A 72,089-nucleotide genomic window follows, 5' to 3' on the forward strand; every position below is an offset into this window, starting at 1 on the left:
TGTGACACCCGGTCCCAGAGGGGGAAAGGACAGTGTATCTTACACACAGTGGCACCTGGTCCCAGAGGGGGAAAGGACAGTGTATCTAACATTCTGTGACATCCGGTCCCAGAGGGGGAAAGGACAGTGTATCTAACATTCTGTGACACCCGGTTCCAGAGGGGGAAGGACAGTGTATCTAACGCACTGTGACACCCGGTCCCAGAAGGGGAAATGACAGTGTATCTAACACACTGTGACACTCGGTCCCAGAGGGGAAAGGACAGTGTATCTAATGCACTGTGACACCCGGTCCCAGAGGGGAAAGGACAGTGTATCTAACGCACTGTGACAACCGGTCCCAAAGGGGAAAGGACAGTGTATCTAATGCACTGTGACACCCCGTCACATAGGGGGAAAGGACAGTGTATCTAACGCACTGTGACACCCGGTCCCAGAGGGGGAAAGGACAGTGTATCTGACACACTGTGTCACCCGGTCCCAGAGGGGGAAAGGACTGTGTATCTAACGCACTGTGACACCCGGTCACAGAGCAGGAAAGGACAGTGTATCTAGTGCACGGTGACACCCGGTCCCAGAAGGGAAAGGATTGTGTATCTAACGCACTGTGGCACTCGGACCCAGAGTGGGAAGGACAGTGTATCTAACACACTGTGACACCCGATCCCAGAGGGGAAAGGACAGTGTATCTAACGCACTGTGACACCCGGTCCCTGAGTGGAAAGGACAGTGTATCTAACACCCTGTGACACCCGGTCCCAGAGGGGGAAAGGACAGTGCATCTAACGCACTGTGACACCCGGGCCCAGAGGGGAAAGGATAGTGTATCTAACGCACTGTGACACCCGGTCCCAGAGTGGGAACGGACTGTGTATCTAACGCACTGTGACACCCGGTCCCAGATGAGGAAAGGACAGTGTATCTAACGCACTGTGATACCCGGTCCCAGAGGGGGAAAGGACAGTGTATCTCACGCACTGTGATACCCGGTCCCAGAGGGGGAAAGGACAGTGTATCTAACGCACTGTGATACCCGGTCCCAGAGTGGGAAAGGACAGTGTATCTAACAAACTGTGACACCCGGTCCCAGAGGGGGAAAGGACAGTGTATCTAATGCACTGTGACACCGGTCGCAGAGGGGGAAAGGACAGTGTATCTAACGCACTGTGACACCCGGTCCCAGAGGGGGAAAGGACAGTGTATCTAACGCACTGTGACACCCGGTCCCAGAGGGGGAAAGGACAGTGTATCTTACACATTGTGACACCCGGTCCCAGAGGGGGAAAGGACAGTGTATCTAACACACTGTGACACCCGGTCCCAGAGGGGGAAAGGACAGTGTATCTAACGCACTGTGATACCCGGTCCCAGAGGGGGAAAGGACAGTGTATCTAACACACTGTGACACCCGGTCCCAGAGGGGGAAAGGACAGTGTATCTAACGCACTGTGATACCCGGTCCCAGAGGGGGAAAGGACAGTGTATCTAACGCACTGTGACACCCGGCCCCAGAGGGGGAAAGGACAGTGTATCTAATGCACTGTGACACCCGATCCCAGAGGGGGAAAGGACAGTGTATCTTACACACAGTGGCACCCGGTCCCAGAGGGGGAAAGGACAGTGTATCTAACATTCTGTGACACCCGGCCCCAGAGGGGGAAAGGACAGTGTATCTAATGCACTGTGACACCTGGTCCCATAGGGGAAAGGACAGTGTATCTAACGTACTGTGACAACCGGTCCCAAAGGGGAAACAACAGTGTATCTAATGCACTGTGACACCCGGTCACAGAGGGGGAAAGGACAGTGTATCTAACGCACTGTGACACCCGGTGCCAGAGGGGGAAAGGACAGTGTATCTAACACACTGTGTCACCCGGTCCCAGAGGGGGAAAGGACTGTGTATCTAACGCACTGTGACACCCGGTCCCAAAGCAGGAAAGGACAGTGTATCTAACGCACGGTGACACCCGGTCCCAGAGCAGGAAAGGACAGTGTATCTAACACACGGTGACACCCGGTCCCAGAGGGGGAAAGGACAGTGTATCTAACGCACTGTGACACCTGTTCCCACAGGGGGAAAGGACAGTGTATCTGACGCACTGTGACAACCGGTCCCAGAGGGGGAAAGGACAGTGTATCTTACACACTGTGACACCCGGTCCCAGAGGGGGAAAGGACAGTGAATCTAACGCACTGTGACACCCGGGCCCAGAGGGGAAAGGATACTGTCTCTAACGCACTGTGACACCCGGTCCCAGAGTGGGAAAGGACTGTGTATCTAACGCACTGTGACACCCGGTCCCAGACGGGGAAAGGACAGTGTATCTAACGCACTGTGATACCCGGTCCCAGAGGGGGAAAGGACAGTGTATCTAAAACACTGTGACACCCGGTCCCAGAGGGGGAAAGGACAGTGTATCTAACGCACTGTGACACCCGGTCCCAGAGGGGGAAAGGACAGTGTATCTTACACACAGTGGCACCTGGTCCCAGAGGGGGAAAGGACAGTGTATCTAACATTCTGTGACATCCGGTCCCAGAGGGGGAAAGGACAGTGTATCTAACATTCTGTGACACCCGGTTCCAGCGGGGGAAGGACAGTGTATCTAACGCACTGTGACACCCGGTCCCAGAAGGGGAAATGACAGTGTATCTAACACACTGTGACACTCGGTCCCAGAGGGGAAAGGACAGTGTATCTAATGCACTGTGACACCCGGTCCCAGAGGGGAAAGGACAGTGTATCTAACGCACTGTGACAACCGGTCCCAAAGGGGAAAGGACAGTGTATCTAATGCACTGTGACACCCCGTCACATAGGGGGAAAGGACAGTGTATCTAACGCACTGTGACACCCGGTCCCAGAGGGGGAAAGGACAGTGTATCTGACACACTGTGTCACCCGGTCCCAGAGGGGGAAAGGACTGTGTATCTAACGCACTGTGACACCCGGTCACAGAGCAGGAAAGGACAGTGTATCTAGTGCACGGTGACACCCGGTCCCAGAAGGGAAAGGATTGTGTATCTAACGCACTGTGGCACTCGGACCCAGAGTGGGAAGGACAGTGTATCTAACACACTGTGACACCCGATCCCAGAGGGGAAAGGACAGTGTATCTAACGCACTGTGACACCCGGTCCCTGAGTGGAAAGGACAGTGTATCTAACACCCTGTGACACCCGGTCCCAGAGGGGGAAAGGACAGTGCATCTAACGCACTGTGACACCCGGGCCCAGAGGGGAAAGGATAGTGTATCTAACGCACTGTGACACCCGGTCCCAGAGTGGGAACGGACTGTGTATCTAACGCACTGTGACACCCGGTCCCAGATGAGGAAAGGACAGTGTATCTAACGCACTGTGATACCCGGTCCCAGAGGGGGAAAGGACAGTGTATCTCACGCACTGTGATACCCGGTCCCAGAGGGGGAAAGGACAGTGTATCTAACGCACTGTGATACCCGGTCCCAGAGTGGGAAAGGACAGTGTATCTAACAAACTGTGACACCCGGTCCCAGAGGGGGAAAGGACAGTGTATCTAATGCACTGTGACACCGGTCGCAGAGGGGGAAAGGACAGTGTATCTAACGCACTGTGACACCCGGTCCCAGAGGGGGAAAGGACAGTGTATCTAACGCACTGTGACACCCGGTCCCAGAGGGGGAAAGGACAGTGTATCTTACACATTGTGACACCCGGTCCCAGAGGGGGAAAGGACAGTGTATCTAACACACTGTGACACCCGGTCCCAGAGGGGGAAAGGACAGTGTATCTAACGCACTGTGATACCCGGTCCCAGAGGGGGAAAGGACAGTGTATCTAACACACTGTGACACCCGGTCCCAGAGGGGGAAAGGACAGTGTATCTAACGCACTGTGATACCCGGTCCCAGAGGGGGAAAGGACAGTGTATCTAACGCACTGTGACACCCGGCCCCAGAGGGGGAAAGGACAGTGTATCTAATGCACTGTGACACCCGATCCCAGAGGGGGAAAGGACAGTGTATCTTACACACAGTGGCACCCGGTCCCAGAGGGGGAAAGGACAGTGTATCTAACATTCTGTGACACCCGGCCCCAGAGGGGGAAAGGACAGTGTATCTAATGCACTGTGACACCTGGTCCCATAGGGGAAAGGACAGTGTATCTAACGTACTGTGACAACCGGTCCCAAAGGGGAAACAACAGTGTATCTAATGCACTGTGACACCCGGTCACAGAGGGGGAAAGGACAGTGTATCTAACGCACTGTGACACCCGGTGCCAGAGGGGGAAAGGACAGTGTATCTAACACACTGTGTCACCCGGTCCCAGAGGGGGAAAGGACTGTGTATCTAACGCACTGTGACACCCGGTCCCAAAGCAGGAAAGGACAGTGTATCTAACGCACGGTGACACCCGGTCCCAGAGCAGGAAAGGACAGTGTATCTAACACACGGTGACACCCGGTCCCAGAGGGGGAAAGGACTGTGTATCTAACGCACTGTGGCACCCGGTCCCAGAGGGGGGAAGGACAGTGTATCTAACGCACTGTGACACCCGGTCCCAGAGTGGAAAGGACAGGGTATCTAACGCACTGTGACACCCGATCCCAGAGGGGAAAGGACAGTGTATCTAACGTACTGTGACACCCGGTCCCAGAGTGGAAAGGACAGTGTATCTAACACACTGTGACACCCGGTCCCAGAGGGGGAAAGGACAGTGTATCTAACGCACTGTGACAACCGGTCCCAGAGGGGAAAGGACAGTGTATCTGACACACTGTGACACCCGGTCCCAGAGGGGAAAGGATAGTGTATCTAACGCACTGTGACACCCGGTCCCAGAGTTGAAAGGACAGTGTATCTAACGCAGTGTGACACCCGGTTCCAGAGGGGGAAAGGACAGTGTATCTTACACACTGTGACACCCGGTCCCAGAGGGGGAAAGGACTGTGTATCTAACACACTGTGTCACCCGATCCCAGAGGGGAAAGGACAGTGTATCTAACGCACTGTGACACCCGGTCCCAGAGTTGAAAGGACAGTGTATCTAACACACTGTGACACCCGGTTCCAGAGGAGGGAAGGACAGTGTATCTAACGCACTGTGACACCCGGTTCCAGAGGAGGAAAGGACAGTGTATCTAACGCACTGTGACACCCGGTCCCAGAGGGGGAAGGACAGTGTATCTAACACACTGTGACACCCGGTCCCAGAGTGGAAAGGACAGTGTACCTAATGCAGTGTGACACCCGATCCCAGAGGGGAAAGGACAGTGTATCTAACGCACTGTGACACCCGGTCCCAGAGTGGAAAGGACAGTGTATCTAACGCACTGTGACACCCGGTCCCAGAGGGGGAATGGACAGTGTATCTAACACACTGTGACACCTGGTCCCAGAGGGGGAAAGGACAGTGTATCTAATGCACTGTGACACCTGGTCCCAGAGGGGGAAAGGACAGTGTATCTAATGCACTGTGACAACCGGTCCCAGAGGGGAAAGGACAGTGTATCTAACACACTGTGACACCCGGTTCCAGAGGGGGAAAGGACAGTGTATCTAACACACTGTGACACCCGGTTCCCGAGGGGGAAAGGACAGTGTATCTAACGCACTGTGACACCCGGTCCCAGAGGGGAAAGGACAGGGAATCTTACACACTGTGACACCCGGTCTCAGAGTGGGAAAGGACAGTGTATCTAACGCACTGTGACACCCGGTCCCAGAGTGGAAAGGACAGTGTATCTAACACACTGTGACACCCGGTCCCAGAGGGGGAAAGGACAGTGTATCTAACGCACTGTGACAACCGGTCCCAGAGGGGAAAGGACAGTGCATCTAACGCACTGTGACAACCGGTTCCAGAGGGGGAAAGGACAGTGTATCTAACACACTGTGACACCCGGTCCCAGAGGGGGAAAGGACAGTGTATCTGACGCACTGTGACAGCTGTTCCCACAGTGGGAAAGGACAGTGTATCTAACGCACTGTGACAACCGGTCCCAGAGGTGGAAAGGACAGTGTATCTAACGCACTGTGACACCCGGTCCCAGAGGGGAAAGGACAGTGTATCTTACACACTGTGACACCCGGTCCCAGAGGGGGAAAGGACAGTGTATCTAATGCACTGTGACACCCGGGCCCAGAGGGGAAAGGATAGTGTATCTAACGCACTGTGACACCCGGTCCCAGAGTGGGAAAGGACTGTGTCTCTAACGCACTGTGACACCCGGTCCCAGACGGGGAAAGGACTTTGTATCTAACATTCTGTGACACCCGGTCCCAGAGGGGGAAAGGACAGTGTATCTAATGCACTGTGACACCTGGTCCCAGAGGGTAAGGACAGTGTATCTAAAGCACTGTCACACCCGGTTCCAGAGGGGAAGGACAGTGTATCTAACGCACTGTGACACTCGGTCCCAGAGGGGGAAATGACAGTGTATCTAACGCATTGTGACACCCGGTCCCAGAGGGGAAAGGACAGTTTATCTAATGCACTGTGACACCCGGTCCCAGACGGGAAAGGACAGTGTATCTAACGTACTGTGACAACCGGTCCCAAAGGGGAAACGACAGTGTATCTAATGCACTGTGACACCCGGTCACAGAGGGGGAAAGGACAGTTTATCTAACGCACTGTGACACCCGGTCCCAGAGGGGGAAAGGACAGGGTATCTGACACACTGTGTCACCCGGTCCCAGAGGGGGAAAGGACAGTGTATCTAACGCACTGCGACACCCGGTTCCAGAGGGGGAAAGGACAGTGTATCTTACACACTGTGACACCCGGTCCCAGAGGGGGAAGGACTGTGTATCTAACGCACTGTGACACCCGGTCCCAGAGTGGAAAGGACAGTGTATCTAACGCACTGTGACACCCGGTCCCAGAGGGGGAATGGACACTGTATCGAACGCACTGTGACACCTGGTCCCAGAGGGGGAAAGGACAGTGTATCTAATGCACTGTGACAACCGGTCCCAGAGGGGAAAGGACAGTGTATCTAACACACTGTGACACCCGGTTCCAGAGGGGGAAAGGACAGTGTATCTAACACACTGTGACACCCGGTCCCAGAGGGGGAAAGGACAGTGTATCTAACGCACTGTGACACCCGGTCCCAGAGTGGAAAGGACAGTGTATCTAACGCACTGTGACACTCGGTTCCAGAGGGGGAAAGGGCAGTGTATCTTACACACTGTGACACCTGGTCCCAGAGGGGGAAAGGACTGTGTATCTAATGCACTGTGACACCCGATCCCAGATGGGGAAAGGACAGTTTATCGAAAGCACTGTGACACCTGGTCCCAGAGGGGGAAAGGACAGTGTATCTAATGCACTGTGACAACCGGTCCCAGAGGGGAAAGGACAGTGTATCTAACGCACTGTGACACCCGGTCCCAGACGGGGAAAGGACAGTGTATCTAACGCACTGTGACACCTGTTCCCAGAGGGGGAAAGGACAGTGTATCTAAAACACTGTGACACCCGGTCCCAGAGGGGGAAAGGACAGTGTATCTAACGCACTGTGACACCCGGTCCCAGAGTGGAAAGGACAGTGTATCTAACGCACTGTGACACTCGGTTCCAGAGGGGGAAAGGGCAGTGTATCTTACACACTGTGACACCTGATCCCAGAGGGGGAAAGGACTGTGTATCTAATGCACTGTGACACCCGATCCCAGATGGGGAAAGGACAGTTTATCGAAAGCACTGTGACACCTGGTCCCAGAGGGGAAAGGATACTGTATCTAACGCACTGTGACACCCGGTCCCAGAGTGGGAAAGGTCTGTGTATCTAACGCACTGTGACACCCGGTCCCAGACGGGGAAAGGACAGTGCATCTAACGCACTGTGATACCCGGTCCCAGAGGGGGAAAGGACAGTGTATCTAAAACACTGTGACATCCGGTCCCAGAGGGGGAAAGGACAGTGTATCTAATGCACTGTGACACCCGGTCCCAGAGGGGGAAAGGACAGTGTATCTTACACACAGTGGCACCCGGTCCCAGAGGGGGAAAGGACAGTGTATCTAACATTCTGTGAAACCCGGTCCCAGAGGGGGAAAGGACAGTGTATCTAATGCACTGTGACACCTGGTCCCAGAGGGTAAGGACAGTGCATCTAAAGCACTGTGACACCCGGTTCCAGAGGGGGAAGGACAGTGTATCAAACGCACTGTGACACCCGGTCCCAGAAGGGGAAATGACAGTGTATCTAACACACTGTGACACTCGGTCCCAGAGGGGAAAGGACAGTGTATCTAATGCACTGTGACACCCGGTCCCAGAGGGGAAAGGACAGTGTATCTAACGCACTGTGACAACCGGTCCCAAAGGGGAAAGGACAGTGTATCTAATGCACTGTGACACCCGGTCACATAGGGGGAAAGGAAAGTGTATCTAACGCACTGTGACACCCGGTCCCAGAGGGGGAAAGGACAGTGTATCTGACACACTGTGTCACCCGGTCCCAGAGGGGGAAAGGACTGTGTATCTAACGCACTGTGACACCCGGTCACAGAGCAGGAAAGGACAGTGTATCTAGTGCACGGTGACACCCGGTCCCAGAAGGGAAAGGATTGTGTATCTAACGCACTGTGGCACTCGGACCCAGAGTGGGAAGGACAGTGTATCTAACACACTGTGACACCCGATCCCAGAGGGGAAAGGACAGTGTATCTAACGCACTGTGACACCCGGTCCCAGAGTGGAAAGGACAGTGTATCTTACACACTGTGACACCCGGTCCCAGAGGGGGAAAGGACAGTGCATCTAACGCACTGTGACAACCGGTCCCAAAGGGGAAAGGACAGTGTATCTAATGCACTGTGACACCCGGTCACATAGGGGGAAAGGACAGTGTATCTAACGCACTGTGACACCCGGTCCCAGAGGGGGAAAGGACAGTGTATCTGACACACTGTGTCACCCGGTCCCAGAGGGGGAAAGGACTGTGTATCTAACGCACTGTGACACCCGGTCACAGAGCAGGAAAGGACAGTGTATCTAGTGCACGGTGACACCCGGTCCCAGAAGGGAAAGGACTGTGTATCTAACGCACTGTGGCACTCGGACCCAGAGTGGGAAGGACAGTGTATCTAACACACTGTGACACCCGATCCCAGAGGGGAAAGGACAGTGTATCTAACGCTCTGTGACACCCGGTCCCAGAGTTTAAAGGACAGTGTATCTTACACACTGTGACACCCGGTCCCAGAGGGGGAAAGGACAGTGCATCTAACGCACTGTGACACCCGGGCCCAGAGGGGAAAGGATAGTGTATCTAACGCACTGTGACACCCGGTCCCAGAGTGGGAACGGACTGTGTATCTAACGCACTGTGACACCCGGTCCCAGAGGGGGAAAGGACAGTGTATCTAACGCACTGTGACACCCGGTCCCAGATGAGGAAAGGACAGTGTATCTAACGCACTGTGATACCCGGTCCCAGAGGGGGAAAGGACAGTGTACCTAACGCACTGTGACACCCGGTCCCAGAGGGGGAAAGGACATTGCATCTAACGCACTGTGACACCCGGGCCCAGAGGGGAAAGGACAGTGTATCTAACGCACTGTGACACCCGGTCCCAGATGAGGAAAGGACAGTGTATCTAACGCACTGTGATACCCGGTCCCAGAGGGGGAAAGGACAGTGTACCTAACGCACTGTGACACCCGGTCCCAGAGGGGGAAAGGACAGTGTATCTAACACACTGTGAAACCCGTTCCCAGAGGGGGAAAGGACAGTGTATCTAACGCACTGTGACACCCGGTCCCAGATGAGGAAAGGACAGTGTATCTAACGCACTGTGACACCCGGTCCCAGAGGGGAAAGGACAGTGTATCTCACGCACTGTGACACCCGGTCCCAGAGGGGGAAAGGACAGTGTATCTAACGCACTGTGACACCCAGTCCCAGAGGGGGAAAGGACAGTGTATCTAACGCACTGTGACACCCGGTCCCAGAGGGGAAAGGACAGTGTATCTAATGCACTGTGACACCCGGTCGCAGAGGGGGAAAGGACAGTGTATCTAACACACTGTGACACCCGGTCCCAGAGGGGGAAAGGACAGTGTATCTAACGCACTGTGATACCCGGTCCCAGAGGGGGAAAGGACAGTGTATCTAACACACTGTGAAACCCGTTCCCAGAGGGGGAAAGGACAGTGTATCTAACGCACTGTGACACCCGGTCCAAGAGGGGGAAAGGACAGTGTATCTAACATACTGTGACACCCGGTCCCAGAGGGGGAAAGGACAGTGTAACTAATGCACTGTGACACCTGGTCCCAGAGGGGATAGGACAGTGTACCTAAAGCACTGTGACACCCAGTTCCAGAGGGGGAAGGACAGTGTATCTAAAGCACTGTGACACCCGATCCCAGAGGGGGAAATGACAGTGTATCTAAAGCACTGTGACATCCAGTCCCAGAGGGGGAAAGGACAGTGTATCTAACGCACTGTGACACCCGGTCCCAGAGGGGGAAAGGACAGTGTATCTAACGCACTGTGACACCTGTTCCCACAGGGGGAAAGGACAGTGTATCTGACGCACTGTGACAACCGGTCCCAGAGGGGGAAAGGACAGTGTATCTTACACACTGTGACACCCGGTCCCAGAGGGGGAAAGGACAGTGAATCTAACGCACTGTGACACCCGGGCCCAGAGGGGAAAGGATACTGTCTCTAACGCACTGTGACACCCGGTCCCAGAGTGGGAAAGGACTGTGTATCTAACGCACTGTGACACCCGGTCCCAGACGGGGAAAGGACAGTGTATCTAACGCACTGTGATACCCGGTCCCAGAGGGGGAAAGGACAGTGTATCTAAAACACTGTGACACCCGGTCCCAGAGGGGGAAAGGACAGTGTATCTAACGCACTGTGACACCCGGTCCCAGAGGGGGAAAGGACAGTGTATCTTACACACAGTGGCACCTGGTCCCAGAGGGGGAAAGGACAGTGTATCTAACATTCTGTGACATCCGGTCCCAGAGGGGGAAAGGACAGTGTATCTAACATTCTGTGACACCCGGTTCCAGAGGGGGAAGGACAGTGTATCTAACGCACTGTGACACCCGGTCCCAGAAGGGGAAATGACAGTGTATCTAACACACTGTGACACTCGGTCCCAGAGGGGAAAGGACAGTGTATCTAATGCACTGTGACACCCGGTCCCAGAGGGGAAAGGACAGTGTATCTAACGCACTGTGACAACCGGTCCCAAAGGGGAAAGGACAGTGTATCTAATGCACTGTGACACCCCGTCACATAGGGGGAAAGGACAGTGTATCTAACGCACTGTGACACCCGGTCCCAGAGGGGGAAAGGACAGTGTATCTGACACACTGTGTCACCCGGTCCCAGAGGGGGAAAGGACTGTGTATCTAACGCACTGTGACACCCGGTCACAGAGCAGGAAAGGACAGTGTATCTAGTGCACGGTGACACCCGGTCCCAGAAGGGAAAGGATTGTGTATCTAACGCACTGTGGCACTCGGACCCAGAGTGGGAAGGACAGTGTATCTAACACACTGTGACACCCGATCCCAGAGGGGAAAGGACAGTGTATCTAACGCACTGTGACACCCGGTCCCTGAGTGGAAAGGACAGTGTATCTAACACACTGTGACACCCGGTCCCAGAGGGGGAAAGGACAGTGCATCTAACGCACTGTGACACCCGGGCCCAGAGGGGAAAGGATAGTGTATCTAACGCACTGTGACACCCGGTCCCAGAGTGGGAACGGACTGTGTATCTAACGCACTGTGACACCCGGTCCCAGATGAGGAAAGGACAGTGTATCTAACGCACTGTGATACCCGGTCCCAGAGGGGGAAAGGACAGTGTATCTCACGCACTGTGATACCCGGTCCCAGAGGGGGAAAGGACAGTGTATCTAACGCACTGTGATACCCGGTCCCAGAGTGGGAAAGGACAGTGTATCTAACAAACTGTGACACCCGGTCCCAGAGGGGGAAAGGACAGTGTATCTAATGCACTGTGACACCGGTCGCAGAGGGGGAAAGGACAGTGTATCTAACGCACTGTGACACCCGGTCCCAGAGGGGGAAAGGACAGTGTATCTAACGCACTGTGACACCCGGTCCCAGAGGGGGAAAGGACAGTGTATCTTACACATTGTGACACCCGGTCCCAGAGGGGGAAAGGACAGTGTATCTAACACACTGTGACACCCGGTCCCAGAGGGGGAAAGGACAGTGTATCTAACGCACTGTGATACCCGGTCCCAGAGGGGGAAAGGACAGTGTATCTAACACACTGTGACACCCGGTCCCAGAGGGGGAAAGGACAGTGTATCTAACGCACTGTGATACCCGGTCCCAGAGGGGGAAAGGACAGTGTATCTAACGCACTGTGACACCCGGCCCCAGAGGGGGAAAGGACAGTGTATCTAATGCACTGTGACACCCGATCCCAGAGGGGGAAAGGACAGTGTATCTTACACACAGTGGCACCCGGTCCCAGAGGGGGAAAGGACAGTGTATCTAACATTCTGTGACACCCGGCCCCAGAGGGGGAAAGGACAGTGTATCTAATGCACTGTGACACCTGGTCCCATAGGGGAAAGGACAGTGTATCTAACGTACTGTGACAACCGGTCCCAAAGGGGAAACAACAGTGTATCTAATGCACTGTGACACCCGGTCACAGAGGGGGAAAGGACAGTGTATCTAACGCACTGTGACACCCGGTGCCAGAGGGGGAAAGGACAGTGTATCTAACACACTGTGTCACCCGGTCCCAGAGGGGGAAAGGACTGTGTATCTAACGCACTGTGACACCCGGTCCCAAAGCAGGAAAGGACAGTGTATCTAACGCACGGTGACACCCGGTCCCAGAGCAGGAAAGGACAGTGTATCTAACACACGGTGACACCCGGTCCCAGAGGGGGAAAGGACTGTGTATCTAACGCACTGTGGCACCCGGTCCCAGAGGGGGGAAGGACAGTGTATCTAACGCACTGTGACACCCGGTCCCAGAGTGGAAAGGACAGGGTATCTAACGCACTGTGACACCCGATCCCAGAGGGGAAAGGACAGTGTATCTAACGTACTGTGGCACCCGGTCCCAGAGTGGAAAGGACAGTGTATCTAACACACTGTGACACCCGGTCCCAGAGGGGGAAAGGACAGTGTATCTAACGCACTGTGACAACCGGTCCCAGAGGGGAAAGGACAGTGTATCTGACACACTGTGACACCCGGTCCCAGAGGGGAAAGGATAGTGTATCTAACGCACTGTGACACCCGGTCCCAGAGTTGAAAGGACAGTGTATCTAACGCAGTGTGACACCCGGTTCCAGAGGGGGAAAGGACAGTGTATCTTACACACTGTGACACCCGGTCCCAGAGGGGGAAAGGACTGTGTATCTAACACACTGTGTCACCCGATCCCAGAGGGGAAAGGACAGTGTATCTAACGCACTGTGACACCCGGTCCCAGAGTTGAAAGGACAGTGTATCTAACACACTGTGACACCCGGTTCCAGAGGAGGGAAGGACAGTGTATCTAACGCACTGTGACACCCGGTTCCAGAGGAGGAAAGGACAGTGTATCTAACGCACTGTGACACCCGGTCCCAGAGGGGGAAGGACAGTGTATCTAACACACTGTGACACCCGGTCCCAGAGTGGAAAGGACAGTGTACCTAATGCAGTGTGACACCCGATCCCAGAGGGGAAAGGACAGTGTATCTAACGCACTGTGACACCCGGTCCCAGAGTGGAAAGGACAGTGTATCTAACGCACTGTGACACCCGGTCCCAGAGGGGGAATGGACAGTGTATCTAACACACTGTGACACCTGGTCCCAGAGGGGGAAAGGACAGTGTATCTAATGCACTGTGACACCTGGTCCCAGAGGGGGAAAGGACAGTGTATCTAATGCACTGTGACAACCGGTCCCAGAGGGGAAAGGACAGTGTATCTAACACACTGTGACACCCGGTTCCAGAGGGGGAAAGGACAGTGTATCTAACACACTGTGACACCCGGTTCCCGAGGGGGAAAGGACAGTGTATCTAACGCACTGTGACACCCGGTCCCAGAGGGGAAAGGACAGGGAATCTTACACACTGTGACACCCGGTCTCAGAGTGGGAAAGGACAGTGTATCTAACGCACTGTGACACCCGGTCCCAGAGTGGAAAGGACAGTGTATCTAACACACTGTGACACCCGGTCCCAGAGGGGGAAAGGACAGTGTATCTAACGCACTGTGACAACCGGTCCCAGAGGGGAAAGGACAGTGCATCTAACGCACTGTGACAACCGGTTCCAGAGGGGGAAAGGACAGTGTATCTAACACACTGTGACACCCGGTCCCAGAGGGGGAAAGGACAGTGTATCTGACGCACTGTGACAGCTGTTCCCACAGTGGGAAAGGACAGTGTATCTAACGCACTGTGACAACCGGTCCCAGAGGTGGAAAGGACAGTGTATCTAACGCACTGTGACACCCGGTCCCAGAGGGGAAAGGACAGTGTATCTTACACACTGTGACACCCGGTCCCAGAGGGGGAAAGGACAGTGTATCTAATGCACTGTGACACCCGGGCCCAGAGGGGAAAGGATAGTGTATCTAACGCACTGTGACACCCGGTCCCAGAGTGGGAAAGGACTGTGTCTCTAACGCACTGTGACACCCGGTCCCAGACGGGGAAAGGACTTTGTATCTAACATTCTGTGACACCCGGTCCCAGAGGGGGAAAGGACAGTGTATCTAATGCACTGTGACACCTGGTCCCAGAGGGTAAGGACAGTGTATCTAAAGCACTGTCACACCCGGTTCCAGAGGGGAAGGACAGTGTATCTAACGCACTGTGACACTCGGTCCCAGAGGGGGAAATGACAGGGTATCTAACGCACTGTGACACCCGGTCCCAGAGGGGAAAGGACAGTTTATCTAATGCACTGTGACACCCGGTCCCAGACGGGAAAGGACAGTGTATCTAACGTACTGTGACAACCGGTCCCAAAGGGGAAACGACAGTGTATCTAATGCACTGTGACACCGGTCACAGAGGGGGAAAGGACAGTTTATCTAACGCACTGTGACACCCGGTCCCAGAGGGGGAAAGGACAGGGTATCTGACACACTGTGTCACCCGGTCCCAGAGGGGGAAAGGACAGTGTATCTAACGCACTGCGACACCCGGTTCCAGAGGGGGAAAGGACAGTGTATCTTACACACTGTGACACCCGGTCCCAGAGGGGGAAGGACTGTGTATCTAACGCACTGTGACACCCGGTCCCAGAGTGGAAAGGACAGTGTATCTAACGCACTGTGACACCCGGTCCCAGAGGGGGAATGGACACTGTATCGAACGCACTGTGACACCTGGTCCCAGAGGGGGAAAGGACAGTGTATCTAATGCACTGTGACAACCGGTCCCAGAGGGGAAAGGACAGTGTATCTAACACACTGTGACACCCGGTTCCAGAGGGGGAAAGGACAGTGTATCTAACACACTGTGACACCCGGTCCCAGAGGGGGAAAGGACAGTGTATCTAACGCACTGTGACACCCGGTCCCAGAGTGGAAAGGACAGTGTATCTAACGCACTGTGACACTCGGTTCCAGAGGGGGAAAGGGCAGTGTATCTTACACACTGTGACACCTGGTCCCAGAGGGGGAAAGGACTGTGTATCTAATGCACTGTGACACCCGATCCCAGATGGGGAAAGGACAGTTTATCGAAAGCACTGTGACACCTGGTCCCAGAGGGGGAAAGGACAGTGTATCTAATGCACTGTGACAACCGGTCCCAGAGGGGAAAGGACAGTGTATCTAACGCACTGTGACACCCGGTCCCAGACGGGGAAAGGACAGTGTATCTAACGCACTGTGACACCTGTTCCCAGAGGGGGAAAGGACAGTGTATCTAAAACACTGTGACACCCGGTCCCAGAGGGGGAAAGGACAGTGTATCTAACGCACTGTGACACCCGGTCCCAGAGTGGAAAGGACAGTGTATCTAACGCACTGTGACACTCGGTTCCAGAGGGGGAAAGGGCAGTGTATCTTACACACTGTGACACCTGATCCCAGAGGGGGAAAGGACTGTGTATCTAATGCACTGTGACACCCGATCCCAGATGGGGAAAGGACAGTTTATCGAAAGCACTGTGACACCTGGTCCCAGAGGGGAAAGGATACTGTATCTAACGCACTGTGACACCCGGTCCCAGAGTGGGAAAGGTCTGTGTATCTAACGCACTGTGACACCCGGTCCCAGACGGGGAAAGGACAGTGCATCTAACGCACTGTGATACCCGGTCCCAGAGGGGGAAAGGACAGTGTATCTAAAACACTGTGACATCCGGTCCCAGAGGGGGAAAGGACAGTGTATCTAATGCACTGTGACACCCGGTCCCAGAGGGGGAAAGGACAGTGTATCTTACACACAGTGGCACCCGGTCCCAGAGGGGGAAAGGACAGTGTATCTAACATTCTGTGAAACCCGGTCCCAGAGGGGGAAAGGACAGTGTATCTAATGCACTGTGACACCTGGTCCCAGAGGGTAAGGACAGTGCATCTAAAGCACTGTGACACCCGGTTCCAGAGGGGGAAGGACAGTGTATCAAACGCACTGTGACACCCGGTCCCAGAAGGGGAAATGACAGTGTATCTAACACACTGTGACACTCGGTCCCAGAGGGGAAAGGACAGTGTATCTAATGCACTGTGACACCCGGTCCCAGAGGGGAAAGGACAGTGTATCTAACGCACTGTGACAACCGGTCCCAAAGGGGAAAGGACAGTGTATCTAATGCACTGTGACACCCGGTCACATAGGGGGAAAGGAAAGTGTATCTAACGCACTGTGACACCCGGTCCCAGAGGGGGAAAGGACAGTGTATCTGACACACTGTGTCACCCGGTCCCAGAGGGGGAAAGGACTGTGTATCTAACGCACTGTGACACCCGGTCACAGAGCAGGAAAGGACAGTGTATCTAGTGCACGGTGACACCCGGTCCCAGAAGGGAAAGGATTGTGTATCTAACGCACTGTGGCACTCGGACCCAGAGTGGGAAGGACAGTGTATCTAACACACTGTGACACCCGATCCCAGAGGGGAAAGGACAGTGTATCTAACGCACTGTGACACCCGGTCCCAGAGTGGAAAGGACAGTGTATCTTACACACTGTGACACCCGGTCCCAGAGGGGGAAAGGACAGTGCATCTAACGCACTGTGACACCCGGTCCCAGAGGGGGAAAGGACAGTGCATCTAACGCACTGTGACACCCGGGCCCAGAGGGGAAAGGATAGTGTATCTAACGCACTGTGACACCCGGTCCCAGAGTGGGAACGGACTGTGTATCTAACGCACGGTGACACCCGGGCCCAGAGGGGGAAAGGACAGTGTATCTCACGCACTGTGATACCCGGTCCCAGAGGGGGAAAGGACAGTGTATCTAACACACTGTGATACCCGGTCCCAGAGGGGGAAAGGACAGTGTATCTAACACACTGTGACACCCGGTCCCAGAGGGGAAAGGACAGTGTATCTAACGCACTGTGACACCGGTCGCAGAGGGGGAAAGGACAGTGTATCTAACACACTGTGACACCGGTCGCAGAGGGGGAAAGGACAGTGTATCTAACACACTGTGACACCTGGTCCCAGAGGGGGAAAGGACAGTGTATCTAACGCACTGTGATACCCGGTCCCAGAGGGAGAAAGGACAGTGTATCTAACACACTGTGAAACCCGTTCCCAGAGGGGGAAAGGACAGTGTATCTAACACACTGTGACACCCGGTCCAAGAGGGGGAAAGGACAGTGTATCGAACACACTGTGACACCCGGTCCCAGAGGGGGAAAGGACAGTGTATCTAACGCACTGTGACACCCGGTCCAAGAGGGGGAAAGGACAGTGTATCTAACACACTGTGACACCTGGTCCCAGAGGGGATAGGACAGTGTACCTAAAGCACTGTGACACCCAGTTCCAGAGGGGGAAGGACAGTTTATCTAAAGCACTGTGGCACCCGATCCCAGAGGGGGAAATGACAGTGTATCTAAAGCACTGTGACATCCAGTCCCAGAGGGGGAAAGGACAGTGTATCGAACACAGTGTGACACACGGTCCCAGAGGGGGAAAGCACAGTGTGTCTAACGCACTGTGACACCCGGTCCCAGAGGGGAAAGGTCAGTGTATCTAACGCACTGTGACAACCGGTCTCAAAGGGGAAAGGACATTGTATCTAATGCACTGTGACACCCGGTCACAGAGGGGGAAAGGACAGTGTATCTAACGCACTGTGACACCCGGTGCCAGAGGGGGAAAGGACAGTGTATCTAACACACTGTGTCACCCGGTCCCAGAGGGGGAAAGGACTGTGTATCTAACGCACTGTGACACCCGGTCCCAAAGCAGGAAAGGACAGTGTATCTAACGCACGGTGACACCCGGTCCCAGAGCAGGAAAGGACAGTGTATCTAACGCACTGTGACACCCGGTCCCAGAGCAGGAAAGGACAGTGTATCTAACGCACTGTGACACCCGGTCCCAGAGTGGAAAGGACAGGGTATCTAACGCACTGTGACACCCGATCCCAGAGGGGAAAGGACAGTGTATCTGACGTACTGTGACACCCGGTCCCAGAGTGGAAAGGACAGTGTATCTAACACACTGTGACACCCGGTCCCAGAGGGGGAAAGGACAGTGTATCTAACGCACTGTGACAACCGGTCCCAGAGGGGAAAGGACAGTGTATCTAACGCACTGTGACACCCGGTTCCAGAGGGGGAAAGGACAGTTTATCTAAAACACTGTGACACCCGTTCCCAGAGGGGGAAAGGACAGTGTATCTAACGCACTGTGACACCTGTTCCCACAGGGGGAAAGGACAGTGTATCTAACGCACTGTGACACCCGGTCCCAGAGGGGAAAGGACAGTGTATCTTACACACTGTGACATCCGGTCCCAGAGGGGGAAAGGACAGTGTATCTAATGCACTGTGACACCCGGGCCCAGAGGGGAAAGGATAGTGTATCTAACGCACTGTGACACCCGGTCCCAGAGTGGGAAAGGACTGTGTCTCTAACGCACTGTGACACCCGGTCCCAGACGGGGAAAGGACTTTGTATCTAACGCACTGTGATGCCCGGTCCCAGAGGGGGAAAGGACAGTGTATCTAAAACACTGTGACACCCGGTCCCAGAGGGGGAAAGGACAGTGTATCTAACGCTCTGTGACACCCGATCCCAGAGGGGGAAAGGACAGTGTATCTTACACACAGTGGCACCCGGTCCCAGAGGGGGAAACGACAGTGTATCTAACATTCTGTGACACCCGGCCCCAGAGGGGGAAAGGACAGTGTATCTAATGCACTGTGACACCTGGTCCCAGAGGGTAAGGACAGTGTATCTAAAGCACTGTGACACCCGGTTCCAGAGGGGAAGGACAGTGTATCTAACACACTGTGACACTCAGTCCCAGAGGGGGAAATGACAGTGTATCTAACGCACTGTGAAACCCGGTCCCAGAGGGGAAAGGACAGTGTATCTAATGCACTGTGACACCCGGTCCCAGAGGGGAAAGGACAGTGTATCTAACGTACTGTGACAACCGGTCCCAAAGGGGAAACAACAGTGTATCTAATGCACTGTGACACCCGGTCACAGAGGGGGAAAGGACAGTGTACCTAACGCACTGTGACACCCGGTCCCAGAGGGGGAAAGGACAGTGTATCTGACACACTGTGTCACCCGGTCCCAGAGGGGGAAAGGACTGTGTATCTAACGCACTGTGACACCCGGTCCCAGAGCAGGAAAGAACAGTGTATCTAACGCACTGTGACACCTGGTCCCAAAGGGGGAAAGGACTGTGTATCTAACACACTGTGACACCCGGTCCCAGAGGGGAAAGGATAGTGTATCGAACGCACTGTGACACCCGGTCCCAGAGTTGAAAGGACAGTGTATCTCACGCACTGTGACACCCGGTTCCAGAGGGGGAAAGGACAGTGTATCTTACACACTGTGACACCCGGTCCCAGAGTGGAAAGGACAGTGTACCTAATGCAGTGTGACACCCGATCCCAGAGGGGAAAGGACAGTGTATCTAACGCACTGTGACACCCGGTCCCAGAGTGGAAAGGACAGTGTATCTAACGCACTGTGACACCCGGTCCCAGAGGGGGAATGGACAGTGTATCTAACACACTGTGACACCTGGTCCCAGAGGGGGAAAGGACAGTGTATCTAATGCACTGTGACACCTGGTCCCAGAGGGGGAAAGGACAGTGTATCTAATGCACTGTGACAACCGGTCCCAGAGGGGAAAGGACAGTGTATCTAACACACTGTGACACCCGGTTCCAGAGGGGGAAAGGACAGTGTATCTAACACACTGTGACACCCGGTCCCAGAGGGGGAAAGGACAGTGTATCTAACGCACTGTGACACCCGGTCCCAGAGGGGAAAGGACAGGGAATCTTACACACTGTGACACCCGGTCTCAGAGTGGGAAAGGACAGTGTATCTAACGCACTGTGACACCCGGTCCCAGAGTGGAAAGGACAGTGTATCTAACACACTGTGACACCCGGTCCCAGAGGGGGAAAGGACAGTGTATCTGACGCACTGTGACAACTGGTCCCAGAGGGGAAAGGACAGTGTATCTAACGCACTGTGACAACCGGTTCCAGAGGGGGAAAGGACAGTGTATCTAACACACTGTGACACCCGGTCCCAGAGGGGGAAAGGACAGTGTATCTGACGCACTGTGACAGCTGTTCCCACAGTGGGAAAGGACAGTGTATCTAACGCACTGTGACAACCGGTCCCAGAGGTGGAAAGGACAGTGTATCTAACGCACTGTGACACACGGTCCCAGAGGGGAAAGGACAGTGTATCTTACACACTGTGACACCCGGTCCCAGAGGGGGAAAGGACAGTGTATCTAATGCACTGTGACACCCGGGCCCAGAGGGGAAAGGATAGTGTATCTAACGCACTGTGACACCCGGTCCCAGAGTGGGAAAGGACTGTGTCTCTAACGCACTGTGACACCCGGTCCCAGACGGGGAAAGGACTTTGTATCTAACGCACTGTGATACCCGGTCCCAGAGGGGGAAAGGACAGTGTATCTAAAACACTGTGACACCCGGTCCCAGAGGGGGAAAGGACAGTGTATCTAACGCTCTGTGACACCCGATCCCAGAGGGGGAAAGGACAGTGTATCTTACACGCAGTGGCACCCGGTCACAGAGGGGGATAGGACAGTGTATCTAACATTCTGTGACACCCGGTCCCAGAGGGGGAAAGGACAGTGTATCTAATGCACTGTGACACCTGGTCCCAGAGGGTAAGGACAGTGTATCTAAAGCACTGTGACACCCGGTTCCAGAGGGGAAGGACAGTGTATCTAACGCACTGTGACACTCGGTCCCAGAGGGGGAAATGACAGTGTATCTAACGCACTGTGACACCCGGTCCCAGAGGGGAAAGGACAGTGTATCTAATGCACTGTGACACCCGGTCCCAGACGGGAAAGGACAGTGTATCTAACGTACTGTGACAACCGGTCCCAAAGGGGAAACGACAGTGTATCTAATGCACTGTGACACCCGGTCACAGAGGGGGAAAGGACAGTGTATCTAATGCACTGTGACACCCGGTCCCAGAGGGGGAAAGGACAGTGTATCTGACACACTGTGTCACCCGGTCCCAGAGGGGGAAAGGACAGTGTATCTAACGCACTGCGACACCCGGTTCCAGAGGGGGAAAGGACAGTGTATCTTACACACTGTGACACCCGGTCCCAGAGGGGGAAAGGACTGTGTATCTAACGCACTGTGACACCCGGTCCCAGAGTGGAAAGGACAGTTTACCTAATGCAGTGTGACACCCGGTCCCAGAGGGGGAAAGGACAGTGTATCTAATGCACTGTGACACCCGGTCCCAGAGTGGAAAGGACAGTGTATCTGACGCACTGTGACACCCGGTCCCAGAGGGGGAATGGACACTGTATCGAACGCACTGTGACACCTGGTCCCAGAGGGGGAAAGGACAGTGTATCTAATGCACTGTGACAACCGGTCCCAGAGGAGAAAGGACAGTGTATCTAACACACTGTGACACCCGGTTCCAGAGGGGGAAAGGACAGTGTATCTAACACACTGTGACACCCGGTCCCAGAGGGGGAAAGGACAGTGTATCTAACGCACTGTGACACCTGTTCCCACAGGGGGAAAGGACAGTGTATCTGACGCACTGTGACAACCGGTCCCAGAGGGGGAAAGGACAGTGTATCTAACACACTGTGACACCCGGTCCCAGAGGGGGAAAGGACAGTGTATCTAACGCACTCTGACACCCGGTCCAAGAGGGGGAAAGGACAGTGTATCTAACATTCTGTGACACCCGGTCGCAGAGGGGGAAAGCACAGTGTATCTTACACACTGTGACACCCGGTCCCAGAGGGGAAAGGACAGTATATCTAACGCACTGTGACACCCGGTCCCAGAGGTGGAAAGGACAGTGTATCTAACGCACTGTGACACCCGGTCCCAGACGGGGAAAGGACAGTGTATCTAACGCACTGTGACACCCGGTCCCAGAGGGGTAAAGGACAGTGTATCTAACGCATTGTGACACCCGGTCACAGAGGGGGAAAGGACAGTGTATCTAACACACTGTGACACCCGGTCCCAGAGGGGGAAAGGACAGTGTATCTAACACACTGTGTCACCTGGTCTGAGAGGGGGAAAGGGCTGTGTATCTAACGCACTGTGACACCCGGTCCCAGAGCAGGAAATGACAGTGTATCTAACGCACGGTGACACCCGGTCCCAGAGGGGGAAAGGACTGTGTATCTAACGCACTGTGACACCCGGTCCCAGAATGGAAAGGACAGTGTATCTAACGCACTGTGACACCCGATCCCAGAGGGGAAAGGACAGTGTATCTAACACACTGTGACACCCAGTCCCAGAGGGGGAAAGGACAGTGTATCTAACGCACTGTGACAACCGGTCCCAGAGGGGAAAGGACAGTGTATCTAACACACTGTGACACCCGGTCCCAGAGGGGGAAAGGACAGTGTATCTAACGCACTGTGACAACCGGTCCCAGAGGGGAAAGGACAGTGTATCTAACGCACTGTGACACCCGGTTCCAGAGGGGGAAAGGACAGTGTATCGAACACACTGTGACACCCGGTCCCAGAGGGGGAAAGGACAGTGTATCTAACGCACTGTGACACCTGTTCCCACAGGGGGAAAGGACAGTGTATCTAACGCACTGTGACAACCGGTCCCAGAGGGGGAAACGACAGTGTATCTAACATTCTGTGACACCCGGCCCCAGAGGGGGAAAGGACAGTGTATCTAATGCACTGTGACACCTGGTCCCAGAGGGTAAGGACAGTGTATCTAAAGCACTGTGACACCCGGTTCCAGAGGGGAAGGACAGTGTATCTAACACACTGTGACACTCAGTCCCAGAGGGGGAAATGACAGTGTATCTAACGCACTGTGAAACCCGGTCCCAGAGGGGAAAGGACAGTGTATCTAATGCACTGTGACACCCGGTCCCAGAGGGGAAAGGACAGTGTATCTAACGTACTGTGACAACCGGTCCCAAAGGGGAAACAACAGTGTATCTAATGCACTGTGACACCCGGTCACAGAGGGGGAAAGGACAGTGTACCTAACGCACTGTGACACCCGGTCCCAGAGGGGGAAAGGACAGTGTATCTGACACACTGTGTCACCCGGTCCCAGAGGGGGAAAGGACTGTGTATCTAACGCACTGTGACACCCGGTCCCAGAGCAGGAAAGAACAGTGTATCTAACGCACTGTGACACCTGGTCCCAAAGGGGGAAAGGACTGTGTATCTAACACACTGTGACACCCGGTCCCAGAGGGGAAAGGATAGTGTATCGAACGCACTGTGACACCCGGTCCCAGAGTTGAAAGGACAGTGTATCTCACGCACTGTGACACCCGGTTCCAGAGGGGGAAAGGACAGTGTATCTTACACACTGTGACACCCGGTCCCAGAGTGGAAAGGACAGTGTACCTAATGCAGTGTGACACCCGATCCCAGAGGGGAAAGGACAGTGTATCTAACGCACTGTGACACCCGGTCCCAGAGTGGAAAGGACAGTGTATCTAACGCACTGTGACACCCGGTCCCAGAGGGGGAATGGACAGTGTATCTAACACACTGTGACACCTGGTCCCAGAGGGGGAAAGGACAGTGTATCTAATGCACTGTGACGCCTGGTCCCAGAGGGGGAAAGGACAGTGTATCTAATGCACTGTGACAACCGGTCCCAGAGGGGAAAGGACAGTGTATCTAACACACTGTGACACCCGGTTCCAGAGGGGGAAAGGACAGTGTATCTAACACACTGTGACACCCGGTCCCAGAGGGGGAAAGGACAGTGTATCTAACGCACTGTGACACCCGGTCCCAGAGGGGAAAGGACAGGGAATCTTACACACTGTGACACCCGGTCTCAGAGTGGGAAAGGACAGTGTATCTAACGCACTGTGACACCCGGTCCCAGAGTGGAAAGGACAGTGTATCTAACACACTGTGACACCCGGTCCCAGAGGGGGAAAGGACAGTGTATCTGACGCACTGTGACAACTGGTCCCAGAGGGGAAAGGACAGTGTATCTAACGCACTGTGACAACCGGTTCCAGAGGGGGAAAGGACAGTGTATCTAACACACTGTGACACCCGGTCCCAGAGGGGGAAAGGACAGTGTATCTGACGCACTGTGACAGCTGTTCCCACAGTGGGAAAGGACAGTGTATCTAACGCACTGTGACAACCGGTCCCAGAGGTGGAAAGGACAGTGTATCTAACGCACTGTGACACACGGTCCCAGAGGGGAAAGGACAGTGTATCTTACACACTGTGACACCCGGTCCCAGAGGGGGAAAGGACAGTGTATCTAATGCACTGTGACACCCGGGCCCAGAGGGGAAAGGATAGTGTATCTAACGCACTGTGACACCCGGTCCCAGAGTGGGAAAGGACTGTGTCTCTAACGCACTGTGACACCCGGTCCCAGACGGGGAAAGGACTTTGTATCTAACGCACTGTGATACCCGGTCCCAGAGGGGGAAAGGACAGTGTATCTAAAACACTGTGACACCCGGTCCCAGAGGGGGAAAGGACAGTGTATCTAACGCTCTGTGACACCCGATCCCAGAGGGGGAAAGGACAGTGTATCTTACACGCAGTGGCACCCGGTCACAGAGGGGGATAGGACAGTGTATCTAACATTCTGTGACACCCGGTCCCAGAGGGGGAAAGGACAGTGTATCTAATGCACTGTGACACCTGGTCCCAGAGGGTAAGGACAGTGTATCTAAAGCACTGTGACACCCGGTTCCAGAGGGGAAGGACAGTGTATCTAACGCACTGTGACACTCGGTCCCAGAGGGGGAAATGACAGTGTATCTAACGCACTGTGACACCCGGTCCCAGAGGGGAAAGGACAGTGTATCTAATGCACTGTGACACCCGGTCCCAGACGGGAAAGGACAGTGTATCTAACGTACTGTGACAACCGGTCCCAAAGGGGAAACGACAGTGTATCTAATGCACTGTGACACCCGGTCACAGAGGGGGAAAGGACAGTGTATCTAATGCACTGTGACACCCGGTCCCAGAGGGGGAAAGGACAGTGTATCTGACACACTGTGTCACCCGGTCCCAGAGGGGGAAAGGACAGTGTATCTAACGCACTGCGACACCCGGTTCCAGAGGGGGAAAGGACAGTGTATCTTACACACTGTGACACCCGGTCCCAGAGGGGGAAAGGACTGTGTATCTAACGCACTGTGACACCCGGTCCCAGAGTGGAAAGGACAGTTTACCTAATGCAGTGTGACACCCGGTCCCAGAGGGGGAAAGGACAGTGTATCTAATGCACTGTGACACCCGGTCCCAGAGTGGAAAGGACAGTGTATCTGACGCACTGTGACACCCGGTCCCAGAGGGGGAATGGACACTGTATCGAACGCACTGTGACACCTGGTCCCAGAGGGGGAAAGGACAGTGTATCTAATGCACTGTGACAACCGGTCCCAGAGGAGAAAGGACAGTGTATCTAACACACTGTGACACCCGGTTCCAGAGGGGGAAAGGACAGTGTATCTAACACACTGTGACACCCGGTCCCAGAGGGGGAAAGGACAGTGTATCTAACGCACTGTGACACCTGTTCCCACAGGGGGAAAGGACAGTGTATGTGACGCACTGTGACAACCGGTCCCAGAGGGGGAAAGGACAGTGTATCTAACGCACTGTGACACACGGTCCCAGAGGGGAAAGGGCAGTGTATCTTACACACTGTGACACCCGGTCTCAGAGTGGGAAAGGACTGTGTATCTAACGCACTGTGACACCCGGTCCCAGACGGGGAAAGGACAGTGTATCTAACGCACTGTGATACCCGGTCCCAGAGGGGGAAAGGACAGTGTATCTAAAACACTGTGACACCCGGTCCTAGAGGGGGAAAGGACAGTGTATCTAACGCACTGTGACACCCGGTCCCAGAGGGGGAAAGGACAGTGTATCTTACACACAGTGGCACCCGGTCCCTGAGGGGGAAATGACAGTGTATCTAACGCACTGTGACACTCGGTCCCAGAGGGGAAAGGACAGTGTATCTAATGCACTGTGACACCCGGTCCCAGAGGGGAAAGGACAGTGTATCTAACGCACTGTGACACCCGGTCCCAGAGGGGGAAAGGACAGTGTATCTGACACACTGTGTCACCCGGTCCCAGAGGGGGAAAGGACTGTGTATCTAACGCACTGTGACACACGGTTCCAGAGCAGGAAAGGACAGTGTATCTAACGCACTGTGACACCCGGTCCCAGAAGGGAAAGGACTGTGTATCTAACGCACTGTGGCACTCGGTCCCAGAGTGGGAAGGACAGTGTATCTTACACACTGTGACACCCGGTCCCAGAGTGGAAAGGACAGTGTATCTAACGCACTGTGACACCCGGTCCCAGAGGGGGAAAGGTGTGTGTATCTAACACACTGTGACACCCGATCCCAGAGGGGAAAGGACAGTGTATCTAATGCACTGTGACACCCGGTCCCAGAGTGGAAAGGACAGTGTATCTTACACACTGTGACACCCGGTCCCAGAGGGGGAAAGGACAGTGCATCTAACGCACTGTGACACCCGGGCCCAGAGGGGAAAGGATAGTGTATCTAATGCACTGTGACACCCGGTCCCAGAGTGGGAACGGACTGTGTATCTAACGCACTGTGACACCGGGTCCCAGATGAGGAAAGGGCAGTGTATCTAACGCACTGTGATACCCGGTCCCAGAGGGGGAAGGGAATGTGTATCTAACACACTGTGACACCGGTCGCAGAGGGGGAAAGGACAGTGTATCTAACACACTGTGACACCCGGTCCCAGAGGGGGAAAGGACAGTGTATCTAACGCACTCTGACACCCGGTCCAAGAGGGGGAAAGGACAGTGTATCTAACATTCTGTGACACCCGGTCGCAGAGGGGGAAAGCACAGTGTATCTTACACACTGTGACACCCGGTCCCAGAGGGGAAAGGACAGTATATCTAACGCACTGTGACACCCGGTCCCAGAGGTGGAAAGGACAGTGTATCTAACGCACTGTGACACCCGGTCCCAGACGGGGAAAGGACAGTGTATCTAACGCACTGTGACACCCGGTCCCAGAGGGGTAAAGGACAGTGTATCTAACGCATTGTGACACCCGGTCACAGAGGGGGAAAGGACAGTGTATCTAACACACTGTGACACCCGGTCCCAGAGGGGGAAAGGACAGTGTATCTAACACACTGTGTCACCTGGTCTGAGAGGGGGAAAGGGCTGTGTATCTAACGCACTGTGACACCCGGTCCCAGAGCAGGAAATGACAGTGTATCTAACGCACGGTGACACCCGGTCCCAGAGGGGGAAAGGACTGTGTATCTAACGCACTGTGACACCCGGTCCCAGAATGGAAAGGACAGTGTATCTAACGCACTGTGACACCCGATCCCAGAGGGGAAAGGACAGTGTATCTAACACACTGTGACACCCAGTCCCAGAGGGGGAAAGGACAGTGTATCTAACGCACTGTGACAACCGGTCCCAGAGGGGAAAGGACAGTGTATCTAACACACTGTGACACCCGGTCCCAGAGGGGGAAAGGACAGTGTATCTAACGCACTGTGACAACCGGTCCCAGAGGGGAAAGGACAGTGTATCTAACGCACTGTGACACCCGGTTCCAGAGGGGGAAAGGACAGTGTATCGAACACACTGTGACACCCGGTCCCAGAGGGGGAAAGGACAGTGTATCTAACGCACTGTGACACCTGTTCCCACAGGGGGAAAGGACAGTGTATCTAACGCACTGTGACAACCGGTCCCAGAGGTGGAAAGGACAGTGTATCTAACGCACTGTGACACCCGGTCCCAGAGGGGAAAGGACAGTGTATCTTACACACTGTGACACCCGGTCCCAGAGGGGGAAAGGACAGTGTATCTAACGCATTGTGACACCCGGGCCCAGAGGGGAAAGGAGAGTGTATCTAACGCACTGTGACACCCGGTCCCAGAGTGGGAAAGGACTGTGACTCTAACGCACTGTGACACCCAGTCCCAGACGGGGAAAGGACTTTGTATCTAACGCACTGTGATACCCGGTCCCAGAGGGGGAAAGGACAGTGTATCTAAAACACTGTGACACCCGGTCCCAGACGGGGAAAGGACAGTGTATCTAACGCTCTGTGACACCCGATTCCAGAGGGGGAAAGGACAATGTATCTTACACACAGTGGCACCCGGTCCCAGATGGGGAAAGGACAGTGTATCTAACATTCTGTGACACCCGGTCCCAGAGGGGGAAAGGACAGTGTATCTAATGCACTGTGACACCTGGTCCCAGAGGGTAAGGACAGTGTATCTAAAGCACTGTGACACCCGGTTCCAGAGGGGAAGGACAGTGTATCTAACGCACTGTGACACCTGGTCCCAGAGGGTAAGGACAGTGTATCTAAAGCACTGTGACACCCGGTTCCAGAGGGGAAGGACAGTGTATCTAACGCACTGTGACACCCGGTCCCAGAGGGGGAAATGACAGTGTATCTAATGCACTGTGACACCCGGTCCCAGAGGGGAAAGGACAGTGTATCTAACGTACTGTGACAACCGGTCCCAAAGGGAAAACGACAGTGTATCTAATGCACTGTGACACCCGGTCACAGAGGGGGAAAGGACAGTGTATCTAACGCACTGTGATACCCGGTCCCAGAGGGGGAAAGGACAGTGTATCTGACACACTGTGTCACCCGGTCCCAGAGGGGGAAAGGACTGTGTATCTAAAGCACTGTGACACCCGGTCCCAGAGCAGGAAAGAACAGTGTATCTAACGCACGGTGACACCCGGTCCCAGAGGGGGAAAGGACTGTGTATCTAACGCACTGTGGCACTCGGTATCAGAGTGGGAAGGACAGTGTATCTAACACACTGTGTCACCCGATCCCAGAGGGGAAAGGACAGTGTATCTAACGCACTGTGACACCCGGTCCCAGAGTGGAAAGGACAGTGTATCTAACGCACTGTGACACTCGGTTCCAGAGGGGGAAAGGGCAGTGTATCTTACACACTGTGACACCCGGTCCCAGAGGGGGAAAGGACTGTGTATCTAATCCACTGTGACACCCGATCCCAGACGGGGAAAGGACAGTTTATCGAAAGCACTGTGATACCTGGTCCCAGAGGGGGAAAGGACAGTGTATCTAATGCACTGTGACAACCGGTCCCAGAGGGGAAAGGACAGTGTATCTAACGCACTGTGACACCCGGTCCCAGAGGGGGAAAGGACAGTGTATCTAACGCACTGTGACACCTGTTCCCACAGGGGGAAAGGACAGTGTATCTGACGCACTGTGACAACCGGTCCCAGAGGGGGAAAGGACAGTGTATTTTACACACTGTGACACCCGGTCCCAGAGGGGGAAAGGACAGTGAATCTAACGCACTGTGACACCCGGGCCCAGAGGGGAAAGGATACTGTATCTAACGCACTGTGACACCCGGTCCCAGAGTGGGAAAGGACTGTGTATCTAACGCACTGTGACACCCGGTCCCAGACGGGGAAAGGACAGTGTATCTAACGCACTGTGATACCCGGTCCCAGAGGGGGAAAGGACAGTGTATCTAAAACACTGTGACACCCGGTCCCAGAGGGGGAAAGGACAGTGTATCTAACGCACTGTGACACCCGGTCCCAGAGGGGGAAAGGACAGTGTATCTTACACACAGTGGCACCCGGTCCCAGAGGGGGAAAGGACAGTGTATCTAACATTCTGTGACACCCGGTCCCAGAGGGGGAAAGGACAGTGTATCTAATGCACTGTGACACCTGGTCCCAGAGGGTAAGGACAGTGTATCTAAAGCACTGTGACACCCGGTTCCAGAGGGGGAAGGACAGTGTATCTAACGCACTGTGACACCCGGTCCCAGAAGGGGAAATGACAGTGTATCTAACAAACTGTGACACTCGCTCCCAGAGGGGAAAGGACAGTGTATCTAACGCACTGTGACAACCGGTCCCAAAGGGGAAAGGACAGTGTATCTAATGCACTGTGACACCCGGTCACATAGGGGGAAAGGACAGTGTATCTAACGCACTGTGACACCCGGTCCCAGAGGGGGAAAGGACAGTGTATCTGACACACTGTGTCACCCGGTCCCAGAGCAGGAAAGGACAGTGTATCTAGTGCACGGTGACACCCGTTCCCAGAAGGGAAAGGACTGTGTATCTAACGCACTGTGGCACTCAGACCCAGAGTGGGAAGGACAGTGTATCTAACACACTGTGACACCTGATCCCAGAGGGGAAAGGACAGTGTATCTAACGCACTGTGACACCCGGTCCCAGAGTGGAAAGGACAGTGTATCTTACACACTGTGACACCCGGTCCCAGAGGGGGAAAGGACAGTGCATCTAACGCACTGTGACACCCGGGCCCAGAGGGGAATGGATAGTGTATCTAACGCACTGTGACACCCGGTCCCAGAGTGGGAACAGACTGTGTATCTAACGCACTGTGACACCCGGTCCCAGATGAGGAAAGGACAGTGTATCTAACGCACTGTTAAACCCGGTCCCAGAGGGGGAAAGGACAGTGTATCTAACGCACTGTGACACCCGGTCCCAGAGGGGGAAAGGACAGTGTATCTCACGCACTGTGATACCCGGTCCCAGAGTGGGAAAGGACAGTGTATCTAACACAATGTGACACCCAGTCCCAGAGGGGGAACAGACTGTGTATCTAACGCACTGTGACACCCGGTCCCAGATGAGGAAAGGACAGTGTATCTAACGCACTGTGATACCCGGTCCCAGAGGGGGAAAGGACAGTGTATCTAACGCACTGTGACACCCGGTCCCAGAGGGGGAAAGGACAGTGTATCTAACGCACTGTGATACCCGGTCCCAGAGGGGGAAAGGACAGTGTATCTAACGCACTGTGATACCCGGTCCCAGAGGGGGAAAGGACAGTGTATCTAACGCACTGTGACACCCGGTCCCAGAGGGGGAAAGGACAGTGTATCTAACGCACTGTGTTACCCGGTCCCAGACTGGGAAAGGACAGTGTATCTAACGCACTGTGATACCCGGTCACAGAGGGGGAAAGGACAGTGTATCTAACGCACTGTGATACCCGGTCCCAGAGGGGGAAAGGACAGTGTATCTAACGCACTGTGATACCCGGTCCCAGAGGGGGAAAGGACAGTGTATCTAATACACTGTGACACCGGTCGCAAAGGGGGAAAGGACAGTGTATCTAACAGACTGTGACACCCGGTCCCAGAGGGGGAAAGGACAGTGTATCTAAAACACTGTGACACCGGTCGCAGAGGGGGAAAGGACAGTGTATCTAACACACTGTGACACCCGGTCCCAGAGGGGGAAAGGACAGTGTATCTAACGCACTGTGATACCCGGTCCCAGAGGGGGAAAGGACAGTGTATCTAACACACTGTGAAACCCATTCCCAGAGGGGGAAAGGACAGTGTATCTAACGCACTGTGACACCCGGTCCAAGAGGGGGAAAGGACAGTGTATCTAACATTCTGTGACACCCGGTCCCAGAGGGGGAAAGGACAGTGTAACTAATGCACTGTGACACCTGGTCCCAGAGGGGATAGGACAGTGTACCTAAAGCACTGTGACACCCAGTTCCAGAGGGGGAAGGACAGTGTATCTAAAGCACTGTGACACCCGATCCCAGAGGGGGAAAGCACAGTGTATCTAATGCACTGTGACACCCGGTCCCAGAGGGGAAAGGTCAGTGTATCTAACGCACTGTGACAACCGGTCTCAAAGGGGAAAGGACAGTTTATCTAATGCACTGTGACACCCAGTCACAGAGGGGGAAAGGACAGTGTATCTAACGCACTGTGACACCCGGTGCCAGAGGGGGAAAGGACAGTGTATCTAACACACTGTGTCACCCGGTCCCAGAGGGGGAAAGGACTGTGTATCTAACGCACTGTGACACCCGGTCCCAAAGCAGGAAAGGACAGTGTATCTAACGCACGGTGACACCCGGTCCCAGAGCAGGAAAGGACAGTGTATCTAACGCACGGTGACACCCGGTCCCAGAGGGGGAAAGGACTGTGTATCTAACGCACTGTGACACCCGGTCCCAGAGTGGAAAGGACAGGGTATCTAACGCACTGTGACACCCGATCCCAGAGGGGAAAGGACAGTGTATCTAACGTACTGTGACACCCGGTCCCAGAGTGGAAAGGACAGTGTATCTAACACACTGTGACGCCCGGTCCCAGAGGGGGAAAGGACAGTGCATCTAACGCACTGTGACAACCGGTCCCAGAGGGGAAAGGACAGTGTATCTAACTCACTGTGACACCCGGTTCCAGAGGGGGAAAGGACAGTGTATCGAACACACTGTGACACCCGGTCCCAGAGGGGGAAAGGACAGTGTATCTAACGCACTGTGACACCTGTTCCCACAGGGGGAAAGGACAGTGTATCTAACGCACTGTGACAACCGGTCCCAGAGGTGGAAAGGACAGTGTATCTAACGCACTGTGACACCCGGTCCCAGAGGGGAAAGGACAGTGTATCTTACACACTGTGACATCCGGTCCCAGAGGGGGAAAGGACAGTGTATCTAATGCACTGTGACACCCGGGCCCAGAGGGGAAAGGATAGTGTATCTAACGCACTGTGACACCCGGTCCCAGAGTGGGAAAGGACTGTGTCTCTAACGCACTGTGACACCCGGTCCCAGACGGGGAAAGGACTTTGTATCTAACGCACTGTGATACCCGGTCCCAGAGGGGGAAAGGACAGTTTATCTAAAACACTGTGACACCCGGTCCCAGAGGGGGAAAGGACAGTGTATCTAACGCTCTGTGACACCCGATCCCAGAGGGGGAAAGGACAGTGTATCTTACACACAGTGGCACCCGGTCCCAGAGGGGGAAAGGACAGTGTATCTAACATTCTGTGACACCCGGCCCCAGAGGGGGAAAGGACAGTGTATCTAATGCACTGTGACACCTGGTCCCAGAGGGTAAGGACAGTGTATCTAAAGCACTGTGACACCCGGTTCCAGAGGGGAAGGACAGTGTATCTAACACACTGTGACACTCGGTCCCAGAGGGGGAAATGACAGTGTATCTAACGCACTGTGAAACCCGGTCCCTGAGGGGAAAGGACAGTGTATCTGATGCACTGTGACACCCGGTCCCAGAGGGGAAAGGACAGTGTATCTAACGCACTGTGACACCCGGTCCCAGAGGGGGAAAGGACAGTGTATCTGACACACTGTGTCACCCGGTCCCAGAGGGGGAAAGGACTGTGTATCTAACGCAATGTGACACCCGGTCCCAGAGCAGGAAAGAACAGTGTATCTAACGCACTGTGACACCTGGTCCCAGAGGGGGAAAGGACTGTGTATCTAACACACTGTGACACCCGGTCCCAGAGGGGAAAGGACAGTGTATCTAACGCACTGTGACACCCGGTCCCAGAGTTGAAAGGACAGTGTATCTAACGCACTGTGACACCCGGTTCCAGAGGGGGAAAGGACAGTGTATCTTACACACTGTGACACCCGGTCCCAGAGGGGGAAAGGACAGTGTATCTAACGCACTGTGACACCCGGTCCCAGAGGGGAAAGGACAGTGTATCTAACGCACTGTGACACCCGGTCCCAGAGTTGAAAGGACAGTGTATCTAACGCACTGTGACACCCGGTTCCAGAGGGGGAAAGGACAGTGTATCTTACACACTGTGACACCCGGTCCCAGAGTGGAAAGGACAGTGTACCTAATGCAGTGTGACACCCGATCCCAGAGGGGAAAGGACAGTGTATCTAACGCACTGTGACACCCGGTCCCAGAGTGGAAAGGACAGTGTATCTAACGCACTGTGACACCCGGTCCCAGAGGGGGAATGGACAGTGTATCTAACACACTGTGACACCTGGTCCCAGAGGGGGAAAGGACAGTGTATCTAATGCACTGTGACACCTGGTCCCAGAGGGGCAAAGGACAGTGTATCTAATGCACTGTGACAACCGGTCCCAGAGGGGAAAGGACAGTGTATCTAACACACTGTGACACCCGGTTCCAGAGGGGGAAAGGACAGTGTATCTAACGCACTGTGACACCCGGTCCCAGAGGGGAAAGGACAGGGAATCTTACACACTGTGACACCCGGTCTCAGAGTGGGAAAGGACAGTGTATCTAACGCACTGTGACACCCGGTCCCAGAGTGGAAAGGACAGTGTATCTAACACACTGTGACACCCGGTCCCAGAGGGGGAAAGGACAGTGTATCTAACGCACTGTGACAACCGGTCCCAGAGGGGAAAGGACAGTGTATCTAACGCACTGTGACAACCGGTTCCAGAGGGGGAAAGGACAGTGTATCTAACACACTGTGACACCCGGTCCCAGAGGGGGAAAGGACAGTGTATCTAACGCACTGTGACAGCTGTTCCCACAGGGGGAAAGGACAGTGTATCTAACGCACTGTGACAACCGGTCCCAGAGTTGGAAAGGACAGTGTATCTAACGCACTGTGACACCCGGTCCCAGAGGGGAAAGGACAGTGTATCTTACACACTGTGACACCCGGTCCCAGAGGGGGAAAGGACAGTGTATCTAACGCACTGTGACACCCGGTCCCAGAGGGGGAAAGGACAGTGTATCTAACGCACTGTGACACCCGGTCCCAGAGGGGGAAAGGACAGTGTATCTAACGCACTGTGACACCCGGGCCCAGAGGGGAAAGGATAGTGTATCTAACGCACTGTGACACCCGGTCCCAGAGTGGGAAAGGACTGTGTCTCTAACGCACTGTGACACCCGGTCCCAGACGGGGAAAGGACTTTGTATCTAACGCACTGTGATACCCGGTCCCAGAGGGGGAAAGGACAGTGTATCTAAAACACTGTGACACCCGGTCCCAGAGGGGGAAAGGACAGTGTATCTAACGCTCTGTGACACCCGATCCCAGAGGGGGAAAGGACAGTGTATCTTACACACAGTGGCACCCGGTCACAGAGGGGGATAGGACAGTGTATCTAACATTCTGTGACACCCAGTCCCAGAGGGGGAAAGGACAGTGTATCTAATGCACTGTGACACCTGGTCCCAGAGGGTAAGGACAGTGTATCTAAAGCACTGTGACACCCGGTTCCAGAGAGGAAGGACAGTGTATCTAACGCACTGTGACACTCGGTCCCAGAGGGGGAAATGACAGTGTATCTAACGCACTGTGACACCCGGTCCCAGAGGGGAAAGGACAGTGTATCTAATGCACTGTGACACCCGGTCCCAGACGGGAAAGGACAGTGTATCTAACACACTGTGACACCCTGTCCCAGAGGGGAAAGGACAGTGTATCTAACGTACTGTGACAACCGGTCCCAAAGGGGAAACGACAGTGTATCTAATGCACTGTGACACCCGGTCACAGAGGGGGAAAGGACAGTGTATCTGACACACTGTGTCACACGGTCCCAGAGGGGGAAAGGACAGTGTATCTAACGCACTGCGACACCCGGTTCCAGAGGGGGAAAGGACAGTGTATCTTACACACTGTGACACCCGGTCCCAGAGGGGGAAAGGACAGTGTATCTAACGCACTGTGACACCCGGTCCCAGAGGGGAAAGGACAGTGTATCTAACGCACTGTGACACCCGGTCCCAGAGTTGAAAGGACAGTGTATCTAACGCACTGTGACACTCGGTCCCAGAGGGGGAAATGACAGTGTATCTAACGCACTGTGACACCCGGTCCCAGAGGGGAAAGGACAGTGTATCTAACACACTGTGACACCCTGTCCCAGAGGGAAAAGGACAGTGTATCTAACGTACTGTGACAACCGGTCCCAAAGGGGAAACGACAGTGTATCTAATGCACTGTGACACCCGGTCACAGAGGGGGAAAGGACAGTGTATCTGACACACTGTGTCACACGGTCCCAGAGGGGGAAAGGACAGTGTATCTAACGCACTGCGACACCCGGTTCCAGAGGGGGAAAGGACAGTGTATCTTACACACTGTGACACCTGGTCCCAGAGGGGGAAAGGACTGTGTATCTAACGCACTGTGACACCCGGTCCCAGAGTGGAAAGGACAGTGTACCTAATGCAGTGTGACACCCGGTCCCAGAGGGGGAAAGGACAGTGTATCTAATGCACTGTGACACCCGGTCCCAGAGTGGAAAGGACAGTGTATCTAACGCACTGTGACACCCGGTCCCAGAGGGGGAAAGGACAGTGTATCTAATGCACTGTGACACCCGGTCCCAGAGTGGAAAGGACAGTGTATCAAATGCACTGTGACACCTGGTCCCAGAGGGGGAAAGGACAGTGTATCTAACGCACTGTGACACCTGTTCCCACAGGGGGAAAGGACAGTGTATCTAACGCACTGTGACACCCGGTCCCAGAGGGGAAAGGGCAGTGTATCTTACACACTGTGACACCCGGTCTCAGAGTGGGAAAGGACTGTGTATCTAACGCACTGTGATACCCGGTCCCAGAGGGGGAAAGGACAGTGTATCTAAAACACTATGACACCCGGTCCCAGAGGGGGAAAGGACAGTGTATCTAACGCACTGTGACACCCGGTCCCAGAGGGGGAAAGGAGAGTGTATCTTACACACAGTGGCACCCGGTCCCTGAGGGGGAAATGACAGTGTATCTAACGCACTGTGACACTCGGTCCCAGAGGGGAAAGGACAGTGTATCTAATGCACTGTGACACCCGGTCCCAGAGGGGAAAGGACAGTGTATCTAACGCACTGTGACACCCGGTCCCAGAGGGGGAAAGGACAGTGTATCTGACACACTGTGTCACCCGGTCCCAGAGGGGGAAAGGACTGTGTATCTAACGCACTGTGACACCCGGTCCCAGAGCAGGAAAGGACAGTGTATCTAACGCACTGTGACACCCGGTCCCAGAAGGGAAAGGACTGTGTATCTAACGCACTGTGGCACTCGGTCCCAGAGTGGGAAGGACAGTGTATCTAACACACTGTGACACCCGGTCCCAGAGGGGAAAGGACAGTGTATCTAACGCACTGTGACACCCGGTCCCAGAGGGGGAAAGGTGTGTGTATCTAACACACTGTGACACCCGATCCCAGAGGGGAAAGGACAGTGTATCTAACGCACTGTGACACCCGGTCCCAGAGTGGAAAGGACAGTGTATCTTACACACTGTGACACCCGGTCCCAGAGGGGGAAAGGACAGTGCATCTAACGCACTGTGACACCCGGGCCCAGAGGGGAAAGGACAGTGTATCTAACGCACTGTGACACCCGGTCCCAGAGTGGAAAGGACAGTGTATCTTCCACACTGTGACACCCGGTCCCAGAGTGGAAAGGACAGTGTACCTAATGCAGTGTGACACCCGATCCCAGAGGGGAAAGGACAGTGTATCTAACGCACTGTGACACCCGGTCCCAGAGTGGAAAGGACAGTGTATCTAACGCACTGTGACACCCGGTCCCAGAGGGGGAATGGACAGTGTATCTAACACACTGTGACACCTGGTCCCAGAGGGGGAAAGGACAGTGTATCTAATGCACTGTGACACCTGGTCCCAGAGGGGCAAAGGACAGTGTATCTAATGCACTGTGACAACCGGTCCCAGAGGGGAAAGGACAGTGTATCTAACACACTGTGACACCCGGTTCCAGAGAGGGAAAGGACAGTGTATCTAACGCACTGTGACACCCGGTCCCAGAGGGGAAAGGACAGGGAATCTTACACACTGTGACACCCGGTCTCAGAGTGGGAAAGGACAGTGTATCTAACGCACTGTGACACCCGGTCCCAGAGTGGAAAGGACAGTGTATCTAACACACTGTGACACCCGGTCCCAGAGGGGGAAAGGACAGTGTATCTAACGCACTGTGACAACCGGTTCCAGAGGGGGAAAGGACAGTGTATCTAACACACTGTGACACCCGGTCCCAGAGGGGGAAAGGACAGTGTATCTAACGCACTGTGACAGCTGTTCCCACAGGGGGAAAGGACAGTGTATCTAACGCACTGTGACAACTGGTCCCAGAGGTGGAAAGGACATTGTATCTAACGCACTGTGACACCCGGTCCCAGAGGGGAAAGGACAGTGTATCTTACACACTGTGACACCCGGTCCCAGAGGGGGAAAGGACAGTGTATCTAACGCACTGTGACACCCGGTCCCAGAGGGGGAAAGGACAGTGTATCTAACGCACTGTGACACCCGGTCCCAGAGGGGGAAAGGACAGTGTATCTAACGCACTGTGACACCCGGGCCCAGAGGGGAAAGGATAGTGTATCTAAAACACTGTGACACCCGGTCCCAGAGGGGGAAAGGACAGTGTATCTAACGCTCTGTGACACCCGATCCCAGAGGGGGAAAGGACAGTGTATCTTACACACAGTGGCACCCGGTCACAGAGGGGGATAGGACAGTGTATCTAACATTCTGTGACACCCAGTCCCAGAGGGGGAAAGGACAGTGTATCTAATGCACTGTGACACCTGGTCCCAGAGGGTAAGGACAGTGTATCTAAAGCACTGTGACACCCGGTTCCAGAGAGGAAGGACAGTGTATCTAACGCACTGTGACACTCGGTCCCAGAGGGGGAAATGACAGTGTATCTAACGCACTGTGACACCCGGTCCCAGAGGGGAAAGGACAGTGTATCTAATGCACTGTGACACCCGGTCCCAGACGGGAAAGGACAGTGTATCTAACACACTGTGACACCCTGTCCCAGAGGGGAAAGGACAGTGTATCTAACGTACTGTGACAACCGGTCCCAAAGGGGAAACGACAGTGTATCTAATGCACTGTGACACCCGGTCACAGAGGGGGAAAGGACAGTGTATCTGACACACTGTGTCACACGGTCCCAGAGGGGGAAAGGACAGTGTATCTAACGCACTGCGACACCCGGTTCCAGAGGGGGAAAGGACAGTGTATCTTACACACTGTGACACCTGGTCCCAGAGGGGGAAAGGACTGTGTATCTAACGCACTGTGACACCCGGTCCCAGAGTGGAAAGGACAGTGTACCTAATGCAGTGTGACACCCGGTCCCAGAGGGGGAAAGGGCAGTGTATCTAATGCACTGTGACACCCGGTCCCAGAGTGGAAAGGACAGTGTATCTAACGCACTGTGACACCCGGTCCCAGAGGGGGAAAGGACAGTGTATCTAATGCACTGTGACACCCGGTCCCAGAGTGGAAAGGACAGTGTATCAAACGCACTGTGACACCTGGTCCCAGAGGGGGAAAGGACAGTGTATCTAACGCACTGTGACACCTGTTCCCACAGGGGGAAAGGACAGTGTATCTGACGCACTGTGACAACCGGTCCCAGAGTGGGAAAAGACAGTGTATCTAACGCACTGTGACACCCGGTCCCAGAGGGGAAAGGGCAGTGTATCTTACACACTGTGACACCCGGTCTCAGAGTGGGAAAGGACTGTGTATCTAACGCACTGTGATACCCGGTCCCAGAGGGGGAAAGGACAGTGTATCTAAAACACTGTGACACCCGGTCCCAGAGGGGGAAAGGACAGTGTATCTAACGCACTGTGACACCCGGTCCCAGAGGGGGAAAGGAGAGTGTATCTTACACACAGTGGCACCCGGTCCCTGAGGGGGAAATGACAGTGTATCTAACGCACTGTGACACTCGGTCCCAGAGGGGAAAGGACAGTGTATCTAATGCACTGTGACACCCGGTCCCAGAGGGGAAAGGACAGTGTATCTAACGCACTGTGACACCCGGTCCCAGAGGGGGAAAGGACAGTGTATCTGACACACTGTGTCACCCGGTCCCAGAGGGGGAAAGGACTGTGTATCTAACGCACTGTGACACCCGGTCCCAGAGCAGGAAAGGACAGTGTATCTAACGCACTGTGACACCCGGTCCCAGAAGGGAAAGGACTGTGTATCTAACGCACTGTGGCACTCGGTCCCAGAGTGGGAAGGACAGTGTATCTAACACACTGTGACACCCGGTCCCAGAGGGGAAAGGACAGTGTATCTAACGCACTGTGACACCCGGTCCCAGAGGGGGAAAGGTGTGTGTATCTAACACACTGTGACACCCGATCCCAGAGGGGAAAGGACAGTGTATCTAACGCACTGTGACACCCGGTCCCAGAGTGGAAAGGACAGTGTATCTTACACACTGCGACACCCGGTCCCAGAGGGGGAAAGGACAGTGCATCTAACGCACTGTGACACCCGGGCCCAGAGGGGAAAGGATAGTGTATCTAATGCACTGTGACACCCTGTCCCAGAGTGGGAACGGACTGTGTATCTAACGCACTGTGACACCGGGTCCCAGATGAGGAAAGGACAGTGTATCTAACGCACTGTGACACCCGGTCCAAGAGGGGGAAAGGACAGTGTATCTAACATTCTGTGACACCCGGTCCCAGAGGGGGAAAGGACAGTGTAACTAATGCACTGTGACACCTGGTCCCAGAGGGGATAGGGCAGTGTATCTAAAGCACTGTGACACCCAGTTCCAGAGGGGGAAGGACAGTGTATCTAAAGCACTGTGACACCCGATCCCAGAGGGGGAAATGACAGGGTATCTAAAGCACTGTGACATCTAGTCCCAGAGGGGGAAAGGACAGTGTATCTAATGCACTCTGACACCCGGTCACAGAGGGGGAAAGGACAGTGTATCGAACGCACTGTGACACCCGGTGCCAGAGGGTGAAAGGACAGTGTATCTAACGCACTGTGTCACCCGGTCCCAGAGGGGGAAAGGACTGTGTATCTAACGCACCGTGACACCCGGTCCCAGAGCAGGAAAGGACAGTGTATCTAACGCACGGTGACACCCGGTCCCAGAGGGGGAAAGGACTGTGTATCTAACGCATTGTGACACCCGGTCCCAGAATGGGAAGGACAGTGTATCTAACACACTGTGACACCCGATCCCAGAGGGGAAAGGACAGTGTATCTAACGCACTGTAACACCCGGTCCCAGAGGGGGAAAGGACAGTGTATCTAACACACTGTGACACCCGGTCCCAGAGGGGGAAAGGACAGTGTATCTAACGCACTGTGACACCCTGTCCCAAGAGGGGGAAAGGACAGTGTATCTAACACACTGTGACACCCGGTCCCAGAGGGGGAAAGGACAGTGTATCTAACACTCTGTGACACCTGGTCCCAGAGGTGGAAAGGACAGTGTTTCTAACGCAGTGTGACAACCGGTCCCAGAGGGGGAAAGGACAGTGTATCTAACACACTGTGACACCCGGTCCCAGAGGGGGAAAGGACAGTGCATCTAACGCACTGTGACACCCGGGCCCAGAGGGGAAAGGACAGTGTACCTAACACACTGTGACACCCGGTCCCAGAGGGGAAAGGACAGTGTATCTTCCACACTGTGACACCCGGTCCCAGAGGGGGAAAGGACAGTGTATCTAACGCACTGTGACACCCGACCCAGAGGGGAAAGGATAGTGTATCTAACGCACTGTGACACCCGGTCCCAGATTGGGATAGGGCTGTGTTTCTAACGCACTGTGAAACCCGGTCCCAGACGGGGAAAGGACAGTGTATCTAACACACTGTGACACCCGGTCCCAGAGGGGGAAAGGACAGTGTATCTAACAGACTGTGACACCCGGTCCCAGAGGGGGAAAGGACAGTGTATCTAACGCACTGTGACACCCGGTCCCAGAGCGGGAAAGGACAGTGTATCTTACACACTGTGACACCCGGTCCCAGAGGGGGAAAGGACAGTGTATCTAATGCACTGTGACACCCGGTCCCAGAAGGGGAAAGGACTGTGTATCTAACGCACTGTGACACCCGGTCCCAGAGGGGGAAAGGAGAGAGTATCTAACACACTGTGACACCCGGTCCCAGAGGGGAAAGGACAGTGTATCTTACACACTGTGACACCCGGTCCCAGAGGGGGAAAGGACAGTGTATCTAACGCACTGTGACACCCGGGCCCAGAGGGGAAAGGATAGTGTATCTAACGCACTGTGACACCCGGTCCCAGATTTGGAAAGGACTGTGTATCTAACGCACTGTGACACCCAGTCCCAGACGGGGAAAGGACTGTGTATCTAACACACTGTGACACCCGGTCGCAGAGGGCGAAAGGAGAGAGTATCTAACACACTGTGACACCCGGTCCCAGAGGGGAAAGGACAGTGTATCGAACACACTGTGACACCCGGTCCCAGAGGGGGAAAGGACAGTGTATCTAACGCACTGTGACACCCGGTCCCAGAGGGGGAAAGGACAGTGTATCTAACGCACTGTGACACCCGGTCCCAGAGGGGGAAAGCACAGTGTGTCTAACACACTGTGACACCCGGTCCCAGAGGGGAAAGGACAGTGTATCTAACGCACTGTGACACCCGGTCCCAGAGGGGGTAATGACAGTGTATCTTACACACTGTGACACCCGGTCCCAGAGGGGGAAAGGACAGTGTATCTAATGCACTGTGACACCCGGTCCCAGAAGGGGAAAGGACTGTGTATCTGACGCACTGTGACACTGTGGTAAACCACTGTAGTTCACTGTGTTCACTGTTGTTGTTGTTGTTGTTGTTGTCGTTCACTCTTGTTTCACTGTTGTGCCGGACTATGCCTCAGCTGACTCCGCCCCTGGGCTACCGAGTATAAGAGCGGCCGCATGGCAGCTCCTGGCATTCGGTCGTCCACTAGAGGCATAGTCCTGATCTGTCTGAAGTGCAATTCAGTAGTTAATAAAAGCCTGTTGTTCTGAACTCTGCCTAGCCTTTTATTAGAATTGATAGCGCATCAATTTTATTAACTACTGAGAAAAAAAAAAACGATGCTGCAGATCCTTAAGATCAAGCGCCTGGAACTCGACCCGCAAGAACCGGACTCGACTGCTAAGTTCTCGCACTGGCTGCACTGCTTTGAGTACTTTCTGACTGCATCCGGCAAGACCGTCGCCGCCGATGCCGACAAGCTCAGGGTGCTGAACTCTAAAGTAAACCACCGAGCTTTTGCCCTTATCCGGGACGCTACGAGCTACCAGGGGGCTATCGACATCTTGAAGGAGCAATACGCACGCCCGGTCAACTATGTTTACGCAAGACATCTCCTGGGGTCTCGCAAACAACAGCCCGGGGAACCCACAGAAGCATACATACGGGCGCTGAAGGAACTCGGCCGAGCCTGCGAATGCAAGCAAGTAACAGCCACGGAACATACGGAGGAGCTCATCCGGGACGCCCTCGTGGCGGGCCTCAGGTCCACTCACACACGGCAGCGACTGCTGGAAAGTAGCGAGCTCGACCTGAAGAAGGCGATTTCACTCACCCTCTCGTTGGACGTAGCCCACCGGAACATGGAGGCCTACTCCCCGGACCGGGCGGCCGCCTCATGGATGCCGCAGCCGCCACCACCTTGGGACGCGGCGCCGCCACGGGCCCTGGCCTCAACTGCTGCAGCGATGTCCCGCCCGAGCCAGAAATGTTATTTCTGTGGCCAAACCAAACACCCCAGGGCGCGCTGCCCGGCGAAAAACGCGGTCTGCTCTGCCTGCGGTAAGAAGGGACACTACGCTGGCGTCTGCAGAAGCCAGAAGACCCCTACCTCCAGCAGTGCCGCGTGCGATTCGTGGGAGCGGCCATCTTGCCTCCCTCCAGCCTCGTGGGGATCAGGATCGTCATGGGCGCCGCCATTTTGTCCTTCCTCTCCGACGCCGCCATCTTGTCTGCCATTCTGCCAACGGGCCCCCGACTCACCCACCGCCGCCTCACCGGGGTTCTACAGCGACGCTACCGACTCCACAGCGGCCTCCATCACGCTGGATCAATCCAGACCCCATCAGCTAGCCAGGTCCACGATGGACATCCAGGTAAATGGCCGCGCCACAACTTGCCTTTTTGATTCTGGGAGCACGGAGAGCTTCATACACCCTGATACAGTACGGCGCTATTCTCTCTCGGTCCGGCCAACGCGCCATCGGATCTCCATGGCCTCGAAATCCCACTCAGCAGACGTCGGCGGCTACTGCGTAGTGACCCTCTCGGTAAAGGGCTCCGTATATAAAAATGTAAAGCTCTTCGTCCTGCCACATCTCTGCGCTGCCGTTCTACTGGGGTTGGACTTTCATTGTCACTTTAAGAGTGTCACCTTGACATACGGTGGACCTTTTCCCCCACTCACTGTCTGCAACCAGCAGTTTTTAAATTGCCTGCCACGCCCCACCTGTAGTCTCTCCACCCTCAAAATCACCCCCCCCCCCCTGTTCGCCAACCTCACCCGCGACTGCAAGCCTATCGCCACAAAGAGCAGGCGATACAGCACCGGGGACAGATCCTTCATAAGATCTGAGGTGACGCGGCTCCTGAAAGAGGGGATTATTGAGGATAGTACCAGCCCCTGGCGAGCCCAGGTGGTAGTCGTTAAGACTGGCAACAAGCAGCGCCTAGTCATCGACTACAGCCAGACTATCAACAAGTACACCCAGTTGGACGCATACCCCCTCCCCCGCATAGCCGACATGGTTAATAAGATAGCGCAATACCGCGTTTTCTCGACCATTGACCTCAAGGCAGCATACCACCAAATCCCTATCCGCCCTGAGGACCGCCAGTACACAGCTTTCGAGGCAAACGGCCGCCTTTTTCACTTCCTCAGGGTTCCTTTTGGCGTCACCAACGGTGTCTCCATCTTCCAGAGGGAGATGGACCGGATGGTCGACGAGAATGCATTACAGGCCACGTTTCCCTACCTAGACAACGTGACCATCTGCGGCCATGACCTGCAGGACCATGACGCCAATCTTGATAAGTTCCTCCGCACGGCCCAACTCCTAAACCTCACGTACAACAAGGAAAAGTGCATATTCCGCACAGCCCGCCTCGCTATCCTTGGTTGCCTGGTGAAACACGGAGTCATCAGTCCTGACCCTGACCGGATGCGCCCGTTGATGGAACTTCCCCTGCCCCACTGTCTCAAGGCCCTCAAAAGGTGCCTGGGCTTCTTTTCCTATTACGCCCAGTGGGTCCCTCATTATGCGGACAAAGCCCGTCCACTTATCAAGTCCACTTCCTTCCCCCTGACGGCGGAGGCCCGCTCAGCCTTTCACCGTATAAAAGATGACATTGCCAAGGCCACCATGCACTCGGTAGACGAGTCCATCCCCTTCCAGGTGGAGAGCGATGCATCCGACTTCGCCCTGGCCGCTACCCTTAACCAGGCGGGAAGACCCGTGGCCTTCTTTTCACGAACCCTCCAGGGCTCCGAACTCAGACACTCCTCTGTGGAAAAAGAGGCCCAGGCCATTGTGGAGGCGGTGCGCCACTGGCGGCACTACCTGGCTGGAAAACGATTTACCCTGCTTACTGACCAGCGTTCAGTTGCTTTCATGTTCAACAACAAGCAGAGGGGTAAAATCAAAAATGACAAGATTTTGAGGTGGAGAATCGAACTTTCCACCTACAATTACGACATCTTGTACCGGCCAGGGAAACTCAACGAACCCTCAGACGCTCTATCGCGAGGCACATGCGCCACCGCGCAGATCGATAGACTACGGGGCCTCCACAACGACCTCTACCACCCGGGGGTCACCAGGTTCTTCCATTTCATTAAGGGCCGCAACCTGCCTTACTCCATCGAGGAGGTCAGGACCATGACCAGGAGCTGCCCAGTCTGTGCAGAGTGCAAGCCGCGCTTCTATAGGCCTGACAGAGCAAACCTGATCAAGGCCACCCGCCCTTTTGAGCGCCTGAGTATCGACTTTAAAGGGCCCCTCCCCTCCTCTGACCGCAATGTGTACTTCCTCAACATAGTTGATGAGTACTCCCGTTTCCCTTTTGCCATCCCCTGCCCGGACACGACCACCGCTACGGTCATTAAATGCCTGCACAACCTCTTTGCTCTGTTCGGTTTTCCCAGCTATATTCATAGCGACCGGGGCTCGTCCTTCATGAGCGACGAACTCCGTCAGTACCTGCTCATGAGAGGTATTGCCTCAAGCCGGACCACCAGCTACAACCCCCGGGGGAACGGACAGGTTGAAAGAGAGAACGCGGCGGTCTGGAAGGCGGCCCTCCTAGCCTTAAAATCTAGGGGCCTTCCGACCTCCCGTTGGCAGGATGTCCTACCCGATGCGCTCCACTCCATCCGGTCACTGCTGTGTACAGCCACCAACGCAACCCCCCATGAGCGAATGTTTGTTTTTCCCCGGAGGTCCACATCCGGTAACTCACTACCACACTGGCTGACGTCCCCAGGGCCCGTCCTGCTGAGGAAGCATGTAAGGTCCCACAAAATGGCTCCCCTGGTAGAGAAGGTTCACCTCCTCCATGCCAACCCCCAGTACGCCTACGTGGCATACCCGGACGGGCGGGAGGACACAGTCTCCATTAGAGATCTGGCACCCTCGGGGTCCACTGACCCGCCACCATTGCCCCCCACCACGACCCCCTCCGACACGGCCCAAAATTCAGTAGACCCAATTCTCACCCCTGTCCATTCCACCCCAGTAGATGGCATGCCGCGCCCCCAGGACCAGCCGGAGCCCACTCGTCCACCCAACACCAAAGGGGACGATACGCCGGTGCTGGACCCCGCTCAAGACGCGTCGTGGGAAGCTGTACCATCGCAACCGTCGCCACGAAGATCTCGACGGCAAACGAGGCCACCCGACAGACTCGCCTACTCGAACTTTTGATACACTTCACCCCGCCGGACTTAATTTTAAACGAGGGGTGAATGTGGTAAACCACTGTAGTTCACTGTGTTCACTGTTGTTGTTGTTGTTGTTGTTGTCGTTCACTCTTGTTTCACTGTTGTGCCGGACGATGCCTCAGCTGACTCCGCCCCTGGGCTACCGAGTATAAGAGCGGCCGCATGGCAGCTCCTGGCATTCGGTCGTCCACTAGAGGCATAGTCCTGATCTGTCTGAAGTGCAATTCAGTAGTTAATAAAAGCCTGTTGTTCTGAACTCTGCCTAGCCTTTTATTAGAATTGATAGCGCATCAGACACCCGGTCCCAGAGAGGGAAAGGAGAGAGTATCTAATGCATTGTGACACCCGGTCCGAGAGGGGAAAGGACAGTGTATCTAACACACTGTGACACCCGGTCCGAGAGGGGAAAGGACAGTGTATCTAACACACTGTGACACCCGGTCCCAGAGGGGGAAAGGACAGTGTATCTAACGCACTGTGACACCCGGTCCCAGAGGGGGGAAGGACAGTGTATCTTACACACTGTGACACCCGGTCCCAGAGGGGGAAAGGACAGTGTATCTAACACACTCACACCCGGTCCCAGAGGGGGAAAGGACAGTGTATCTAACACACTGTCACACCCGGTCCCAGAGGGGAAAGGACAGTGTATCTAATGCACTGTGACACCCGGTCCCAGAGGGGGAAAGGACAGTGTATCTAATGCACTGTGACACTCGGTCCCAGAGGGGGAAAGGAGAGTGTATCTAACACACTGTGACACCCGATCCCAGAGGGGGAAAGGACAGTGTATCTAACACACTGTGACACCCGGTCCCAGAGGGGAAAGGACAGTGTATCTAATGCACTGTGACACCCGGTCCCAGAGGGGAAAGGACAGTGTATCTAACACACTGTCACACCCGGTCCCAGAGGGGGAAAGGACAGTGTATCTAACACACTGTGACACCCGGTCCCAGAGGGGAAAGGACAGTGTATTTAACGCACTGTGACATCCGGTCCCAGATGGGAAAGGAGAGAGTATCTAACGCACTGTGACACCCGGTCCCAGAGGGGAAAGGACAGTGTATCTAACACACTGTGACACCCGGTCCCAGAGGGGGAAAGGACAGTGTATCTAATGCACTGTGACACCCGGTCCCAGAGGGGAAAGGACAGAGTATCTAACACACTGTCACACCCGGTCCCAGAGGGGGAAAGGACAGTGTATCTAACACACTGTGACACCCGGTCCCAGAGGGGGAAAGGACAGTGTATCTAACACACTGTGACACCCGGTCCCAGAGGGGGAAAGGACAGTGTATCTAACGCACTGTGACACCTGGTCCCAGAGGGGGAAAGGACAGTGTATGTAACGCACTGTGACACCCGGTCCCAGAGGGGAAAGGACAGTCTATCTAACGCACTGTGACACCCGGTCCCAGAGCGGGAAAGGACAATGTATCTAACGCACTGTGACACCCGGTCCTAGAGGGGGAAAGGACAGTGTATCTAACGCACTGTGACACTCGGTCCCAGAGGGGGAAAGGACAGTGTATCTAATGCACTGTGACACCCGGTCCCAGAGGGGGAAAGGACAGTGTATCTAATGCACTGTGACACCCGGTCCCAGAGGGGGAAAGGACAGTGTATCTAAAGCAGTGTGACACCCGGTCCTAGAGGGGGAAAGGACAGTGTATCTAACGCACTGTGACACCCGGTCCCAGAGGGGAAAGGACAGTGTATCGAACGCACTGTGACACCCGGTCCCAGAGGGGGAAGGGACGGTGTATCTAACGCACTGTGACACCCGGTCCCAGAGGGGGAAAGGTCAGTGTATCTAATGCACTGTGACACCCAGTCCCAGAGGGGGAAAGGACAGTGTATCTAATACACTGTGACACCCGGTCCCAGAGGGGGAAAGGACAGTGTATCTTACGCAGTGTAACACCTGGTCCCAGAGGGGGAAAGGACAGTGTATCTAATGCACTGTGACACCCGGTCCCAGACGGGGAAAGGACAGTGTATCTAACGCAGTGTGACACCTGGTCCCAGAGGTTAAACGGACAGTGTATCTAACGCACTGTGACACCCGGTCCCAGAGGGGGAAAGGACAGTGTGTCACGGTGTGTTAGATACACTTTCCTTTCCCCCTCTGGGACCGGGTGTCACAGTGCGTTAGATAGACTCTCCTTTCCACCTCTGGAACCAGATGTCATGGCGCGTTAGATACACTGTCAATGCCCCCTCTGTGACTGGGTGTCACAGTGTGTTAGATACACTGTCCTTTCCCCCTCTGGGACCGGGAGACACAGTGCGTTAGATACACTGTCCTTTCCATTCAAGGACCAGGTATCACAGTGCATTAGATACACTGTCCTTTCCCCCTCTGGGACTGGGTGTCACAGTGCGTTAGATACACTGTCCTTGCCCCCTCTGGGACTGGGTGTCACAGTGCGATAGATAAACTGTCCTTTCCCACTCTGGGACCGGGTGTCACTGTGCGTTAGATACACTGTCCTTTCCCACTCTGGGACCGGGTGTCACAGTGCATTTGATACACTGTCCTTTTCCCCTCTGGGACCGGGTGTCACAGTGCGTTAGATACACTGTCCATTCCCCTCTGGGACCGGGTGTCACAGTGCATTAGATACACTGTCCTTTCCCCTCTGGGACCGGGTGTCACAGTGCATTAGATACACTGTCCTTTCCCCTCTGTGACCGGATTTCACAGTGCATTAGATACACTGACCTTTCCATTCTGGGACCAGGTGTCACAGTGCGTTAGATACACTGTCCTTTCCCCTCTGGGACCGGGTTTCACAGTGCGTTAGATACACTGACCTTTCCATTCTGGGACCAGGTGTCTCAGTGCGTTAGATACACTGTCCTTTCCCCCTCTGGGACCGGGTGTCACAGTGCGTTAGATACACTGTCCTTTCCCCCTCTGGGACCGGGTGTCACAGTTTGTTAGATACACTGTCCTTTCCCCCTCTGGGACCGGGTGTCACAGTGTGTTAGATACACTGTCCTTTCCCCCGCTGGGACCGGGTGTCACAGTGTGTTAGATACACTGACCTTTCCATTCTGGGACCAGGTGTCACAGTGTGTTAGATACACTGACCTTTCCATTCTGGGACCAGGTGTCAGTGTGTTAGATACACTGGCCTAGAAATTCAGTGGCCTGCGCCACCAGTTTGCGCCCAAAGAGGACTTTTGCGCCACTGTGCAAACCTACTGCGATATTTAGTGGGGCGCTAATGCGGTACACGGGGTCTACCTGTGCCGGTACTGGGGCGAATTAAGGTGGAGGTGCGGCCGGCCGCTTTTTCGGCGGCCGCCTGCCCGCACCTCATTCCCCGGCCTCCTACACCACCCCCCCGTGGCATTGCCGGCTGCTTCCAGAGAGCCCGGCACTTCTCCTTGTTGCCGGGCTCATTTGACGGCACTCACGAGCGGGGATCGCGCTGTTGCAGGCACCTCCCCCTTAAGAATGAGAGGAAGGCCTGCAGTACCGCAGGCTGCCGTGCCGCAGCAGGTGGCGCTGCGGCACTTTACACGCCGATATTCAGTTTCAGCCCCCCAAGCGGGGCGCCAAAACCCTTGTTTAGCGGCTGGCTTCCCCTTGGGGCGCTGAAACTGAATTTCGCGCTGGCGCAAGTGGCTCCACGCGCAGCGGTAATTCAGGCGCCCAGGCGAGCCGGGCGCCCCTAACTGAATTTCCAGCCCTGTGTATCTAACACACTGTGACACCCGGTCCCAGAGGGGGAAAGGACAGTGTATCTAACGCACTGTGACACCCGGTCCCAGAGGGGGAAAGGACAGTGTATCTAACGCACTGTGACACCCGGTCCCAGAGGGGGAAAGGACAGTGTATCTAACGCACTGTGACACCCGGTCCCAGAGGGGGAAAGGACAGTGTATCTAACGCACTGTGACACCCAGTCCCAGAGGGGGAAAGGACAGTGTATCTAACGCACTGTGACACCCGGTCCCAGAGGGGGAAAGGACAGTGTATCTAACGTACTGTGACACCCGGTCCCAGAGGGGAAAGGACAGTGTATCGAACACACTGTGACACCCGGTCCCAGAGGGGGAAAGGACAGTGTATCTAACGCACTGTGACACCCGGTCCCAGAGGGGGAAAGGACAGTGTATCTAACGCACTGTGACACCCGGTCCCAGAGGGGGAAAGGACAGTGTATCTAACGCACTGTGACACCCGGTCCCAGAGGGGGAAGGACAGTGTATCTAACACACTGTGACACCCGGTCCCAGAGGGCGAAAGGACAGTGTATCTAACACACTGTGACACCCGGTCCCAGAGAGGGAAAGGACAGTGTATCTAAAGCACTGTGACACCCGGTCCCAGAGGGGAAAAGACAGTGTATCTAATGCACTGTGGCACCCGGTCCCAGAGGGGGAAAGGACAGTGTATCTAAAGCACTGTGACACCCGGTCCCAGAGGGGAAAAGACAGTGTATCTAATGCACTGTGACACCCGGTCCCAGAGGGGGAAAGGACAGTGTATCTAACGCACTGTGACACCCGGTCCCAGAGGGGGAAAGGACAGTGTATCTAACGCACTGTGACACCCGGTCCCAGAAGGAATCTCACAGAGAGCAGAATTGGAGCCTTGGCCTTTCCGGCTTGGTGTATGGGTCTCCGCGCCCGGTATTTTATCTCCTTCTCACCATCCTCCCTTCCGGGAATGGTTAGCGAGGAGCCAGACCTGACTGGGAACAGGTGGGGTCTCAAATCTTAAACCTTCTACAAACAGCCTGGCAGTGAAGATCTTTCTGCTTGTATAAAACTTCTTAAAAATGACTCGTTGTGTCCTGTTTCCAGAGGCCCGAATGAGCCAAGTGATCAAAGAGAGACTCGACTCTTTGAGATCTGAGGGAGGGAAATTCCACGCCAAGGACTCTTAGGGAAATTCCATACCTACAATCCTTATTAAAGAGAGTGCGGGCTACCTTGGATAACCCCTGAAAATGGGGATCACGACATTTGATTGCAATGCAGGCCGCACGCCAACTTTGTGCTGCCTGCTAATTTAAATTATAGTGTTGTGTAGCCCAGCGCTGGATGCGCTGTTGAGTGGCTGCACGCTCAGCAGAGGGCCCAAGTTCATGTGAGGATCGCACCGGTTAAAGCTAGCCTGCTCCTCTTAAAGGGGAGGTGCATTGTGGCTGGAGCAGGTACTGGGAGTCGCGCAGGAAGAGATTCTGACTTGGAAAAGGGGTGAGAGCGGGCTCCAAGGTTCTCAAACGCTGCGCCAGAGGTTTCGGTGGAGGAGGTGGAAAGGAGGAGAGATGTCCTGTATCCACGGGGGAAGCAGGAGGCATTCCAGACACACGGTCAAAAGGCAGTGGAAGCAGATAGCCGTGGAGGTCAATGCCCAACGTCAAACCCTGAGGACCTGGATGCAGTGCTGCAAGAGGTTCAGTGGCCTCACAGGAGTGGTCGAGGTCAGTGAATGCATCTTCAAGTGCCGTCTCCCACCAACTGCACCACTAGCCTCGGCCACTGCTCAATGCACCACACCCCCCATCACTCACCGACCAACAATCTCTTATCAATTAGGACTCCTACCTCACATTCCCATGCTTCACCTCACCCTCACACACTTAGCACTCCCACATCTCACAGCTGTTCAACCATGACACACACACATGTAGAGCAAACAGATTGCACGTCATTCACTGACACACTTCGGGGACACAGGTTTTGGGCAAGAGATATGGGGGGGTTGTGAGGAAAAACTTTTTTACACAGCGAGTGGTGAGGACCTGGAACTCGCTGCCGACAGAAGTGGTGGAAGCGGAGACACTCAATGTTTTCAAGGGGAGACTGGATAGGCACTTGAGGGAAATAAACTTGCAGGGCTACGGGGATAGAGCGGGGGAATGGGACTGACTGGATTGCTCTACAGAGAGCTGGCACCCACTCGATGGGCCGAATGGCCTCCTACTGTGCCGTTATGATTCTGTGACCATCAAGGTGCAGCTGGCGTGCGACCATAGGCTGCGATTCACGCAGGTCAATGCCCGGTATCCTGGCAGCAGTCACGATGCCTTCATTCCGCGGCAGTCGGCTGTGCCAACTGCATTTGAGCCACTGCGGCAAACCAAAGGGTGGCTACTGGGCAACAAGGGCTAGCCGCTGACCACATGGCTCATGATTCCAGTGCGCAGTCCAGGCACACGTGCGCGGCATGCGTACAATGAGGGCTGTGCTGCCACATGAAATGTGAGAGAGCAGACCATTGGCGTGCTGAAACAACGCTTCCGCTGGCTGGACCGCACTCGGCAGAGCGGGTGTCAAGATTCGTGGTGGTCTGCTGTATCTCTTGCCCAAAACCTTAAACCTGTGTCCCCTAGTCCTTGTACCATCAACTAGTGGGAACAGCCTTTCCCCATCTAGCCTATCCAAACCCGTCATAATCTTGTACACTTCTATCAAATCACCCCTCAACCTCCTTTGCTCCAATAGAGTCATAGAGTTATACAGCACAGAAAGAGGCTCTTCAGCCCATCGTGTCCACGCCGGCCATCAAGCCCTGTCTATTCTAATCCTATTTTCCAGCACTTGGTCCCTAGCCTTGTATGCTATGGTGTTTCAAGTGCTCATCTAAATGCTTCTTCTGAATGTTGTGAGGGTTCCTGCCTCTACCACCCTTTCAGGCAGTGAGTTCCAGATTCCAACCACCCTCTGGGTGAAAAAGTTTTTCCTCAAATCCCCTCTAAACCTCCTGCCCCTTACCTTGAAACTATGCCCCCTGGTTATTGACCCCTCTACTAAGGGGAAAAGTTCCTTTCTATCTACACTATCTATGCCCCTCATAATTTTGTACACCTCAATCAGGTCCCCCCTCAGCCTTCTCTGCTCTAAGGAAACCAACCCCAGCCTGTCCAGCCTCTCTTCATAGCTGAAGCGCTCCAGCCCAGGTAACATCCTGATGAATCTCCTCTGCACCCTCTCCAATGCAATCACATCCTTCCTATAGTGTGGCGACCAGAACTGCACACAGTACTCCAACTGTGGCCTAACTAGCATTTTTTACAGCTCCATCATAACTTCCCTGCTCTTATATTCTATGCCTCGGCTAATGAAGGCAAGTATCCCTTATATCTTTTTAACCACCTTATCTACCTGTCCTGCTGCCTTCAGGGATGAAAACAAATCCAGATTCTCCAACCTGTCCTTGTGGCTAAGATCCCCCATCCCCAGAACCATTCTGGTAAATCTCCTCTGCACCCTCTCAAGGGCCTTCACATCCTTCCTAAAGTGTGGTGACCAGAACTGGACACAATACTCCAGTTGTGGCCTAACCAGCACTTTATAAAGGTTCAGCATAACTTCTCTACTTTTGTACTCAATACCTCTATTTATGAAGCCTAAGATCCCATATGCTTTGCTAACCACTCTCTCAATATGTCCTGCCACTTTCAGGGAGCGGAATCCCTTTTTGGTTCCGGTACATGGCGGAGTTGACATGCGGCGCCCGCGATACGCCTGCAGCCAATGGCACCCTGCCCCTTGGGGAAGCCTGCAACCCTTGCAAAGTCGCGAGCTCGCTCCACCTGCTGGTCTCTGGCAAGAGAGAATGAAATGTATTTGGCTCTCTTTGAATGGAGAGCCTCAGTGACCTCCCTTACGCAACAGTGGATGGCAAAACTGGGAGATGTTGCTGATATCTCCAGCTCCAGCTGGGGAGGAACCCGACGCATAAAAGTTCACGGCAACGGTCACCATCACAGCCACTGGCGATGTGGTCCTCGCCCTGCTCGGAGGTTGCAGTTGTGGCTGCAGCAATTGGCAGATTTCAGTGAGGACCTCCTTACGTGAAACGCAGACGTCTCGCACATTGTTCCTCGCTGAAGCCGAGGTAGGAGAATTGCTCCCTGAACACCCTGGGCGGATATGGCCTCCTGCTGAGAGCCCGTCTCTCCCCTCCTCCACCCGCCCACCTCCTCCTCCCTCTTCCAGCAGCTTGTCCTGCTCTGCGTGGCCTCTGTTCAGTCTCCCTGTCGTGCTGCAGGCCAAGCAGAATGCCTGCTCGTGCACCCGTGTCTGGGAGCAACTGGCTTGCGCGGGATCCTTGACGACGTCAAAAAAAGCCCTTCAGCACCGGCCACACTCGATCCCTGTAGACCTCTGCAATTTGAAACAACTACGGAAAACACCAAGCACTGGTAGAATCACAGAAACAGCCAGAAGAAATCAGCCAGCAACTAGCCCGTAAGTAGCTGATGATGCCTTTAAATAGCGCTGGTTGGGGGGGAGGGGGGGGGGGGGTCCTTCCTGTTGCTGAATACGTGTTCAGCCACGCGAGGCGTCAACTGGCGCGTCGAGCTCCAAAATGGCTCCGCGGGTGTCAAATCAGCATTGCACGCCGATTGACGTCATGATCCGCCTGCTCTGCTAACTTCCACCAGACATTCACTCCGCGCACGCTAACGCCCTCACCAGTATGGTGTCTGGCGCGGTTTGCCCCACAAGTGTGCGTGCGCGCCACGGATGCCATTTTGGAGCTCTAAGGGCACTCGCAGCGCCCAAAAAGAGGGCGGTACAGATCCGAATTTTGCACATGGAGAGTCTCACCATCTGGGACCCCTTTTAAAGAGAGAGTCTCTCCATCAGGGACCCCTTTTAAAGAGTGAGTCTCCCCATCAGGGACCCCTTTTAAAGAGAGAGTCTCCCCATCAGGGACCCCTTTTAAAGAGAGAGTCTCACCGTCAGGGACCCCTTTTAAAGAGAGAGTCTCACCATCAGGGACCCCTTTTAAAGAGAGAGTCTCACCGTCAGGGACCCCTTTTAAAGAGAGTCTCACCATCAGGGACCCCTTTTAAAGAGAGAGTCTCACCATCAGGGACCCCTTTTAAAGAGAGTCTCACCATCAGGGACCCCTTTTAAAGAGAGAGTCTCACCATTGGGACCCCTTTTAAAGAGAGTCTCACCATCAGGGACCCCTTTTAAAGAGGGAGTCTCTCCATCAGGGACCTCTTTTAAAGAGCGTCTCACCATCAGGGACCCCTTTTAAAGAGAGTGTCTCTCCATCAGGGACCCCTTTTAAAGAGAGAGTCTCCCCATCAGGGACCCCTTTTAAAGAGAGAGTCTCTCCATCAGGGACCCCTTTTAAAGAGAGAGTCTCTCCATCAGGGACCCCTTTTAAAGAGAGAGTCTCACCATCAGGGACCCCTTTTAAAGAGGGAGTCTCACCATCAGGGACCCCTTTTAAAGAGAGAGTCTCACCGTCAGGGACCCCTTTTAAAGAGAGAGTCTCACCATTGGGACCCCTTTTAAAGAGAGTCTCACCATCAGGGACCCCTTTTAAAGAGAGTCTCACCATCAGGGACCCCTTTTAAAGAGAGTCTCACCATCAGGGACCCCTTTTAAAGAGAGAGTCTCACCATTGGGACCCCTTTTAAAGAGACAGTCTCACCGTCAGGGACCCCTTTTAAAGAGGGAGTCTCTCCATCAGGGACCTCTTTTAAAGAGCGTCTCACCATCAGGGACCCCTTTTAAAGAGAGAGTCTCACCGTCAGGGACCCCTTTTAAAGAGGGAGTCTCACCATCAGGGACCCCTTTTAAAGAGGGAGTCTCACCATCAGGGACCCCTTTTAAAGAGGGAGTCTCACCATCAGGGACCCCTTTTAAAGAGGGAGTCTCACCGTCAGGGACCCCTTTTAAAGAGGGAGTCTCACCATCAGGGACCCCTTTTAAAGAGGGAGTCTCTCCATCAGGGACCTCCTTTAAAGAGCGTCTCACCATCAGGGACCCCTTTTAAAGAGAGAGTCTCACCGTCAGGGACCCCTTTTAAAGAGGGAGTCTCACCATCAGGGACCCCTTTTAAAGAGGGAGTCTCACCATCAGGGACCCCTTTTAAAGAGGGAGTCTCCCCATCAGGGACCCCTTTTAAAGAGGGAGTCTCACCATCAGGGACCCCTTTTAAAGAGAGTCTCACCATCAGGGACCCCTTTTAAAGAGGGAGTCTCACCATCAGGGACCCCTTTTAAAGAGAGAGTCTCACCGTCAGGGACCCCTTTTAAAGAGAGTCTCACCATTGGGACCCCTTTTAAAGAGAGAGTCTCACCATTGGGACCCCTTTTAAAGAGAGAGTCTCACCATTGGGACCCCTTTTAAAGAGAGTCTCACCATCAGGGACCCCTTTTAAAGAGACAGTCTCACCGTCAGGGACCCCTTTTAAAGAGAGAGTCTCACCATCAGGGACCCCTTTTAAAGAGAGAGTCTCACCGTCAGGGACCCCTTTTAAAGAGAGAGTCTCACCGTCAGGGACCCCTTTTAAAGAGGGAGTCCCATCATCAGGGACCTCTTTTCAGGAGAGAGTCTCTCCATCAGTGTAAACAGTGTAAAGGGCAAAGAGATGGATGAAATCTTCAAACATGTACAATACAACTTTCTTGATCAGTATGTTCCCAGCCCAACAAGGAAGGAAGCAGTGCTGGATCTAGTTCAGGGGAAAGAAATGGGGCAGGTGGAAAAGGGCAAAGAAAAATTAAATGTAAAAATACTCAACGGGAGGAGGGCTAATTTCAGTGAGTTGAAAAGGGATCTGGCCCAGGTGGATTGGAATCAAAGATCGGCTGGCAAAACAGTAAATGAGCAATAGGAGGCCTTCAAAGAGGAGATGGTTCGCGTATATAGAAGATACATTCCCAGGAGGGGCATACAAAGCTCGAGCTCCCTGGACGACTAAAGATATCGAGATTAAAATGAAACAGAAGAAGGAGGCTTATGATAAATGTCAGGTTCATAGTTCAGTGGAGAACCAAGCTGACTACAAAAAGTACAGGGGAGAACTGAAAGCAGAAATAAGAGGGGTAAAGAGAATAGATTAGTGGGTAACATAAAAGCAAATTCAAAAGTCTTTATTTCATAGTTTCATAGAGGGTTTCATAGAGATAGGAACAGGAGTAGGCCATTCGGCCCTTCGAGCCTGCTCCGCCATTCAATGAGATCATGGCTGATCTTCGTCTGAGATCATAGCTGATCTTACCAGTTCAGTACCCCGTCCCCGCCTTTTCTCCGTAACCCTTAATCCCCTTAGCCTTCAGAAATATATCCAATTCTCTCTTGAAAATATTTATTGAATTCGCCTTCACAGCCCTCTGTGGCAGGGAATTCCACAGGCTCACCACTCTTTGAGTGAAGAAATTCTTCCTCATCTCTGTTTTAAATGATTTGCCCGCTATTTTTAGACTGTGGCCCCTGGTTCTGTGCTCCCCGGCCATTGGAAACATTCTCTCTGAATTCAGCCTGTCCAGGCCTGCCATAATTTTATATGTTTCGATGAGATCCCCTCTCAATCTTCTAAACTCCAGTGAGTACAAGCCCAAACTATTTAATCTCTCTTCGTAGGTCATTCCCGCCATTCCAGGTATCAGCCTGGTGAATCGCCGTTGCACTCTTTCCATGGCAAGAACATCCTTCCGCAGATGGGGCGACCAAAACTGTACACAATACTCCAGATGCGGTCTCACCAGCACCTTGTACAGCTGTAGTAAGGTATCCCTATTCCTATACTCGAACCCCCTTGATATGAAGGCCAACATACCATTTGCCTTCTTAATCGCCTGTTGCACCTGCATGCTCTCCTTCAGTGACTGGTGCACAAGAACACCCAGGTCCCTCTGCACTTCCCCATCTCCCAATCTATTGCCATTTAGATAATAATCTACCCTCCTGTTTTTACCCCCAAAGTGGATAACCTCGCATTTATCCACATTATAGTGCATCTGCCACGTATCCGCCCATTCCCCCAACCTGTCCAAATCGCACTGTAGCCTCCTGACATCCTCATCAGAGCCCACCCCTCCTAGTTTAGTGTCGTCAGCGAATTTGGAAATATTGCATCCAATTCCCTGATCCAGATCATTTATATATATTGTGAACAGCTGGGGTCCCAGGACAGATCCTTGCGGCACCCCGCTGGTCACTGCCTGCCACTCCGAAAACGAGCCGTTTATTCCAACTCTCTGTTTTCTATCCGCCAGCCAGTTCTCTATCCACGTTAATACTTTGCCCCCAATCCCATGAGCCTTAATTTTGCATGATAATCTTTTGTGTGGAACCTTATCGAAGGCTTTCTGGAAGTCAAGGTACACCACATCCACTGGCTCTCCCCCATCTATTTTACCAGTTACTTCCTCAAAAAATTCCAGCAGATTAGTCAAACACGATTTACCCTTTGTAAATCCATGTTGACTCTGTCCGATCCTTTCCCCATTTGTCAAGTGCTCCGCTATTTTATCCTTAATAATGGACTCTAGCATTTTGCCCACAACCGATGTAAGGCTTACTGGTCTATAATTCCCTGCTTTCTCTCTACCCCCCTTTTTAAATATTGGGGTAACATTAGCTACCCTCCAATCCACGGGTACTGTTCCCGAGTCAATGGAGTTCCGGAAGATGATCCTTAGAGCATCTGCTATCTCCAGGGCCACCTCCTTAAGTACCCTAGGATGTAGTTTATCAGGCCCCGGGGATTTGTCGGCCTTCAGTCCCCTCAACTTACCCAACACCATATCCCTAGAGATACTAATTTCTGTCAGCTCCTCCCTCTCATTAGTCCCTATGTTTGCCGATATTCCTGGGAGGTTATTTGTGTCCTCCTTTGTGAATACAGAACCAAAGTATGAGTTTAATTGGTCTGCCATTTCCTTATTCTCCATTATATATTCTCCCGAATCGGACTGCAAGGGACCGACTTGGGATTTTACCAGTCTTTTCCTCCTGATATACCGATAAAAGCTTTTGCAGTCTGTCTTTATGTTTGCTGCAAGTTTACTTTCGTATTCTATTTTCCCCTTCCTGATTAATCCCTTTGTCCTCTTTTGCTGTATCCTGTACTGCCCCCAATCTTCCGGTCTGGTGCTTTTTTTTGCCAGTTGATATGCCCTTTTTTTTTATTTTATGCTGTCCCTAATTTCCCTCGTTATCCACGGTTGAGTCACCTTTTTAGGTTTATTTTTATGCCAAACCGGTATAAACATGTTCTGGAATTCTTCCATTCTATCTTTGAATGCTTGCCATTGTCTATCCACTGTCAATCCCCCCAGAAACACCACCCAATCAATCTTACCCAATTCCCGTCTCATACCCTCGTAATTCCCTTTATTTAAGTTCTGGACCTTAGTCTCTGATTCAATTTCCTCACTCTCCATCTCGACTGAGAGCTCGATCATATTATGATCGCTCTGACCCAAGGGGCCTCGTACAAGAAGATTGCTGATAAGTCCCTTCTCATTGCACAATACCCAGTCTAAAACGGCCTGATCTCGAGTCGGCTCCTCGACATATTGGTCCAGATAACCGTCCCGAAAACATTCCAGGAATTCCTCCTCCTCAGAATTTTTACTAATTTGGGTAGTCCAATCAATATGTAAATTAAAGTCACCCATGATGACAGCTGTGCTCTTATCGCACGCTTCTCTAATTTCCCTTTTTATGCCTTCCCTCACCTCCATATTACTATTTGGAGGCCTATATATCACACCCACTAACGTTTTCCTCCCCTTGCTATTTCTCATTTCTACCCATACAGATTCCGTTTCATCCAAGTTAATATCCTTCCTTTCCATTGCATTAATCCCCTCCTTTACCAGCAATGCTACCCCACCTCCCCTACCTTTTTACCGATCCTTCCTAAATATTGTATATCCCTGGATGTTAAGTTCCCAGCCTTGCCCACCCTGCAGCCACGTTTCTGTAATCCCAATCAAATCATACTTGTTTACCTCTATTTCCACAACTAATTCATCCACCTTGTTCCTAATGCTTCTAGCATTAAGATACAAAGCCTTCAGGCTTGCTTTTTTCACACTCTCATTATGAATTAGTTTGGCCCTTTGTGTTTCTCTCCTTTGCTTATTGCTTCTCACCTTTCTACCATCTATTTCTGACTTCATATGACTTCCCTCTTTTCCACTACCTAGGTTCCCATCCCCCTGCCAAATTAGTTTAAATCCTCCCGAACCGCCCTAGAAAATATTACCCCGAGGACATCGGCTCCCTCACAGTTCAGGTGTAGACCGTCCCCTTGGTACAGGTCACTCCTCCCCAAGAACTGGTTCCAATGCCTCAAGAATTTAAATCCCTCTCCCTTGCACCACTGCTCAAGCCACGTATTTAGCTTATCTATCTTACTCTCTCTAAACTTATTAGCTCGTGGCACTGGTAGCAAGGGAGGGTTGGGTGTGTTATATGGGTTAGTGCTGTTTTAAACAGGCTACCATTGTTTACTTGTGTAGTAAAGAATTCAGTCTTATGGTTATATAATCACCTTATTTTTTCAAGCAGAGTATAATTTCTTCAGTGTATGGTGCAATTTACAAGCGGAGTTTTGTCAACAGATTTGAACGTAGGGCATGCGCTCATCCTTGTACGTTTCTCTCTTCTAAAACTTAACGCAAAAACGCCTTTTTATACACTGTTTCTCGCCTTATCAAACTGGAACTGGCCTTGCCTTATATGGTAGTCTCCGGTCAATGCACTGTCCTTCAGCCGATTCTTACGCACACAAGTTTACATTTCCCTACAACAGTTAGCATGGGGCGCAAAGCAACTAGCGCCCGGGCGCGGCGATGTTTGCGCCGCTCGCGAAATTGACCAGACATTTTTGTGGAGGCGCTAAACACTACTGCCACGATCTCCTGCGCCCGCAGATCGTGAAGTCGGTCGAGTGTGCAACGCCCCGGTAGCACCCTGGACCGGATATTGAGTGGCACCACCTGCCTTTCCGCCTGCCGTTAGCAACGACAGGTTGAGGGGAACGTTTTGCAGTCAGGAAGGGACTGGGGGAGTGCTATTTAAAGGCAACCGCTTCCTACCTTTTTTTGTCGGTGATATTTTTGCACCACGCATTCTGAGAGAGAGGGAGAGATTTCTGGAGAGATTCAATGCTGTGTGAAGGAGTTTTGGGTACTGAGCAGCACTTTGCATGTTCATTTTGATTTGACCTTCCTTGCATCGATTTAGAAGAGACTGTGGGGGCTGCACTCTGAGCTCGTTCCCTGGGCCTCTCCATTGTTCTTTCCAACAGATTTGATGTACAGGTCTCTCCAGGCTGAGATTCAAGGCTGCAATGAGCAGGATGTGGATGGAGAGCAAGATCGACCCTCCCCTTTAAGAACTGGCCAGCGCCAGTGTGTCTGTGTTCCATTGCTGACTGACATCACCTGAGCTTCGCCAGCGCTCTGAGGTAGCCCCTCGCTCCTCGGCGTTAGCGCCTTAAGACAGGTGTGTAGCTCCGGACTTAGCCCTCCAAGCACCTCCAGGGGCGATAGAAGCCAAGTTTGCAGTCAGAGGCGATAATTAGTGCCAGACGCTAAACTTTGTGCCCGGTCGATAATTGCCCCAAACGGGGCAATACCAAATTTCTCCCCCATAATCTAAAAATTCTATTATGGCACCTCTCTAAACATCCAAAGGCCTTACTTCAGTCTTGAAGGCTAGCTGTTGTTAGGGTGTTCTGTAATTCTGTCTCTCTCTCTCTCTCTCTCTCTCGACTGTTGCTAGGCTAGGGTAATCTCTCGTTCCCTCATGCACCAACAGTTAGGGAGAATTGGGTGCGTGTTACAAAAAAAAGAAAGAAGTTGCATTTCTGTCATGCCTTTCACAACCTCAGGACATCCCAGCGCGCTTTACAGCCAATGCAGTACCTTTGGAAGTGGAGTCACTTTTGTAATGTAGGAAACGCAGCAGCCAATTTGCACACAGCAAGCTCCCACAAACAGAAATGTGATAAATTACCAGATAATCTGTTTTTTTTTAAAGTGATGTTGTTCAGGGGATAAATATTGGCCCCAGGACACTGGGGCAAGCTCCCCTGCTCCTCTTTGAAATAGTGGTCGTGTGATTTTTCACATCCCACCTGAGAGGGAACCCTCTCATCCCAAATGCCGATCCCCTTTAGGGGTTGAGCGCAAGGTTTGATCTTGCACTGGGTGAGTTTCCCCTCTGCTCCTGTGGGCACAGACTCCGATCGGCCCGCGTGAGCCGGCTATTCGACTGTGGGAGGGGGCGCCCCATCCGGTCATTGCCTGGCCTCGGCTTCCCAGCAAGGGAGAGGGGAGATCATTGGATAGCAATCAGGAGCAGGAAGCATGGCTGCCATAATCTGAACCCTCCTTGTTCTGTGTGTGTGTGTATGTGGGGCTCTGTATTATATGGGTTCGGGAGGGTTGGGTTTGCGTTACATGGGTTGGCTTGTATTGGATCGGGCTGGCTTGTATCGTAGAGAAGGCTGAGGGGTGATCTAATAGAGGTCTATAAAATTCTGAAAGGTTTTGATAGAGTAGACAGAGAGAGAATGTTTCCACTTGTGGGGAAGAGCAAAACTAGAGACCATCAATATAAGATAGTGACCAAAAAATCCAATAGGGAATTCAGAAGAAACTTCTTTACCCAGAGAGTGGTGAGAATGTGGAACTCGCTCCCACAGGGAGTGGTTGAGGTGAATAGTATCGATGCATTTAAGGGGAGGCTGGACAAGCATATGAGGGAGAAGGGAATAGAGGGTTACACTGATAGAGTTAGATGAGGAAAGACGGGAAGAGGCTCGAGTGGAGCATAAACGCCGGCATGGACTGGTTGGGCCGAATGGCCTGTTTCTGTGCCGTATATCCTATGTATTGGATTGCGTTGACTTGTGTTTTACTGTGCTGAGTTGACATGCGCCCGTGTTGAGTTCAGTTTTGTTCTAGTGGTTTGATTGTTTATTTTGCTCATTTGGGGTCTGGTTGGATTGGGATCTGCTGGGTTGGTAGGATTTTAGGATTCCTTCTCTGTGACTCTTAATCTTCCTATTAGCGATCACACAGGCATCTCCACCACATCAATGCTCCCATTCCTTCCCAAGCCCGCTCTGCCAAGCCAGCAGATGAGACAATTGAGATGAAAGACCTTGGCCCAAGTGGGATCAGTGGGCAAGGAACTGCTCCAGTTCATCCTGTGCCAGGGGCGTGACGTTAGTGTCTCCTGGAAGCATGGAGTGGAATCCCTTGGCATTCCTGCTCCACCACAGGTCCAACCGACTCCTCCCAGAATGTGTCATTGTCACTATATCTGGCTCTGAGCAGGACCATCTGTAGTGACTTACCGTCTGAATAGAAAGATATGAGGAAAGAAAGGAGGAAAGGAAAGAAAAGAGAGTGACAGAGACAGGAGGAATGGAAAGAAAGAATCCAATTAGCGCACAGCAAGCTCCCGCAAACTGCGATGGGATAATGGCCAGATTATCTGTGTTTTAGTGATGTTGGTTGAGGGAACAATATTGGTCCCAGGACACCAGGGGAGAAATCACCCTTGCTCTTCTTCCAATACTGGCCATGCGAACTTTACGTCCACCCGAGAGGGCAGACAGGGCCCTCAGTTTAACATCTCATCGCGAAAGACGGCACCTCCCGACAGTGAAGCGCTCCCTCAGTACTGGCAGCCGGGGAGTGTTGGCCAGGATTGTGGCGCACGAGTCTCTGGAATGCTAAATCTGCGGGGAGGGAGTTACTGAGTGACAGTGCGAAGGAGCTGGATTAACATCAGCAGAGATACAGTCAGTGACACAGGGCGCTGGGGGGAGGGGTTACTGTGTGACAGTGCGAGGGAGCTGGACTAACATCAGTAGAGATACAGTCAGTGACACAGGGCGCTGGGGGGAGGGGTTACTGTGTGACAGTGCGAGGGAGCTGGACTAACATCAGTGGAGATACAGTCAGTGACACAGGGCGCTGGGGGAGAGGGGTTACTGAGTGACAGTGCGAGGAAGCTGGATTAACATCAGTAGAGATAGTCAGTGACTCAGGGTGCTGGGGGGAGGGGTTACTGTGTGACAGTGCGAAGGAGCTGGATTAACATCAGTAGAGATACAGTCAGTGACTCAGGGTGCCGGGGGGAGGGGTTACTGTGTGACAGTGCGAGGGAGCAGGATTAACATCAGTAGAGATACAGTCAGTGACTCAGGGTGCTGGGGAGAGGGGTTACTGAGTGACAGTGATAGGGAGCTGGATTAACATCAGTAGAGATACAGTCAGTGACACAGGGTGCTGGGGGAGAGGGGTTACTGAGTGACAGTGTGAGGGAGCTGGATTAACATCAGTAGGGACACAGTCAGTAACACAGCGTGCTGGGGGAGGGGTTACTGAGTGACAGTGTGAGGGAGCTGGATTAACATCAGTAGAGATACAGTCAGTGACACAGGGGGCTGGGGGCAGGGGTTACTGTGTGACAGTGCGAGGGAGCTGGATTAACATCAGTTGAGATACAGTCAGTAACTCAGGGTGCTGGGGGGAGGGGTTACTGTGTGACAGTGTGAGGGAGCTGGATTAAAATCAGTAGAGATGCAGTCAATAACACGGCACTGGGGGAGAGGGGTTACTGAGTGATAGTGTGAGGGAGCTGGATTAACATCAGTAGAGATACAGTCAGTGACACAGGGCACTGGGGGAGAGGGGTTACTGAGCGACAGTGTGAGGGAGCTGGATTAACATCAGTAGAGACACAGTCAATAACACGGCACTGGGGGAGAGGGGTTACTGAGTGATAGTGTGAGGGAGCTGGATTAACATCAGTAGAGATACAGTCAGTGACACAGGGCACTGGGGGAGAGGGGTTACTGAGCGACAGTGTGAGGGAGCTGGATTAACATCAGTAGAGATACAGTCAGTGACTCAGGGTGCTGGGGGGAGGGGTTACTGAGTAACAGTGCGAGGGAGCTGGATTAACATCAGTAGAGATACAGTCAGTAACTCAGGGTGCGGGGGGAGAGGGGTTACTGAGTGACAGTGTGAGGGAGCTGGATTAACATCAGTAAAGATACAGTCAGTGACACAGGGCGCTGGGGGAGAGGGGTTACTGAGTGACAGTGTGAGGGAGCTGGATTAACATCAGTAGAGATACAGTCAGTGACTCAGGGTGCTGGGGGGAGGGGTTACTGTGTGACAGTGCGAGGGAGCTGGATTAACATCAGTAGAGATACAGTCAGTGACTCAGAGTGCTGGGGGGAGGGGTTACTGTGTGACAGTGCGAGGGAGCTGGATTAACATCAGTAGAGATACAGTCAGTGACTCAGGGTGCTGGGGGAGAGGGGTTACTGAGTGACAGTGTGAGGGAGCTGGATTAACATCAGTAGAGATAGTCAGTGACTCAGGGCACTGGGGGAGGGGGGTTACTGAGTGACAGTGTTAGGGAGCTGGATTAACATCAGTAGAGATAGTCAGTGACTCAGGGTGCTGGGGGGAGGGGTTACTGAGTGACAGTGTTAGGGAGCTGGATTAACATCAGTAGAGATACAGTCAGTGACACAGGGTGCTGGGGGAGAGGGGTTACTGAGTGACAGTGTGAGGGAGCTGGATTAACATCAGTAGAGATACAGTCAGTGACTCGGCACTGGGGGAGGGGGGTTACTGAGTGACAGTGTGAGGGAGCTGGATTAACATCAGTAGAGATAGTCAGTGACTCAGGGTGCTGGGGGGAGGGGTTACTGAGTGACAGTGCGAAGGAGCTGGATTAACATCAGTAGAGATAGTCAGTGACTCAGGGTGCTGGGGGGAGGGGTCACTGTGTGACAGTGCGAAGGAGCTGGATTAACATCAGTAGAGATAGTCAGTGACTCAGGGTGCTGGGGGGAGGGGTTACTGAGTGACAGTGCGAAGGAGCTGGATTAACATCAGTGGAGATACAGTCAGTGACTCAGGGTGCTGCGGGGAGGGGTTACTGTGTGACAGTGTGAGGGAGCTGGATTAACATCAGTAGAGATAGTCAGTGACTCAGGGTGCTGGGGGAGGGGTTACTGTGTGACAGTGCGAGGGAGATGGATTAACATCAGTAGAGATACAGTCAGTGACTCAGGGTGCTGGGGGGAGGGGTTACTGAGTGACAGTGCGAGGGAGCTGGATTAACATCAGTTGAGATACAGTCAGTGACTCAGGGTGCTGGGGGGAGGGGTTACTGAGTGACAGTGCGAAGGAGCTGGATTAACATCAGTAGAGATACAGTCAGTGACACAGGGTGCTGGGGGGAGGGGTTACTGTGTGACAGTGCGAAGGAGCTGGATTAACATCAGTAGAGATACAGTCAGTGACACAGGGTGCTGGGGGGAGGGGTTACTGTGTGGCAGTGCGAGGGAGCTGGATTAACATCAGTAGAGATACAGTCAGTGACACAGGGCACTGGGGGAGAGGGGTTACTGAGTGACAGTGTGAGGGAGCTGGATTAACATCAGTAAAGATACAGTCAGTAACACAGGGCGCTAGGGGAGAGGGCTTACTATGTAACAGTGCGAGGGAGCTGGATTAACTTCAGTAGAGATACAGTCAATAACACAGGGCGCTGGGGGAGATCGGTTACTGAGTGATAGTGTGAGGGAGCTGGATTAATATCAGTAGAGATACAGTCAGTAACACGGTGCTGGGAGGGGTTTACTGACTGACAGTGTGAGGGAGCTGGATTAACATCAGTAGAGATACAGTCAGTGACACAGGGCACTGGGAGAAAGGTTACTGAGTGACAGTGTGAGGGAGCTGGATTAACATCAGTAGAGATACAGGCCTAGAAATTCACTATGGCCCCGCCAGCTGGCTAACGGCCAAAAGTTAGCGCTGTGCGACCGTCAAATATTCACTTTTTGCGCCCCAAGTCGGAACCGGGCGCTATTCCAGGGTGTGCCCGCCCCCGCTTGGGCGCTGAAACTGAATATCAGCGCTCTAAGTGCTGCTGCGCCACCAGATGCGGTGCGGCAGGCTGCGGTACTGCAGGCCTCCTCCTTCTCTTAAGGTGGAGGTGCCTGCAACGGGGAGATCGCCGCTGGATTGTGCCGGCAAATGAGCCCGGCACCACGGAGAAGTGCCGGGCTCGCGGAAAGCAGCCGGCAATGCCGCGGGGGGGTGGGTGGAGGAGGCCGGGGAAGGAGGTGCGGGCAGGCGGCCGCCGAAAAAGCGGCCGGCCGCACCTCCACCTTTATGCGCCCCACTAAGGCTGCAGTAAGGCCCTGGTCTCCGGCTGTTAGTAGCGGCCGCCACGGAGGAGGCGGTGGCAACTGAATATGGGCGTCGGCCCGGCATCGGGGCGGAAACGGGCCACTGCGCTCACCGATGACGTCATCGGTGCCGGCGCAGCGCTACCAGCTACCGCCACCATTACCGCCGATCTCAATATCAGCGCAACCTCCTATACTGGCGCAGAAGCCCTCTTTAGGCAGAAACTGGGCGCAAAGCTTGCAGCGCCTTACTGAATTTCTAGGCCCCAGTCAATAACACTGGGCACTGGGGGAGAGGGGTTACTGAGTGACAGTGAGAGGGAGCTGGATTAACATCAGTAGAGATACAGTCAGTAACACAGGGTGCTGGGGAGAGGGGTTACTGAGTGACAGTGTGAAGGAGCTGGATTAACATCAGTAGAGATACAGTCAGTGACTCAGGGTGCTGGGGAGAGAGTTACTGAGTGACAGTGCGAAGGAGCTGGATTAACATCAGTAGAGATACAGTCAGTAACACAGGGTGCTGGGGAGAGGGGTTACTGAGTGAAAGTGTGAAGGAGCTGGATTAACATCAGTAGAGATACAGTCAGTGACTCAGGGTGCTGGGGAGAGAGTTACTGAGTGACAGTGCGAAGGAGCTGGATTAACATCAGTAGAGATAGTCAGTGACTCAGGGTGCTGGGGGGAGGGGTTACTGAGTGACAGTGTGAAGGAGCTGGATTAACATCAGTAGAGATACAGTCAGTAACACAGGGCGCTGGGGGAGAGGGGTTACTGAGTGACAGTGTGAGGGAGCTGGATTAACATCAGTAGAGATACAGTCAGTGACTCAGGGTGCCGGGGGGAGGGGTTACTGAGTGACAGTGTGAAGGAGCTGGATTAACATCAGTAGAGATACAGTCAGTAACACAGGGCGCTGGGGGAGAGGGGTTACTGAGTGACAGTGTGAGGGAGCTGGATTAACATCAGTAGAGATACAGTCAGTGACACAGGGTGCTGGGGGGAGGGGTTACTGTGTGACAGGGCGAGGGAGCTGGATTGACATCAGTAGAGATACAGTCAGTGACTCAGGGTGCTGGGGTGAGCAGTTACTGTGTGACAGTGTGAGGGAGCTGGATTAACATCAGTAGAGACACAGTCAATAACACGGCACTGGGGGAGAGGGGTTACTGAGCGACAGTGTGAGGGAGCTGGATTAACATCAGTAGAGATAGTCAGTGACACAGGGTGCTGGGGAAGAGGGGTTACTGTGTGACAGTGTGAGGGAGCTGGATTAACATCAGTAAAGATACTGTCAGTGACACAGGTCACTGGGGGAGAGGGGTTACTGTGTGACAGTGTGAGGGAGCTGGATTAACATCAGTAGAGATACAGTCAGTGACTCAGGGTGCTGGGGGGAGGGGTTACTGAGTAACAGTGCGAGGGAGCTGGATTAACATCAGTAGAGATACAGTCAGTAACTCAGGGTGCGGGGGGAGAGGGGTTACTGAGTGACAGTGTGAGGGAGCTGGATTAACATCAGTAAAGATACAGTCAGTGACACAGGGCGCTGGGGGAGAGGGGTTACTGAGTGACAGTGTGAGGGAGCTGGATTAACATCAGTAGAGATACAGTCAGTGACTCAGGGTGCTGGGGGGAGGGGTTACTGTGTGACAGTGCGAGGGAGCTGGATTAACATCAGTCGAGATACAGTCAGTGACTCAGGGTGCTGGGTGGAGGGGTTACTGTGTGACAGTGCGAGGGAGCTGGATTAACATCAGTAGAGATACAGTCAGTGACACAGGGCGCTGGGGGAGAGGGGTTACTGAGTGACAGTGCGAGGGAGCTGGATTAACATCAGTCGAGATACAGTCAGTGACACAGGGTGCTGGGTGGAGGGGTTACTGGGTGACAGTGTGAGGGAGCTGGATTAACATCAGTAGAGATAGTCAGTGACTCAGGGTGCTGGGGAGAGAGTTACTGAGTGACAGTGCGAAGGAGCTGGATTAACATCAGTAGAGATACAGTCAGTGACACAGGGCACTGGGGGAGAGGAGTTACTGAGTGACAGTGTGAGAGAGCTGGATTAACATCAGTAGAGATACAGTCAGTAACACAGAGCGCTACGGGAGAGAGATTACTGTGTGACAGTGTGAGGGAGCTGGATTAACATCAGTAGATACAGTCAGTAACAGGGAGCTGGGGAGAGGGGTTACTGAGTGACAGTGTGATGCACTATCAATTGCTACAAAAGACTGGAAATTGAGAAAGTAATAAACAGGCTTTTATTACCAAAGAACAGAGCATGCCTCTTGTGGTTGCCTGGTATCCAAAAGGGCCGGGGGCTGCCGAGCAGCGACCTTTATACCCAGCCATGAGGGTGGAGCCAGGGGCGGAGTCAGCTGAGGCATGCACAGACAAGTACAACAATATGCAAGAGTGAACAACAGTACTAACAGTGAACAACAGTACTAACAACAGTGGTGAACAACAATACTAACAACAGTGGTTTACCACATTCACCCCTTGTTTAGAATTGAGTCCGGCGGGGTGAAGTGCACTAAAAATTTGTGTACTAAAGTCTATCAGGAGGCCTTGTAAGCCGTCCTGAGCATCGCAGCAGCGGCGGTGATGGTGCAGCATCCAACGTTGAACCCGGTGTCTCGTTCCGAGGAGGAGTAGCAGGTGGCAGACCCTGGAGCTGCTGCATGCCGTCTACAGGGGTCAGAGCATGGGTAATGGGAGTTAGCGATGGTGGTCTCTCAGAGGCACCCGAAGGTGCGAGGTCTCGTGCGGGGACTGTGTCCTGGGGGTAGGCAGGAGTAGCGGTGGGTGGCGAAGAGGGTGTTTCAGGAGCACCCGCAGGTGCGAGGTCTCGAATGGAGACTGTGTCCTCCCGCCCGTCCGGGTACACCACGTAAGCATACTGCAGGTTGGCGTGGAGGAGGCTCACCCTCTCGACCAGGGGGTCCGCCTTATGGGTCCTCACGTGCTTCCGCAGTAGGACGGGGCCTGGAGAAGTCAGCCATGTTGGTAGCGAAATCCCCGACGTGGACTTCCTGGGGAAGGAGAACATTCTCTCGTGAGGAGTGGCATTGGTGGGTGTACAAAGCAGCGACCGAATGGAATGGAGCGCCGCAGGGAGGACCTCCTGCCAGCGGGAGGTCGGAAGGCCCTTAGATTTTAAGTTTAAAAGGACTGCCTTCCAGACTGTCGCATTCTCCCTTTCCACCTGGCCGTTACCCCGGGGGTTGTAGCTGGTGGTCCTGCTTGTAGCAATGCCTCTCGCGAGCAGGTACTGCCGAAGTTCGTCGCTCATAAAAGATGAGCCCCTGTCGCTATGGATATAGCTAGGGAAACCGAACAATGCGAAGAGGTCATTCAGACATTTAATGACCGTGGTACTGGTCATGTCCGAGCAAGGGATGGCAAACGGGAAACGGGAGTACTCATCAATTATATTGAGGAAGTACACATTGCAGTCAGAGGAGGGGAGGGGCCCTTTAAAATCGATGCTCAGCCGCTCGAAGGGGCGCGTGGCTTTGATCAGGCTCGCTCTGTCTGGCCTATAAAAATGTGGCTTGCACTCGGCACAGATCTGGCAGTTCCTGGTCATGGTCCTGACCTCCTCGATGGAGTAGGGCAGGTTACGGGATTTGATAAAATGGAAGCACCTGGTGACCCCCGGGTGGCAGAGGTCATTGTGGAGGGTCTGTAATCTATCAACCTGCGCGTTGGCGCACGTACCACGTGATAGGGCATCTGGGGGCTCATTGAGTTTCCCGGGCTGGTACAAGATATCGTAATTGTAGGTGGAGAGTTCGATGCTCCACCTTAAGATCTTGTCATTCTTGATTTTGCCCCGCTGCT

The sequence above is a fragment of the Somniosus microcephalus genome, unplaced genomic scaffold (assembly GCF_052327205.1).
Source record: "Somniosus microcephalus isolate GS21.2 unplaced genomic scaffold, FLI_Smic_1.0 unresolved_chr1, whole genome shotgun sequence".
In the NCBI taxonomy this organism is placed as follows: domain Eukaryota; kingdom Metazoa; phylum Chordata; class Chondrichthyes; order Squaliformes; family Somniosidae; genus Somniosus; species Somniosus microcephalus.